General features: G+C 42.2%; 1 protein-coding gene across 5 annotated transcripts; it reads right to left on the bottom strand.

The window, feature by feature from the left end:
* Positions 1–1,650: 1,650 nt before the first annotated feature.
* On the bottom strand, positions 1,651–40,010 carry aktip (akt interacting protein). Of its 5 annotated transcripts, none has more exons than XM_078544282.1 (11): positions 39,309–39,863; positions 23,565–23,650; positions 16,717–16,826; positions 15,678–15,886; positions 15,219–15,283; positions 15,008–15,108; positions 12,013–12,101; positions 11,013–11,111; positions 8,633–8,740; positions 5,392–5,452; positions 1,651–2,702 (listed from the first exon to the last, which is right to left on the bottom strand). In XM_078544282.1, exons 3-11 carry the CDS (start codon positions 16,756–16,758, stop codon positions 2,595–2,597), a joined length of 882 nt encoding a protein of 293 aa, XP_078400408.1. In that variant the 5' UTR covers positions 16,759–16,826; positions 23,565–23,650; positions 39,309–39,863; the 3' UTR covers positions 1,651–2,594. The 5 variants fall into 5 exon arrangements, with proteins under 5 accessions (XP_078400408.1, XP_078400409.1, XP_078400410.1 ...); XM_078544283.1 differs by lacking the exon at positions 39,309–39,863 and adding an exon at positions 23,864–23,954; XM_078544284.1 differs by lacking the exons at positions 23,565–23,650; positions 39,309–39,863 and adding an exon at positions 39,877–40,010.
* Between the last annotated feature and the right edge of the window lie 20,255 nt (positions 40,011–60,265).

Genomic DNA, 60,265 nt, shown 5'->3' with positions numbered 1-60,265 from the left:
GAAAGGAAAATATTTTGGGTGTAACTCAAGTCAGCGATTATGAAATGAAGCCCTGGCTGAATGTTCATCAATCAATCTTTCAGATACTAACTCACATGCTGAGCTGCTTTACTGCATAAGTTTTTTAAAAGCATTAATGACAACTGCCAAGACTGATTTAAGACTAAATTTTACCTAACCGAGAACAGGACAACACTCAGCCGCATTCCATGGAAAGGAAATTAGCTATTGTAAACATCGGAGCACAAGTAGTTTTAAGGAGGAAAAATCCTGATGTGGTGTTTGGAGGATCTTCAAAGTCCATATTAATGGATGCAATTTTATCCAAAGTGGAGATTGGAATTGCTTACCTTTAGATTCAACAAGGTGCAGTTTCCATATCTGGCTGGCGTTCATTTTTCTCCCAATGCTTCTAGACCAGGGTTTTGGGAAAATAGAAAGTGGATTGGTGCACAATCGGATCTTACTGCTTTAACCACAAGACAAGCTGTTGATTTTACGATAATTTGAAAGATCCTGCTACATGGTGAAGGCTTAAGGCAGAAAAGGAAATAATGCTGCTGTTAAACTTGGAAAAAGACCAGCTTACACATGCACATAAGTCATGTATCACAGTAAAAGCCATTATAAGTGCTAATGTAACCTTTTGGACAAAGTCAATATCTATATCAAAAACTAGTTCTGGTCCAAATACCCACATTATTTGATGCATCAGAAGTCCAAATATAGTATGGAGAATGTGGTCTTCACTGGTCATCTTTTCAGAACCTCTACCATCTGATGCATTTTTCAAATTGTCATTGAAGAGCTGGCTAGCCTTATGTAAATCTGTCCATCATTTCATACAGTAGCCAAACTCTGGCTTTGCACATTGATCAATGCAATTTCCAGGTGAAGTGGAATTAGATGGCAGTGGATAATACAACCTGAATAAAAGATAACCCCAACACTTGAGGCTGCAAAAAATAAGAAAGGTGAAGAGTGAAGGAGAGGAGGTAGCATAGTTAGAGGTTGTAAAAGGGTATGGTGATGGGTGGAAAAGAGTTAAAGGCAGTCTTATCAAATAAGTAGCAGATTTAACCTTGTGAGCAGATTGCAATCTTAAACATATTCAAAAAACTTGAGGGCATTCCACAAACAGAAACAGATTATTGTTTTTGTGGAAGGGGTACAACAAGCTGCCAAAGGGCAGAGATGGTGAAGATTGCCACACTGCTGGGCACAGAGATGCAGAGCAACGATAACTGCAGTGAAGAGTATGGTGAAAAGAGTGCCAAGGAAAGCCTCACTTACTGATAAAAGGAACAAAGCAGGCTGAGACCAGGGTGCGAAGGGGAAAAGAGAGGCGTGATTTTGAAGAGTGGGGCTAAGGATCAAGAGAACAGGAGCCCTTAAACAAAAGCTGAAAAGTTTTAAATTAACAAAGAAGTTAAAAATTATTTGAAGAGTTAACTTACCTAAAAAAAGATAAACAAAAAGATGGCATAGGAGCTGAAGATAAAGCTAGAAGATTTGCATTGCACCACCACCTGGTGGTTAGCACATGCAGCTGCAGCAATCAGCAGGCCATACAGGATCTTACGAGAATGTGCCATGACATAGCAAAATATACACAGACACACACATGGCAAATACATTAAAAGCAGTTGGTACAGTTTAGCTTGTTTTTATTTTAAGGGTTAAGCCATTATGACATCAGTTGCTAGGCCAGCAACTATTTCCCCCATAAATGCACCCCAATATTGGTATCCAATGTGACAAAAACAGCATTTTATGAACATAATATGCTGTATTACTGCATAAGATAATTAGAACATGAAAATGTCCAAGTAACAACATTGGAAAAGGCGTCTTCTTTGAGTTGAATTACTTCAAACAGTCATACACGGTATAGAAAGACCACTGAAATGACAGAACGTGGGGCTCACTGTTTGTACCAATCTGTTACTTTAGCTTGGATCAGCCTGCCCTAAACGTACACCAGTGGACTATTGTCATGTTTAGCACAATTTTCACCTCAAAAGTACTAACTGTAGTACCCAACAAGCTATGTACAAAATTTATACACCAATATATTTACATTAGAAGACCCAAATGACTTACGAAAACAGCTAAACACTGTCATACACTATGTAAAATGTTTTTGATTTGAATGGATTATTGAATGTCTAAACTCACATCTTAAATGCTACAGACCAGCCCCAAAACATGAAAAACATTTCTACATCATAACAGTATTACAAAATGGTGTCATCTTTCTGACATACGCAGTCAATTTAGTTAACCACCCCAACATAATTGATAGTTGTATTGCCAAGATTACATAGGTAGTAGATAGAGGTCTCCAAAATGCAAGTTTTACAAACTTTCAGTTAAAAGTTGAACTTGAATACAAGTTTAAAATTTTATAATCTACACAAAAGGAACCCTGTCTTCAGCAGTTTGATTATATATATATATAAAACTTTTGTTTTTACAATCACTGCTAAAATAAAGTCCAACATTTGCACCAACAGGAAACAGTTATATTCCAATTGACCTGGTCCATACGTTTCACAGGTGGAAAGTGCCTGGTGTGCTGTTGCTAGGAAGTACTAGGTTTGTACGGTGTTTTCATCTTTGCTGAAAGGTTGTGTTGAACCAGGCTTTACCCAGGAAAGGCCAGTCATGTGCATGCTTTTGGTCTGATCATCAGGCTTCCTCTAGACAAGAAAATTTATTTTTAAATGATCTATTAAACTTTACAAAGGTAGTAACTTAATGCACAGATATTCAAACTGGTGCGGCAAGGCACAATGTAAATTAAATACAATAAATTTTACAGCTAGTTCATCTTTCATGCTATATATAAGTGAGCATATTAAAAAGTAATTGAAAGGAAATAAAAGCAGTGAAGGGGTAAATTTAAAGTTTATTTTAAAGTGGGGAGAGGAGCAACAATAAAGGGCTAAAAAAAACTTGCATTTGTGAAATTATTTGAAGCGCATCACAGGTGCATTATAAAACAAAATTTTCCACCAATAAGGAGATATGAGAACAGGTGAAAAATGTTTGATCAGAGGTAGACTTTAAGGAGGATCTTAAAAAGGAGAAAGGTGTAGAGGCTTGGGAGGAAAATTCAGAGTTTGAGCCTAGGCAACTGAAGGCTGGAGATCAGAGCACATTCATTCTTCTGCCTAGGATGTAAGGCTAGAGAAAAGGGAGGACTAAGTTCATGAAGGTGAATGAGTATTTCCCTCTCCCAGCACTACTGCATTCATTCACGTTAGGAGTTGGAAAATTAAAAACGTCAATCAGGGCAAGTATAACAGCAAATGAATTTTAATAAGAGTATCAGCACAAAGCAGTCCTAGAGACATTAAATTAGTTTTTAAGGTAGTAACTAGATTGTAAAACGAGAGAATAGAGGGTTTTTTTTAAGATCAAGTATGGGCATCCGAGACCTGTTGCTTGCACTTCCTGTGCCATGTGTGAACTTCAGGACCCTTTCACATGTCTTGGGTGACATATGTGTAGAGAACGTCTCCAGCTGGAGCTCAGGATTTCGGAGCTTGAGAGACAGCTGGAGTCGCTGTGGAGCATCAGGGAGGATAAGTGTTTCTTGGATCCTACGTTCCAGGAGGTGGGCACAGACAGCAAGAGTTCAGGATAGTAGATGGGTAGCCATCTGTGGGATCAGAAAGAGACAGGAAGTCTAAGTGTGTGCCACTCTGAAACAGGCACTCAACTTTGGAGACTGCTGGGCGTGATGATACCTTGAAGGAGTGCAGTTCAGACCATGGCACTAACGGGCAAGGGACTGCACAGGAGGGAAAAACAGCAAAGAGTAGAAATCCAGTAATTATAGCAATATCTTGAGTCCTGCATGGTGTATTGCCTCCTTTGTGATGATCTTTACCCTGGCGCTGAAAGGGTGCAGAATATTCTGCAGGGGGAAGGGAGTGAGCCAGAATTTGTGGGACACATCGAAACCAACAACAGAGAGTAGGTATTGAGGTACTACAGCCAGATTTCCAGGAGCTGGGGTGAAAATTTAAAGAAGTCTCCCAATTTTCCCCAGATACAGGGAGATGCCAGAAGATTGGAGAGTGGTAAATGTGACACCTTTATTCAGGGAAAAAAAAGTGTAAAGAAAGTCCTAGTAACTACAGACCAGTCAGTTTAACAACAGGTGGAGAAGGTTTTTTTTTAAAAATCAGGGGGAAAAATCCTAACAGCCACTTGGGAGCAATTTGAGTTAATTAAGTATAACCAGCACAGATTTGTAAAAGGCAGATTGTGCTCAACTAATTGAAACTTTTTGAAGTGACAGAGTGGATGAATGAAATGCAATGGATGTTGTCTGTGAGGATTTTAAGAATGCATTTGACAGAAAAGATCAACAAAATTAAGGGTCAAGGAATAGGAGTCACTGTCAGTTTGGATAAAAAAAATTTGGCTCAAGGACAAAAAAAAACAAATCGTAGGAAATAGTTATTTTTTTCAGACTAGAGGATGATGGACAATCGTGACTTGGATGTTGGAATACAGAGTAAAATTTCAAACTTCAAATTTGCTGATAATACCAAATTTGGAGGAGTGGCAAATGGTGATGATAGAAATCAACTGCAACAGGTTGTAGATAGGCTAGCAGAATGACCAGACAAGTGAAAATGGAATTTAATACAGAGAAGTGTGAGGTAATGCATTTTGGCAGAAGGGATAGGGAGAGGCAATATAGATTTAATAGCACAGTTCTAAAGAATATGCAGGACCAGGGGGACTTGAGGGTGTATGTGCACAGATCTTTGAAGGTGGTAGGGCACAGAGATAATGAGTGGTTGGCAAAGCATATGGGATCTTAGGCTTTATAAATACAGGTATTGAGTACAAAGTTTGGGGAGGTTATACTGAACCTTTATAAAGCTCTGGTTAGACTGCAACTAGAGTACTGCATCCAGTTGTTGTCACACTTTAGGAAGGATGAGAGAGTCCGAAAGGGTGAAGAGGTTATTTTTCACAATGTTGACACAATGAAATGTGAATGTTGTTCCAGAAAAATGATTGCAATCAAACCAAAAGTACATTTAACTCAAAAAAGTAGATTAAAATGCTTTTTGCACAATGATTGATGAGCACGAAAAGTGCCTCAGTTTTTCATGAATTTTAAAAGTTGCCATTTTCTCAAACTTCAAAACATTGCCAAATGCAATTGAACAAGCAAGGAGCTTCCCACTGGGTAACATTGGAAGCTAATTACACAAGGCAGTAGTGTGTCAAGAATTGAAGAATTAGGCTTGAATATTTGCAGAATGCTTGCCACAGGAAAGTGGAATACCTGGGTCAAGTGATATCTAGATTCACCAGCAAAACATTTCCTCATACCTGATGCAGGAAATGAAATTAATTTACCTTCTGAGTTAACATCTTCTCTCTGGCTTCTTCATGTATTGCTGGATTCCAAGGTGAAAAGCTTTGGAAGAAAATATGGGAAGTTACAGCCCAGTTTTCCCATCATGCATATGAACGTCAGAATTTTTCTTTAATCTCTTTTGAAGTCATTAACTCCTTGCTCTGGTAGATTTCCACTGGTTTTGAATGTTTTTCAAAGTGATCATTCATCAAGTGTGAGCCTTATTGATGGGGAAACTATTCTGACCACAAAGGCATGGCAGCCAATTTTTTTTGTACTCGCTGAATTACATTGGCTTCCAGTCAAGCAACACCTTGATTTTAAAATTCTCATCCTTGTTTTCAAGTCCCTCCATGGCCTCACTCCTCCTTATCACTAATTTCCTCCCTAACACTAGCCCTCAGATATGTGTACGCATCTAATTCTGGCCATGAGCATCCCCAAGTTTATTTGCTCCATCACTGGTGACTGTGCCTTCAGTTCCCTGGGCCCAAAGCTCTGGAACCCCCTCCCTATGCCCCTCTACATCGCTTTCTTCCTTCAAGACACTCCTTAGAACTTATATTTCTTTGGCCAAGCTTTTTGTCTCCTGATCCAATATCTCATGTGGTTTGGCATCATACTTTGGTATGTAATAGTCCTATGAAGTGCCTTGGTATGTTTCATTATATTAAAGGCACTATATAAATAAGTTTTTAAAATTCATTCATGGGATGTTGACATCATTGGCAAGCCCAGCATTTATCGCCCATCCTAATTGCTCTTGAGGTGGCACCTTCCTGAACTGCTGTAGTTATTGTGGTATTGGTGCAACCCGAATGCTGTTAGACAGGGTGTTCCAGGATTTTGACACAGCAGAGAAAGAATGGCGATAATCAGGATGTTGTGACTTTGAGGGGCACTTGCATGCAGTGGTGTTCCACTGCACCTGCTGCCTATGTCCTTATAGATGGTAGAGGTCATAGGTTGAAAGGTTCTGGTGAAGGAGCCTTGGCAAGTTACTGCAGCACATCTTGTAGATGGTACACACTGCTACTAACACTGTGCCCACATTGGAGGGACTGAATGTTTAAGGTGGTAAATGGGGTGCCAATCATCCAGGCAGCTTTGTCCTGGATGGTGTTGAGCTTCTTGGTGTTGTTGGAGGTGCATTTGTCCAGGCAAGTGAAGTGTATTCCATAATACTCCTGACTTGTGCCTGTGGATGGTAGACAGGCTTTGGAGAGTCAGTAGGTGAGTTACTCACCAGAGTTACATGCCACAGAATTTCCAGCCTCAAACTTTTTTTTAAGCCATAGTATTAATGTGGCTGGTCCAGTTAAGTTTCTGGTCAATGCTGACCCCCACCAAAAGGATGCTGAAGGTGGGCAATTCAGCAATGGTAATCCTATTGAATACCAAAGGAAGAGGGTCAAATTCTCTCTTGTTGAAGATGGTCATTGCCCTGCACTTGTGGCATAAATGTTTCTTGCCAATTATCAGCCCAATGTTTTCCAGATCTTGCTGCATGCTGTATGAACATGCGAATTAGGAGTAGGCCACTTTGCCCCTCAAGCATGCTCTGCCATTCAATAAGATCATGGCTGATCTGATTGCAACCTCAACTCCATATTCCCAACCAGTCCCTGATACCTTTCATCCCCTTGCTTATCAAGGATCTCTCTAGCTCTGCCTTAAAAATATTCAAAGACTCTACTTCCACCGCCTTTCGAGGAGAGATTTCCAAAGGCTCACAACCCTCAAAAACTCTCTCCTCATCTCAGTCTTCAACGGGTGACCCCTTATGTTTAAAACAGTGACCCCCTAGTTCTAGATTCTCCCACAAGAGGAAATATCCTTTCCACATCCAAAACAAAAACAGAATTACCTGGAAAAACTCAGCAGGTCTGGCAGCATCGGCGGAGAAGAAATCAGTTAACGTTTCGAGCCTTCATGGCCCTTCGGCAGAACCATGAAGGCTCGAAACGTTAACTGATTTCTTCTCCGCCGATGCTGCCAGACCTGCTGAGTTTTTCCAGGTAATTCTGTTTTTGTTTTGGATTTCCAGCTTCCGCAGTAGCTTTTAGCTTTTTGTTTTTATCTTTCCACATCCACCCTGTCAAGACCCCTCAGGATCATTTATGTTTCCATCCAGTCACCTCTTACTCTTCTAAACTCCAGTGGATACAAGCCTAGCCTGTCCAACCTTTCCTCAAAAAGACAATCCTCCCATTCCAGGTATTAGTCTGGTAAATCTTCTCTGAACAGCTTCCAACTTCTTTAAATAAGGAGACCATTACTGTACAGAGTCAGCATGGACTATTTCATTAACTAAACACTGAGCAATCAATGAACATGCCCATTTCTGATTTCACAAAGAGGGAAGATCACTGATGAAGCAGCTGAAGATGGTTGGGCCTAGGACAATGTCTTGAGGAGCTCCTGAAATAATGTCCTGGAGCACCAGAGCTTATTGGTCTCCAACAACCAAAACCATCTTCCTTTGTGCTAGTTATCACTGCAGCCTTTGGGAGAATTTTCCTGGATTTCCCATTGACTTCAATTTTGCTAGGGTTCCTTGGTGCCACACTTGGTCAAAGACTACCTTGACATCAAGAGCAGTCATTCTCACATCACCTCCGGAATTTAGCTCTTTTTGTCCCTGTTTGGACAAAGGTTATAATGAGATCTGGAGCTAAGTGGCCCAGGCCTTCACCAGACATTTATACACCTGGTTTATTAAATAACAATCACTGGGATCCCCTGTTTATGTGCACCTGTTTAATATGGAAAAAGCTTAGTCCCAAATTGCAGTTCTTCTACTGCTTGCCTGAAGAAAAGCAAATGTATGATTAAAATCTTAGTATATTCATCTTTTATGCAGCCTTTTCTTAGCAATAAACCAATACAAATTGAAAAATTTACTCATTTAGAGTTAGAGTTCAAGGCCAGGCTTACAAGAGTACACATAACAGCAACTTATACACTAGCGAGTGAAGTGCTGAGCCAAGTATTTAACTTCATCAGGCTCTATATAATGTTTGAATATCATTCATACCTGGAAAAATCCTAAAACTCTAAACTTGAATTTCAAAAAGTTTGATCAAAACTTTTTTTTAAACCTATTTTACCTATGTGTTCACAATATTCCTAAATATGAAACCATAAGTCACATGAAGCATTAAAACGCACATCAAAAAGCAGGTTAGATACAATAAACACCATCTTGCTGTGAAGTTATCCCAATCAATCACAGCTTACCTAATTGCATAAGGGTCATCCATCTTAGGTTGATCAAAGAGGCGACTGTTGCATAGTTTCACACTATCAATTACTTTGCTTTTGAACAAGTGGATATCTTTTTCATATCTGGAAAGGAATTTATAAACTCAGTTTGACAAATAGGGTGGCTTCTATCAAACAAATCTTGAAAAATTGAAAGGCAATGCTTAAAGTTGTGGTCTTATTTTTATAAGTTTAATTTATTCATGTTCTCACAAAAGCTTTCCAAGTTTTTCTTTAATAATTCTCTATGTTTTGTATGACTTAGATAGAAAGGCAAAAAGATTCTTTGTGCAAGTAACAACCCCTAATTCACAAATGAGGTTGCACATATCTTGGAATGCAAAGTAAATTAATAGTGCATGCCCACTGTCATGAAGCTATTAATATATATAATATTTTGGAAAATATTTTTCTTTTAGAGGTTTAGTCTGCAGGTATGTCTTAATTGGATTAAAGCCAGCTAGTCTGGATGCTTTGAAATGTACTAGTTTGAGACGTAAACAGAGAAGTAGAATGTATTTGTATTTTTTGAATAGCGTATTCAAGAAGTGAAGTGAAAACTTGATGCCTTTCTAGCAGCTACCAAGCAATATGTTTATATTGCTAATAAAATCGGTACAACGAAAGGGGATTCATTGTTAAAAGATGAAGTTGAAACAGGCTGGTGAGACAATTAGAATTCAAATCAGTGGTGGTAGGTATACCTTCAGCAGTTTTTGGGTGTGCAGGGCAGAGGCATTGTAAGATCAAAAGGCAGCTGCAAGCCTCCAACTGGCTCCACAGTGAAAGAACCTCATTTTGAATTCGTACGGTGAAAATGCTTTGCCTGGTGTTTGGTTAAGTCTATGGGTTGTTGTTGCCTTAATGGAGATTAGTTTGGGAATGTGTTAAAAGTTATGATAGTAATTTGTGGCCATGTGCATATATTTTAGCCTATGTAAATTAATGAAATGTTTCAATTAGTTTAATATAAATCCTCAAGAGCTGATGGTCTGATTCCTGAATTTAGAGTCGCATTTCAAACATAACACTTAAAATTATAGGTTATGACAGTTGTTTAAAGTTTCCCTTCGGGATTTTTAAATAATTCCGCTTTACCAACTGCATCGGTCTTAACACCCACTTACACAACTTAGTTGTGTTATAGTAATGTAGCTTGTTACAAGTAGGGCAGGATGTTCCAAAGCAAAATTTCAAATCAATATCTGACAAATTTGGCTATTCTTAATTTTTTTCTCTGAAGACAACTTTTTTTTTGCTAAGGAGGTACATTAATATCCCATTCATTGGTCAATAATATTTTTTTAAACTTTGTAACAACTTGATGAGTGTGTTCTGGTGCCAAATCACCATAAGAGCAGGAAGCTTTACAAAGGGATTTGGACAGATTGAACTCTATCTGCTTCGGCATTGTCTATTCATTCTGGAGAAATGCGACACTATCTATTTTGGATCCATGAAAGATGTATCAAAATGCTCTCTTTATGCTGAGAGGCTAGGAACAGTAGTAAGTAATTTGGACAGTCAGGCACACAAAAAGTGATCACGAAGGCAAATGGAATGTTAGCCTTTACCTCCAAAGGAGGTTTGGAATACAAAGGAGAGGAAGTGATACATCAGTAGTCTTGGTTTGACCCCATCAGGAATACAACATTCTGTTCTGGCCAGAAAAAGATTAAGTTTGAGGACAGGTTGCATAAGATTGGTTTGTATTCTCCTGAGTTTAGAAGGTTAAGGAGTGATGTAACTTGGTGATTAAAATGATGAATCAATTCAATAAAGTAGGTGAAGGCAAGCTGTTTCCTCTGATGAGGGAATCCAGAACCAAGGGGAGCAATCTTAAAATTAGAGCTAGGCTCTTCACAAAGAATGGAAAGAAAGAATGTGGAACTCTAACACAAGGAGTGGTTGAAGCCAGCAGTATAGATGCAATTAAGGGGAAACTAGACAAGCATACGAGGGAAAATGGAATCGATAATTACAATGGTAGATTTGGATGAGAAAAAGATGGGAGGTGGCCGACGGGAGCATAAACAATAGCATGAACTGGTTGGTCCAAATGGCTTGTATGTGCGCCATATATCAGCTTCTATTGACGTTTACTAGGCAATAGTTACTTGCTGAAATTATAGCAATATTTTTCTAAGTTTACTATAAACACAAACTTTTGAAAAATATAGTTCATCAAGCTACAGAAAACTATTAACTGTTGTTAACAAAGTTAATTATTTCAAACAACTCAATTCAGTTATTCCTAATTGTTTCAAACCAATAGTCGGTTACATTAGCACTAGTTTAGGAGCACTAGTTTAAGACAACTCAGTTTTTTAAAAAAGCAATTTTATTTTTTACTCACAGTACTGCAGCTTCAGGGTTCAAGGGGTTAACTGTATCAATCTTGTAGAATACACGACGAGCATACATCAGCACCTGCCAGATGTGATTATGATTCCGCCTGTGGGAAGAAAAATACCACAGCAAGATAGCATTAAATCATTTACATTTGCCTCTTCTACAAAATCTTCAGGAAAGAAGTGTGTGCAATGGGGCAAGTTTCTTCAGACATTTTCCCACACTGCCATGAAGCATGTGTGCAATCTAGTTCCCACCTACTCTGAGGATATGGGGATAAGAATTGCATAGCTTTTATCTACAACTTAACAGACTTGCGTCAATATAAATAAAGATGTGCTTCCGAGTGTGAAGCTGGTCCTTAGACAACTTGTGCAGCATCAGAGAATTAAAGAAATCAACATTAAGTTAAACCTCAGACAAATTTGCATTATTTTTGTAACAGGAAATGTCAATGTACATTTATTGCCATGGAAGGGAAAGCCATGAATGATTCCATTCAAGTCCATTGTTAAAACAGATTAGTCAGCACTGCAACCCATTTTTAAAAAATTTCCATGGTACTTCACAGAAGCAGTATAAGACAAAATTAAAAACTGGGCTACAGAAGGCAATATTAGGGCAGATGCCCAAAAGCTTGATCAGAGAGATAGGTTTTAAGGAACATCTAAAAAGTAGGAAAGAAGGGTAAAGAGTCAGAGAGGATTAGAGCAGGAATTCCAGAGCTAAGGCACAGCCTCCAATGGTGGAACAATTAAAATCAGGGACGTGTAAGAGGCCAGAATTAGAGGAGCGCACATATCTTGGAGGGTTGTGGGACTGGAGGAGATTAGAGATAAAGGAGCAAGGAATCGACCAGGAATGCATTAGAATAGTCAAGTCCAGATGGTAATAAAAGTTATGGCTGAGGGTTTTAGCAGCAGAGTTGAGCAATGTTAGAGGTGGAAATAGGCAATCATAATGATGTCATGGTTACATGGTCAAAGCTCATCTGAGATACTAACCTCCACTTTGTGAATGCTCTTTTTACATCCAATTCTCCTGTTGTTGGGTCTACTAGTGGATGGAAGACTGGCATATCAAACATCAAGCGCTAAAATAATGCAGAACATAAAGATGAAACAATTAGTTTATTTTAATTCTTCTGATGCCAACAATGTTACACTACTTCATGGAAGCTTTCTCTCTCCCCAAGGTTCAAGTTTCACACTGCAGTTACTGACCGGAGACTGGTATCTGCTGGCTGAGGTTAGACATTGGGGTTAGACCAACCATGCTTTAATTGCTGGCCCCTGCTGTTAGTTTTCAATGTTAGAGTGTCAGCAGAAGCTTCTGACCTCTCCAAGCATTAAATATACTGACTTTACAGCAGCCAATGCAAATTTGAAGCAGTATCATATGACCTCCTGGTGGGGGAGCAATAAGATACTGGGTTTCACTGCTTGGATTCTGTGCATTCAGGTATCAGACTGGATCCAGTACAAAGCTACACCAGTAGTTTTCACATTAATGTACGGCATGGATAGGTTCCATCAACAGTCAAACTTTTGAACTCAGCAAATGTTGGCAGGATCATTGAATTACTGACTTCAAACACTTTTTTCCCCTAAAGGGTGCCAAAAAGCTTTAAAACCAGTTAAGACTAAACATTAACGAAAATTTCTGTAGCGCATATATTTTATATTTTCCACTTTGCAGAGATCAATTGAAACACACATTTAACTTTTAGATGTTATGCTGAGTACCTCAACAAGATCAATTGTGCAACTCTAGAATTGAGTCAATAATCTGAATAAGTACGTACCACACCAAAAGCTAAGACTTCCAAAAGGCTTTCTCTACAGTGCCACATAACACAGACGCGCGAGAAAAGTTATAGGTCATGGAATAGAAGGGACAGTAGCAACTTGGATACAAAAATGGCTGAGGGATAGGAAACAGAGCAATGGTTAATGGGTATTTTTCAGGCTGGAAGGTGGTTTGTAGTGGAATTCCCCAGGGGGTCAGTATTGGGACCCTTGCTTTTCCTGATGTATATTAATGAAACAGATCTTGGTGTGCACGGGACAATTTCAAAGTTTGCAGACGGCACAAAATTTGGGAGAATTGTAAACTGTGAGGAAGGCAGTGTAGAACTTCAAAAAGGACATTGGCACATTGATGGAGTGGCAGATGAATTTCAATGTGGAGAAGTGTGAGGTGATACACTTTGGAACAAAGAACATGGACAGACAGTATGAAAAAGGATACTACTCTAAAGGGTGTGCAGGAGCAAAGAGGCCTGGGTGTATATGTACAGAAGTCATTAAAGGTGGCAGGACAGGTAGAGAGCTATTTCTAAAGGGTACAGTATTCTAGGCTTCATTAATAGGGGCAGAGTACAATAGCAAGGAGGTTATGATGAACTTGTATAAGACAAAGCTTAGACTTCAGCTGGAGTATTGTGTACAGTTCTGGGCGCCACACCGCAGGAAGGATATGAACGCATTGGAGAGAGTGCAGAAGAGATTTACAAGAATGGTTCCAGGGATAAGACACTTCAGTTATGAGGAAAGATTGGAGAAGTTGAGACTGTTTTCCTTGGAGAGGAGAAGGCTAAGAGGAGACCTGATGAAAGTTTTCAAAATCATGAGGGGTCTGGATAGAATGAGACTGTTCCCACTTGTAAACAGATCAAGAACCAGAGGGCACAATTTTAAAGTGTTTTGCAAAAGAAGCAAATGCAAGGTGAGAAAAAACTCTCAGCGAGTAGTTAGGGTTTGGAATGCACTGCCTAGAAGTGTGGTGAAGGCAGGTTCAATTGAGGTATTCAAGAGGGCGTTGGATGATTATTTAAATAGATACAACATGCAGGATTATAGGGAAAAGGCGGGAGGTTGGCACTAAGTTAAAATGTTCAGAGAGCTGGTGCAGACATGATGAGCCGAATAGCCTCCTTCTACACGGTAACAATTGAGATTCTGTGAAGAGTATTAAACAACCTCCAGAACTGACCGTCACAAGCATGTGGCTCTGCACAGAGCTCTATATATCGCATCCAATATGAAGCCAAATTTGAAAAGTTTCCAGATAATCCAACTAAAAAGCAGTCACTTAATATTGAATTATTTTGAGATCAGATACTCTGATAGGATATTCCAAACGCTGAACCATGCACACTTCAGATGCCAGCTGACTGCACTCTGCAAACATGCATACACAGAACTCTAACTTCATATGGTAGAAATCAATGCAGGAACCAGTAGCATTAACTAGATTTGAAACCAGTACTCAGAACCGTTGGGCTCTAATGTAATCCATTTCTGAGCTTTTATTTTAAAAGTTTGTTTGAACATGTTTCTCTTACCAACTTTTCTCTGCCTACGTGTTAGACAAGGCATTTTAGAGGTGGCGCCCCAAATTGGCAATTACGCCCCTGACTGGCCAAAAACTAGGAAGTACAACTGATTTTCAGGCTTTAGAAGTGTAGATCAACATAGCTAGATTACAAACACAACCAGAGTAATTGCTGACAGCCCTCAGATTAACAGTAGACCTGCTGCCAATGGTCAAGCTCTCTTTTGCAATAAAGCATAATCTCAAGAGGCCTCATCCACAGCACCCAAAGGAAGGCAGCGAGGAGAGAGACAAACATGACAATTTGAAAGAGTGGAGGAAGAAATAATTTCATTCTGAATCAGCTGCATTCTTGCTTACTACACTCAGACAAGTTATTTTATTCCTCACTTTAGCTGACTGTGGGGAATGATGAAAAGCAATATAGTCAGTTGACTGGAGATGGTGGTGATCTAAATGAAGCGTTACTTTGTGCTTATCAAATAAAGCCGCTTTAAAAATAAACAGTGCATTGGTACCTACTACAGCACGAATGCACAAATTGCTCTGTGGCTTAGTATATTTCATTATGTTCACCTTAAATCATGTTGCAAACGTGATGAAACGTGCAATATTTATACATTCTAAAAGGAAATAAACAAGTGGAAAAGGAACATTACTTACAGGGCAGTCTCCATCTGGGTAGTTGTCAGGAATATAAATAGTAAATTTAAATACACCATCCTGATATAAGCCATGTCTTATAAAGATCACCCCAAACCACACTGAAAAGAGACATACGAAATAATTAATTTTTCCAAAGAAAATTGTAAATCAAATAGATGAAAATCAAAACCACTCAGATTATATAGATGATGATGATGATGAGACTTACTTAATGCAGAGCCATATGAAGGTTGTACGTAAACTCCAGGCAGTTTCTGTTTTACAACCAAGGTACTACAAAACATAAAATATCAACATTTCTAAAATTTCAAGCACAAAATGACTTCTGCTCATCAGCAAAGTCAAATGAACACCCAAACCCAATCTCAAGTTTAATAAACTGCCAACTCCGACACATCGATTAGAACAGTCACGTTGGAGATGTCAGGGCTACTCTGAAGATATAGCTGAAATTTAGAACACTGCCCAAATAAACCACAAAAGGAAACTTGCTACTATTCAAAGTATCAATAGCCAGCCTCCTCAACTGAATTTTGCTTACCTCATTTACATGAATTTCAATGGGAGAGCAGATTAAAGTTAATGAAACTGAACAAAGCACATAATCACATAATACACTGATCTGCACATCTGGAACCACAGTGAAGATAGTAAGAGGGCTACTTACAATTCAGCAAGGAGAGAATATTCTAGGTAGAAGGGGCCATATGATGCATGTGTTCCATTAGTCGACTGTGTCGATGTGACAGGAGAAATGGGTTTAGTCACAGGAACAGCATTTTTTGGTATGGGGGGCAACTGTTTCTTGGCTGTTGAAGATCGTGGAGGGCTGGTCTTCTGTTCTCCAGACAAACCTCTTTCTTCACTGTCAGATTTCTTTATAACACAAAATCATTACCATAAGGTATGTTTTAAAATTCAGTGTCCTGCATCACTCACAAGTATTACTTTAAAATAATGCTGCATATATTTATACATGCGTTGAAAAAAAATAACAAAATTAGCAGCTCTAGAGATTGTGATAGGAATGTTGGCATATTCCTGGAAGTGGGAAAGGATGGAATGTCCCGATCAATCCTTCCTCATTAACTCTTGGCAATTAAGCCAAGGATGACACAGGTGGTAACCTCAAAGCAGGCCAAAAATATGCAGGACATCTATTAAAAAAAACAATTCTTGAATGAGAAGGTAAATTGTGCTTAAATCCTCCCATCAATCCTCCCATTGATCATATATGTTCCCACCATTCAATATAACTACTCAAATCTGAAAAGGCATTTTTGGTAATGGGAGGGAAGTGAACTGTGACAGATTTTAGCCAAGTCATACACTTATCACAAATCTAGATAAATGTGCAATCCACAAGGGAGACTTACTATGTGCGTCCTACAAACAGAGTATTGTAATTGCACTGTAATCAAGTCATCCATCACTATTGCTCCAAAAGCTCAGAAATAAGGTAATCAGCAATTCAGACAAGCATTACATGTGAAAATGCAGCTATTTTAATATCTGGTAACATGGATAAATCCTAATTAAGCTTTCTTAAAATACAGAAAAACTTGCACAAGCCAGAAGTATTTGTTCATATTTTCAAACACTAGGCCTGGTTTTGTGCATTCCTTGCTCTCCTCCAAAATGAAGGTAGGTCTTGGGCAATTTTTAAATTCTTATTAATACATTTGTGACAAATGTTTTTCCATTACCTTTCGTGCAGAACTTGTAGACATGCTCCAGAAAGGGTTCATTACTTGTACCAGCTTCACTACCAAGTCAAGCTTACACCTGCTCGAACTTCTCTAGTCCACTTTATATTCTGGAAAAGATTTTTTTAAAAGTATTAATTTCTAAAACTTTGTTCCTATGTCAAGAGTTTCAGCATACAATTCTGAATGAGGTTCTTCCACACTGCGGTTTCAAATCTAGGTCCCAAAGTCCCAAAGAGAGGCTGCTTTGAAAGTGCTCTTGAATTAAGAGCTAAATGCTTTTCTTCCTGAACGAAGAGAATTCTTGCCTCTCATATTTTACAAAATTGTTAATGTAAATCTGCAGTAATTTTATTTTTAAATGCAGAGGTAATTTTATGGCATTTGCTAAATCTGCAATGTTTTAATATATAGAAGTATTAGTTGGAAATAAAGATTGAACATTTCAGAATTTGCAGAGTTATAGTGTTTCTCTAGAGTGCATTAACATTACAATTGTAGTTACATTACCAGCACTCGAGAGGCTTTACCCAAATTAGGGAAGTCTTTATAAACTTCCTCAAATTTTTTTCTTCCCTGGTAGTTGGGCAGCTTCAATAGATACAATCCATCTACAAGCTTAAATTTTCTCCTAACCCCACCCCCTGTTACCCCTAACTAGTTCTTCCAGAGCAGCTCTAATTGGACAGCACAGACAGAGTAGGAAATATTAAGGATATTTGCATAGAAATCAACAGAATCAGGTGTAGCACCCTATTGATCACCCAGGCTTGGATTCTCCCTCATAATAGCTATCCAGTTTCCTTGGTGGAAAATGCCCTCTGCATGTTGAGCAGTGACAATATCACAGCCAGGTCTGATACTAGGTGCAAGAACAAAACTACTGAACTTGCATTTATACAGAGCCTTTCACAGCCTCAATTTCCCAAGGCATTTTATAACCAATTGAGTAGTTTTGAATAGGTACAACTATATTGTAGCAAACACAGAAAGCAGTTTGGAAGGTCCCACAAATAACAATGCAATAATGACCAGATAATCTGTTACAGGAAATTGGCCAAGAGCCAAATGTTGGCCAAGAGCCAAATGTTGGCCAGGATGCCAGAAAGACCTTCCCAAATCTTCTTCAAAATAATCCCAAGGGATTTTTAAGCATTTGTCTAAAGTACACAATTGGAGCAGGACATTCAGCCACTTGAGCCTGTTCCACCAATAAGATCATAGATGATCTGTATCTTAACTCCATTTACTCAACTTGGCTTTGAAACGTTTAATTGCCTCACAACAATCTCAACTTTCACATTTTCAACTAATCTAGTCCTCTTTTGGGATTCCAGATTTCTACCACACTGATTAAATGCTTCCCATCATCCCTGAACTGCCTAATTCTAATTTTAAGATTATGATTACACCCCCTTATTCTGAACTCTCTCACCAGAGGAAATAGTTTCTCTCCCTACCAGAGTAGGGGAGACGGGGCTTTAACATCTCATCCAAAATATGGCACCACTAACAATGTAGAACCTCCTCAGCACCACAGGGAAATGTCAAGCTAGATTGTGTGCTCAAGTGTTTATTATGGTAGTTGAACTCACAACATTATAACTCAGGTGGAAGTGCTACCATTAAATCTATAAAACAGATGCACACAATCTGAAAACTATTGCATTACTAGCATAGCAAGCCTGTCTTGTAACATTGGCTAAAAATATGTAGCTTTACAAATTATACAAAAAGGGAAGCCAACACAGAGCACAAATTAGCATTATAGTACGAAAGGAAATTATGAATAAAAACAAAGTCATCTCGCCTGGTCTGCCTTTGGAAGACCTACAGTATCGTGCTGGAAAAAGGGCCCCTTCTCTGGAAGTGCACTGTCAGCTTCACAAGGTTACTCAGGAAACAAATGTTTTGACATCTTCTGGCAGCTGGCAATATTCTTTGCTAAGTCAGACAGGCAAATCATCCGGTAGAATCAACTAGATACCTCAGATACACTTAGAAACAGAAGCTGGATACAAAACCAAGAAACTTGGATTTTTTTTTGAAAAAGTGTGCTGACTCTGAAGTTTTTAGGACTACCAAAATAACTTTGAAAACTATATGAAAAGGAGTTTTATGTCCATTTTGAACCTTTAGTGTGAACTGCTGCACTTAATCAGTACTTTGTAATAATGTATAGAACAATCAGGCGAGGGGGGTTTGAATGGCTCCCCCCTTTTCCCGCTCGTTTGACCGCAACAGGTTTTTTTAAGAATATACTTGCCAACAGTGTTTAAATGTTTACACACTGTAATCAAAAAAGACACAAGACAGGTTTCCTTTACTTTTAACAGAAGTTTTATTGTACTTCACCCGGTCTAAGTAAAACAACAGAAGACTGTTACACTACCAACAAATGTTTCTACTGGGCAAGGCGGACCCCAGGGTGGAACCCTCCTTGATAGATCCTAACTTTTACGTTTTGATTAGAAAATGGAGAGTGGCTACTGGACAGAGTCACAGGAGTCAGCTGACGAACTTCAAACAAAAGAATAAAACATTTATTAAACAAGAAAAGATGAACTATATTACAATAGTCCTTCACCCACAATTATACCTTTACAGATATATACAGATTCGTAAGGATAACAAGTTACAAAAACTATTTTACACTCTAATGTTCACAGTAAACACAGTCCATGTAAGCCAATAGGTGACCTTTGGTCAGACACACCACACTCTGAAACCAAGTGGCAGATGCCACCCCAAACAGATGCTACGGATCTCTCATCAACCACCCCCAGATGCTCGTCACACCATGAACCAACTGGTCTCACTGAACTCCATCTTTCGCACAAGTGTTTCCAATCTCCACTCTCGAAGAACTCGCTTTTGAATCTTCTTCCAAACAACGCTTTCTCTCAACGCCTTCCACAAGGGTCCACCTCCAGGGTCTCAAACGCTCCCCTGGATTGCCACGTGCATTCAAGCTTTGCTTTCCATGCACTCTCTGACTCAATCGTGCCAACAGAACACCACTGCTTCACATGCCCATAGTAAAGAGTTACAGACCTTCAGCTGTCTCTTTGGATCTTCTGGCTTCTCCCAAGCCCATTTTGCTTTAAGTTTGTATTCTGCAGCTTTCTCCCTTTAAGCTTGGAGCCTCTCTGCTCCTCAATCTTAACTTCATTTAACAGGGCCTTTTCCAGGTTCCTGTCCTTGTCCTTTTACTTATTTTCTTGAGCCTTCCTCTTTTCCCTTTAGGACCTGCTCCCTGCAGTTCCCTCTCACAGTAGACCGCTGACAACTTGGTATCTCCCTCGAGATTCAAAACTCACTTGACATTCACTGTTAATTCAACTTTAGAGAAACTCATCTAAGATTCTTAGACTTATTCTCCTCAGCAGTCTGCTACTATGTCAGCTAAAGAGAGACTTAAACCGCTCCCTTCACTTTAGAGCAGAATGACTAACTGAACTTCGACTGTATTTGGTTTCTTTGTGGCTGTGTGGGGCCTCTCTCTCTGAACCCCTGTTGCAAGACTACAACAGGTTTTTCTACCTTGTTTGTTTTAACTCCCCTTAAAGAGCTGTAAACCTCATTAAAATGTAGACATCTTTGAAAGTGAAACTAAAACTCAAGTTCTCTCTTCCTTAACACATAATTACAGCAATACAAATTAAACTTAAAACTTATAGATATACCTTATTCCTAACACACACAAACTTAAACTCTCTCATTCCTAACAATACGCTCAGACTGTCATGCACAGAGTACAGAGTGGGTAAGGGTAGGTTAATCAAGTTAGAGCCCAGAGAAATAAAAGGGATATACAGTTCATGCAGACTGGTGACTTGGCTGGCTTCAGGCTGAATTCAGTGGTTTGGCTGCCTTCCCCCTTTGCCACATGGCCTGCACTGGGTCAAGACAGCAGTTCACCACCACCTTCTCAAGGGCAATTAATAATGGGCAATAAATGCTGGCCTAGCCAGCGATGCCCACATCCCGTGAAAGAACTAAAACAGTCACCCAGTGATTGAAACATGGTTGTGGTTAGTGTGTTCCCATTGTAACTTGATTAGTCCATGTCTGGGAATACCCCTCAGTCAGGGTCCCACTGTCCAAATGATCAGGTTTAACAGTTCATCTCCACTTTGTTGAGCACCCCCAGTGATTGTCTTGATGCTTTGCTAATGAGGACAGGATATATGGTTTATTCATATTCCCCTGAGGTAATTGGCTTTGATGGCTTTTGCAGATATGGAGTCTCCATCTCAATGGGTTGGAATACGGAAGGTACAGGGATGCAAATTGTGTAGCCATCTTTGGCTGCGAGCTCAAGTCACACTTCAGTCTGTTTTGAAAAAAAAAATTCAGGTTTCCAGCCAATGGGTTTAAAAATAATTATTTGATATAATGCATGTTTTCGTGACAACACTTAGGAGAAACAAAAGGAACCAGCCTCCAATCTCTCTCCACTGCTGCAAAGAACCTAGCACATAAGATCCGAATTAATGGCTGCACCAGAGCCACTGGGAGTGAGGGTGATGTGGCCTGGTGATCCCCACAGCCAGCAGAGTAGTCAGCACCCTTCAGATCTCCCTACCTTTCTTCTACCACATTTCCAGGATACAGCAACTCTCTCGGCTTCACCAGATTTTCATGCTTTCCTCCTGCTCTGCCATTCTGCTTTAACCATTTATCTCTCCTCTGAACCCAGCTTTTGTTTCTATACTTGTTTCATTATCACCTTGTTATTTAATCACGCCTGTCCATCACCACAGACCGCAGTATTTTACTCTTATAACAGTGTCATTGGTCTGCTTTTCTAATGTGCGAACACACATATCAGATAGAAAGATTAAGAGTGCAACAGCTGACATGTCATTACATTCCTGTACTTCCATAAAGGTTATTTTCTTTCTGCTCCCCTTAAGTAAAACCTCTGCACTCCAAATATATCTCAACTGGAGTCATCTGTCTCAGAGCATAAGGTCAGAAGTGAGGGTGCGTGCTGATTGTAGAGCGTTTAATTCCACACTCAGACTGCTTCATTATCTGTGGAGTTAAGCCCACGTGCACTAAGACACAGATAACATTCACACTAGGGCTGATAAGTGACAAGTAACATTTGTACAACACAAGTGCCAGACAATGACTGTCTCCAACAAGAGAGCATGTAACCACCTCCCCTTGATATTCAAAGGCATTATCATCACTGAATCCTCCACAATTAACATTCTGGGGATCACCACTGACCAGAAAATTAAGTAGACCAGCCATAAATACTGTGGCTACAAGAGCAAGTCCGAGGCTGGGTATTCTGTAGCAAGTTAATCACCTCCTGATTCCCCAAAGCCTGACCACCAACTACAAGGCACAAGTTAAGAGCATGATGGAACACACTCCACTTGCCTGGATGAGTGCAGCTCCAAAGATACTCAAGCACCTTGATACAATCCAGTACAAAGTAGCCTGCTTGATTGGCACCCTATCCACGACCTTAACCATTCCTCCCCTCCTTCCATTGACAGCATATAGTGGCTGCAGCGTGTACTATCTACAAGATGTACCTCAGCATCTCACCAAGGTGTCTTCAACAACACCTTTCAAACCCACAGCCTCTAGCATAAAAAAAAAACACTAACTGCAAGTTACCCTCCAAATCATGCACCCTCTCAACCTGGAAATATATCATCCTCCCTTCATTGTCACTGGTCAAAATCCTGAAACTTCCTCCCCAACAACACTGACTTGTACCTACAGAAGGATTGTAGCAATTCAAGAAGGCAGTTCACCACCATCTTCTCAAGGGCACTAAACACTGGCCTTGGTAGTGATGCACACATTCCATGAATGAATAAAAACATACATGAAGCCACAGAAAAGCCTCCAGACATACTACACATTGTGTACATTGACACCGTCACTTGTAGGCCATGCTAGAATGACAGAAATTGCTGGAAATACTCAGCATCTGTAGGGAAGGAAACAGTGGAGGTAAACAGAGTTAACGTTTCAGATCTATAGCCTTTCATCAAAAAACAGTTCCTGTAGTTTCCCATGTATCATTGTAGTAAATTAACACTTAATTTTCTGTGGCTTTTATGTCCTTTCTATAATGGGAAATACAAAACAGTAGAGCTGAGCATTCCTAATTATGGTGTAGCCAATGGTTTGTATAAATTTAGCATGATCTGTTTTTCATTCTTTGTCACTGTTTATAAATCAAAAATATTTTTAAATTTTTGAAAAAAGATATTACTTTCTCTATCTGCACCTACAATTTCAGAATCATTGAATGATAAAGTTATTCAGCCCATCATGCCTGTGCTGGCTCTTTACAAGAGCTATCCATTTAGTCCTATCTACTCTTTCCCTGCAGCCCAGCAAAGTTTTCCTCTTCAAGTATTTATCCAATTCCTTTTGAAATTATTGAACCTGCTTCCATCACTCTTTCATACAGTGCATTCCAAATCATAACTTGCTGTGCATCTTGCCTTTTGTTCCTTTGCCAATCACTTGAAACCTGTGGCCCCTGGCTATTGCCCCCTCTGCCACTGGAAACAGTTCCCTTTTATTTACTCAAAATAGTTTAAGATTTTGAACACTTCTATCAAATCTGCTCTTAACTTTGCTTTAGGGAGAACAACCCCAGTTTCTCTAGTCTCTCCATGTAATTGGAGCCTTCTATTCCAACAAATCTCGTCTTATTCTTGATTTATCTACAGAACTCGATTTTTTTGATACACCTTTTTTTACCCATCAGGACTCTATTCATCTCATTTTCCAATACTTATCCACTAACATATTTGCTAACTTTATACCCAATTAATGTGGGCCATATTTCTTCATAGCTAACTGACCTTTGCCTTTTCCAGTCTAACAGCTTCATCTTTGACTCTTCGTTAACCTTTTCTAGTTGCAATAACTTGTGACTGGTGTTACGATCCTGTAGAAATTTTTAACATTTAAAGAAAAATTTGAACACGTGGTTATTTGCTGAAAGAATGATACCACAAAATTCTACAGTTTAAAACAAATGAATTTTACTATACAAGAATCAAGTAAGCAAATGCTAAATACAGAATCTTAGGTTATTACTTATTGAAAAGCATAATAAAACACGATCACATATCCTTTGGACCAAAATTCTCAACCAAACCTCCCCTTTTCCTTATGTCTTCTCTCAAAAAGTCTGGCTACTTATCAGCTTTTTGAAGATTATTCACTTTCTTGGAACTGACTCCAAACTTTTCCATAGCTCCCTTATAAGGTCCGGGACTTCTCAGCTCAAGCCTGAACTTCATTCGCAATTCCTGTGCAGTGAATTTAACAGAAATTTAGAAATTCCCCTGGTTTCTAATAGCTGTATTCTGACCCACAGCTGTCGGCAAGTTATTTTCCTCTACCTCCTGAACTCAGGGTTTACACACAAACTTGGGGTGCTTCCAGCTCCAAGTCCAAAACCTTCTGGTTTCTCCAAGCTGAACTGCTATTCTGTGAGCATAACAGATAAAACCCCACCCAGAAGGGCAGTTCCCTGTAACCCAATTCCATGGCAATATGGCATACCTGGGATGTTCAAAATAAAACTTTATATTAATTAAAGCAGCTTCAAACCAAACCTTCAATTTTGAGACACACATGACAATTTCTAAAGTCCAGCATTTTAATTACTTTAGCCGTACAAATTTAATCTTCCCAAAACTAAAAATTACCTCAAAATATAAATAAGAACGATGAAAATAGATGCAAAAGGACTCAAAGTATACAACTTCTCATCGCTAGTGCTCCGCCTGAAGGCAGGACCTTGGCTCATAGTAATCTTTCCACGTCTCTGTCCTGTGCCTTTTTTTAAATTTGCCAATAACTATCTTCAATTTTCAAGCCATCCAACATTGATATTCTCTTCCTTCCTCTTTCTCCTTGAAATCTTCCCTCAATGTTTTTACAAATCTGTTTCCTCTTAAACTGTGTCTTTACCAGTTTGTCTTTTCCCAATTATGTTCAACAAACGTCTTTGTTCATTCGCTCTACACAGCATTTCATCATTTGTTACTTTATCTGTTCAGCTGATCTTTTCCATTCTCCTCCAAGCCCACATTTCAAAGCTATTTAGCAAGTTGGTCTCCTCCTTCCATAAGGTCCATGCCTCATATCCATAAAAGTCAACACTCCAAATCAAGCTCTTCACAACTGACAATTTTTTAAAAAAGACTTTAAAATTGATATCAAAAGATTTAAAAGCATGAGGTCCCTGCTGAAACAGCAACGTTGTGGATAACAGAGATGCAGAACGCCTAAAGCAATCATATAAACCCATCTGACAGAAAGAACGAACAGCTGGCCCACTGAGTGTCTCTCACAATAAAATGCTAATTTTTAAAATGTTACTCTCAACATGCCTTTCATTTGCATTTAATAATGCAAACATTATTAAGCCTGCAGATTGGTGATAACCAATGTTTTCATACATTAAGTTTTGCAACATGACTTCAAACATCATAATTTCCTTCCCAAAAACCCACCCTCGACCCCTGCCTGCAAAATCAACTGTTCCATTTTCAACTCTCTTTCCTTAGTCCTTCTCCATACCTTCTTGCTCATCTGAACTCCAAAACAAATTTTTGTCCTCTCAATGAAATGCCCTAACCAAAGTCACAAGTAACATTTTATATCCACAATCACAAAACATGATCCTTCTTCATTCTCCCTATCTCCCTGCAAGCTCTGATAGTTAATCACATGATCCACCTCCAACATCTCTTGCCGCTGGACTGCCTTAGTGGGATCCAATGTATATCAATGCAATCATAGCCAGAGAACTGCTCACAATTGTTCCCCTTCCTATCCCATTATGTTCACTTCTGCAATCCCCCAAAAATCCAAAGTTGGCCCCATTCTCTTCATCTATCTGTTTTCCCTTGGCAACTTCAACCATCTATGTTGCTTTTTTGTTGCTGAAACCCCACGAATGCCTTTATTACCTGCGGACTCTACCAATCCAACACTCTCCTGGCCGGCCACAATCTCAAACTTTAGCTCATCCAAAGTCCTGGTGGTTATATTATACTACACTACACCAAGTCCTGCTCACTCAATGATAACCTATAATGGCTCCTGAAGGCCCAGTAATCCAAATTATAAAAAGTCATGCCTGTTTTTAAATCCCACCTCACCTTATCTGTCACCTCCTTCAGCCCTGCAACGTGCAGCTCCTAAATTCTGTTCCAGACTTCAGCCTCTCATGCATTGCCTCCTACAATGGTCTCATCACATCATTGATAAATTATAGTATTTTGATACAGACAATCCTATTAGGGACCGTTAAGTTTAAAGAGAAATTCAAACATCCAGCAAGTAACCGACCGAACTACACCACAATATTTCACGTTTTTAACCAAAACAAGTTTACTGTATATCAAGATAAGTAAGCACGACAGTTTATAAAGATTAAATGGTATAAACTCGGTTCAACTTTTTACCCCCCTCCCCACGCCCATGGGTCCTGTTATATTTCAAAATCTTGAAGGTTCATTCACCGTTTGTGGAGCCAACCCAAAAGGTATGCCACGGGCCTCCAGAATTTACTTTACTACTTCTTAGTATTCCAGCTATTCCTCGGGGGCAAGATTCAATGGTGTCCTTCAACTAACTTTTCGGCTACATGACCCTCTACCTTTTCTTTACAGACGTCACGACTTTGGATGCCTCAGCTCCTAGTTCTGGTTTCCGGCAGGTAACCAACTGCCTTCCACAGCTTCCCAAGCTAACTTTGCTGACTGCTTTCTGATACAACGTTCTGTGAGGACCACTGTAAATTTCTTCCACTAGCTGCAAGCTACAGCAAATCTTCCAGTGGCCTTCCCCTCTCAAAATCCAAACTGAACTTCCTCAACAGAGAGATAAATTGAACAAAAGAACCTTCTACCCAAGGCTCCACCCCGAATCACTATTGGCAACAAGGCGTGCTTTGGGATGATTCAACCAGAAATGTAAATTTATTCTACCTTCAACATAACTCTGATTCTGCAATCCATATGAATAATTTTATATTGCTAAGTTTACAGCCCTTCCTCTGGACTCCCTGGCTCCATTACAAGCTTAGAGATCAACTCTGACCTTGCAAGTCAAACACAGGCTACCTTTTAACTGCAATTAACTCAAAGCTTGTGTGAATTGCATTTATTTCAGTGTTGCTTAGCAGTTTCGCAATCAGATGCCCCCATTTTCTACATTTAAAAGTTTTATTCCCAAAACTAAAAGTTATATTCTAAAACATATGAATTAAGAACTAGATATTCAAAACTAGACTTTAATGAATATAACTGTACTAAAGGCTTAGTTTACAACTGACAAAGAATGGGATGGGATGGGATGGGGTGAGGGGAGACAGTGGCATAATGTCACTGGGCTAGTAATCAGGAGGCCTAGGCTAATGGTCTGGAGACACGGTTTCAAATCCCACCACAGTTGGTGGGATTTAAATTTAATTATCAATTAGTAGTCTTTGAGTAGTACAGGGTATTGCTGAAAAAAAAGAGCTTTTCGTCAAAGCGTTTCGTCTTGCAGTCATCAGGACAATCCACAGGAATACCAAATGGAAAGGGACCAAAAATTCATACTGTATAAGAGAAGAAAATGCTGATTGGTTGGCAAGTGGACTGATTGGTAGAGGCGTGCCATGGAGACCACACTAGTTGATGGTGACTGACAGTTAACTGCCAAGCATTGTTTGTAATTTAAACCAGGTAGCTTGACTAATTGGTTGAGGCATTGCCCTGAATGGCTGTCACTTATTTTGTTTAGCTGAAACAGGCACCTCTGCCAATCAAACCCACAGCAATGTGGCTTACTCTTAACTGCCCTCTGAAATGGCCTAGCAGGCTGCTCAATTTTACCAAGCTACTACAAAAATCGAAAATCAATAGAACCAGATGGAACACCCAGCTTCAACATAGGCACCTGAAACAGCAGCACACCCAGCCCCGTCAACACTGCAAAGTCTTCCTTACTGACATCTAGGGGCTTATACCAAAACTGGGAGGGCTGTCTCACAGAATAGTCAAGCAACAGCCCATCATAATCACCACCAAATCATACCAATCCTATGTTACAGCCAATGTAAGACACCACATCACTGTCCCTGGGCGTGTCCTCTCCCACCGACAGGACAGACTCAGTAGGGGCACAGTTTGTGGGAGCAGGGGTTGGAGAAGCTGCCCTGGGAGTCTTCAACATGGACTCTGGACCCCATGAAGTCTCATGGTATGGAGGTCAAACATGAGCAAGGAAAGCTCCTACTGATTATCACCTGTCACCACAACCCTCAGTCGCTGAATCAGTACTCTATGTTGAACAGCACTTGGAAGAAGCACTGAGGGCAAGGGCAGAATATACACTGGGTGGGGGGCTTCAATGTTCATCATCAAGAGTGGCTCAGTAACACCACTACTGACCAAGTCCTGAGGGGTATATCTGCTTAACTGGACCTGTAGCAGATAGTGAGGAAACCAAGAAGGGAAAAACATATTTGACCCCACCCTCACCAATCTACCTGTCACAGATGCATCTGTTCACAACAGTATTGGTAGGAGTGACCACCACACAGACCTTGTGGAGATGAGGGCCCATCTTTACGCTGAAGATACAGTCCATTGTGTTGCGTGGCACTACCATGCTAAATGGGATAGATTTCAAACAGATCAAGCAACTCAAAACTGGGCATCCATGAGGTGCTATGGGCAATCAGCAGAATTGCATTCAACCACAATCTGTAATGTTATGGCCTGGCACATCCCTGACTCTACCATTACCATCAAGCCAAGGGATCAATTCTGGTTCAATGAAGAGTGCAGGAAAGCATGTCAGGAGCAGCACCAGGCATACCAGAAAATGAGGTGTCAACCTGAAAGCTACAAGACAGAACTCTTTGCATGTTACAGACAGGGCTAAACGATCCCACAACCAACGGATTAGATCAAAGACCTGCAGTCCTGCCACATCCAGTTGCAGGTGGTGGTGGACAATTAAACAACTAAAAAGAGTGGGGTCCACAACTAGCCCCATCCTTAACAATTGGGGAGCCCAGCATATCAGTGCAAAAGAGAAGCCTAAAGCATCTGCAACCACCTTCAGCCAGACATGCCAAGGGAATTATCCATCTCGCCTGCTCCAGAGGTCTCCAGCATCACAGATGCTAGTCTTCAGTCAATTCACTCCACATATCAAGAAACTGAAGGTACTTGACACTGCAAAAGGCTATGGGTTTTAACTACATGCCAGCAATAGTACTGAACACGTGCTCCAGAACTAGCCACGCCCTTTGCCAAGTTGCTCCAGCTCGTGGGGAGATGGTGGCATTGGGTGACATAGTGGTAATGTTATACCACACTAACAATCCAGAGGTCTAAGCTAATGCTCTAGGGACACAGGTTTGAATGGTAACTGGTGGAATTTAAATTCAATTTTTTAATAAATTTAATGGCTTAATAGAATAAAATTTGGATCTGAAAGTAAAAACTCATCTGGTTCGCTGATGTCCTTTAGGGAAGGAAATCTGCCATCTTTACCTGGTCTGGCCTACATGTGGCTCCCAATCCACAGCAATGTGGTTGATTCTAAACTGCCCTCTGAAATAGCCTGGTAAACCACTCTGTTCAAGGGGAATTAGGGATGGGCAACAAATGCTGGTCTTGCCAGCAATGCCCACATCCTATGAAAAGAACTTAAAAGCATAGCTACAACACTGGCATCTACCAAAGTGTTAAATTGCCCAGGTACGTCATGTCCAAAAGACAGACAAATCCAACCCAGCCAATTACCACCCCATCAGTATACTCTCAATCAACAAAATGATGGAAGGTGCCGTCAACAGTGCTATCAAGCGGCACTGACAAAGCAATAGCCTTCCCACTAATGCTCAATTTGGGTTCCACTAGGTCCACTCAGCTCCTGACTTCATTACAGCCTTGGTTCGAACATGGACAAAGAGCTGAATTCCAGAGGATGAGGGGTGAGTGACTGATCTTGATGTCAAGGCAATATTTGACCGAGTGTGGCACCAAGGAGCCCCAGCAAAATTGACGTCAATAGGAATCAGAAGGAGAACACGTCACTGATTCGAGTCATACCTAGTACAAAGGAAGATGATTGTGGGCAGTCAATCAGCCCAGTCTGAGGACATTGCTGGAGCTCCTCAGGGTAGTGTCCTAGGCCCAACCATTTCCAGCTGCTTCAATGACCTTCCCTTCATCATAAGCTGAGATGTGAGGATGTTCGCTGATGATTGCACAATGTTCAGTACCATTTGCGACTCCTCAGATACTGAAGCAGTCCAAGTCCACATGCAGCAAGATCTGGGCAACATTCAGCCTTGGGCTGATAAGTGGAAAGTTACAGTGACGCCACAAAAGTGGTGGGCAATGGCCATCTCCAAGAGAGAATCAAAACATTTCCTCTTGACATTCATTCAATGGCATTACCATCACTGAATTCCCCCTTCCACACCCCAGCATCAAAATCCTCGTGGTTACCATTAGCCAAAATGTGACATGGAACAGCCATATAAATAATGTGGCTACAAGTGCCAGTCAGAGGCTGGGAATTCTGTGGTGAGTAACTCACCACCCCTCTCCCCAAAGTTTGTCCATCCATAAGGCACAAGTCAGGAGTGTGGTGGAATGCTCTCCACTTGCTTGGATGTGTGTGACTCCAAAAATACTCAAGGAGCTCAACATAATCTAAGCAGCCCACTTGGTCGGCACCTTAGTCAGCATTTTAACATTCACTCCCTTCACCACAAATGCACAATGGCAGCAGTGTGTATCTTATACTAGGTGAATTGCAGCAACTCGTCAAACCTCCTTCTACAGCACTTTCCAAAACCATGACCTCTACCACCTCAAGAACAAGAGCAGCTAACACATGGGAACACCACCACCTGCAAGTTCCCCTCCAAGCTACATACCATCCTGACTTGGAACCGCATGGGTGCATGGTAACCAAGGCATTAGATATTTTGGAAGTACAGGAATAAAGGAAAAGGAGGTGGGGTAGCTCTGTTCATGAAGGATGAGATCAGTACAATAGTGAGAAATGATCTTGGTTCAGAAGATCAAGATAAAGAATCAGTTTGAGTGGAAATGAGAAATAGTTAAGTTAGGAAGTCATTTGTGGGAGTAGTTTATTGAAGTTTACTTTAGCAAAGCTACACTATAGGACAGAGCATACAGAAAGAAATAATGGGAGACTTGCAAGAAAAAAGTACTCCATTAATCATGGGTGATTTTAAGCTTCATATAGATTGGTTGAATCAGAATGGCAAAGGTAGAATGGAGGACGAGCTCACAGCATATCTTCAAGACAGTTTCTTGGAACAATAAGTTCTGTAACCTATCAGGCAACAGGCTATTTTGGACCTGATAATGTGTAATAAGACAGGATTAATTAAAGGCCTTATAGTAAAGGATCATCTAGGCAAGAATGATCATAACATAAGAGTTTCACATTCAGTTTGAGTGTGAGAAACATGGGTCCATAAATAGTATCTTAAACTTAAATAAAGGCAATTACAAGGGTATGAAGACAGAGTTGGCTAAAGTGGACTGGGTAAATAGGTTAAAAGGGAAGATGGCAGAGCAGTGGCAGCTATTTAAGGTGGTACTTAATAAACCTCAAAGATATATTCCATTAAGGAAGAAAGTCTCTACCAAAAAGGATGCACCATCTATGACTACTTAAGGAAGATAAGGGTGGCATTAAATTGAAAGAAAAGGCGAACAATGCCTTGAAGATTCTTGGTGGGCCAGAAGATTGGGAAAATTTTAGAAGCCAAAGAATGAGAAAAAAGGGAGAAACTGGGGTATCAGAGAAGACTAGCAAGAAATACAAAAATAGACAGTAAAAGCTTTTACAAGTATGTAGAAAAGGAAAAGAGTAGCTGTAGTGAGCACTGGTCCCTTAGGGGATGAGAATGGGGTATTAATAATGGGAAACGAGGAAATTGCAGAGACTTTGAAAGTGTACTTTGCATCTATCTTCACAGAAGACACAAAAAGCACTAAGATTTAGAAAATCAAGAGGCAAAAGGGAGGAACTTAAAACAATCATTCTCATTAGAGGAAGTAGTAGTTGGAAAAATTAATGGAACTTAAAGCTGATAGGTACCCTGGACTTGATGGCCTGCATCCTAGGGCCTCAAAAGAAGTGGCTGCAGAGAGATTGGATGCAAAGTTTGTAACCTTCCAAAATTTCGGAAAGGTCCCAGTGGATTGGAAACCCCTAAACGTAACACCTCTATCAAGGTAGGAGACAGAAAGTAGGAAATTATAGGCCAGTTAGCCTAATGTTGGTCATTGGAAAAGCACTAGAATTAATTATTAAAAAGGTAGGAGGATATTTAGAAAATCATAATAAGGCAGAGTCAACATGATTTTATGAAAGGGAAATCATGTTTGACAAATTTATTAGAGTTGAGGATGCAACAAGCAGGGTGGATAAAGGGGAGCCAATAGATGATATGTATTTGGATTTCCAAAAGGTGTTTGATAAGGTGCCACTTAAAAGTTACTGCACAAGTTAAGAGCGTATAGTGCTGGAGGTGATATATTAGCATGGATAGAGGACTGGCTAACTAACTGGAAGCAGAATCTGGATAAACGGGTCACTTTCAGGATGGCAAGAGCTGTAACTAGTGGGGTGCTACTGGGATTAGTCCTGGGGCCTCAACTATTTACAATCTATAATGACTTTGATGAAGTGGACTGACTATTGTGGCCAAATTTGCTGATGATACAAAAATAGTACCTTCCTCAATTTGCTTCCCGACCTTCCTACCTAAGAATATGCAAAGGCATATAGATTAGGTTAAGTGAGTGGGCAAACAATTGGCAAATAGAGTATTAATGTGAAGTTGTACACTATGGTAGGAAGAATTAGAAAACAGTATTATTTGAGAGATTTCAGAATGCTTCGTTACAGGGGGATCACAAAAAGTCAGCATGCAGGTAGAGCAAGTAATTAGGAAGGTAAACAGAATGTTGGCCTTTATTGCAAAGGGATGGAGTATAAATGTAGGGAAGTCTTGTTGCAAATGTACAGGGAATTGGTGAGACCACACCTAGAGTACCGTCTATGTTATTGGTTACCTTACTTAACAAGGGATATGCTTGCATTGGAATCAGTTCAGAGAAGGCTCGCTAAGTTGATTCTGGGACAAGGTGTTTGTTTTATGGAGCAAGGTTGCGCAGGTTGTGCCTATGTTCATTGGAATTTAGAACAATGAGAGGTGACTTTATTGGAACATAAATGATTCTGACAAGACAGATGCTGAGAGGCTGTTCCCTCTTACGGGGGAATCTAGAACTAGTTTAAAAATAAAGGGGTCTCCTATTTAAGATGGAGAGGAGAAATTTCTTCTCTCAGAGGGCCATTAGTCTGTGGAATTCTCTTCCCCAGCGGGCATTGGAGGATGGGAGATTGAACATATTCAAGACTGAATTAGAGAGATTTTTGATTGACAAGGGAGTCAAGGGTTATGGGGGAGCACATGCTGGGAAGTGGAGTTAAGGCCACGATCACAGCAGCCATGAATAGAGAAGATTTGAGGGGTCAAATAGCCTACTCCTGTGGCTATTTCTTATGTTCTAACTATAATCGCTATTCCTTCACTGTCATTGGATCAAAATCCTGGAACACCCTCCCTAACTGCACCTGACAGACTGCAGCAGTTCAAGAAGGCAGCTCACCACCACCTTCTCAAGGGCAGTTAGAGATGGGCAACAAATTCTGGCCTAACCAGCAACATCCACATCCCATGAAAGAATTAAAAAAGGGAAAGTGCAAGTGGAACAATTGGCCTCAATTTCTCAGGAATTGTGAAGAAGGAACAAAAAGGTTAGCCAGGATTCCTATTCCTAAATGTTGCCCTACGATTCCTGTTGAAAATGTATCATTTAGAAAGGACCGGATTGGGCTTCCTGTGATGTCCCTTATGATTGGATGTTCTCCTACTTTATGAACATTTGTCTAAACTCACATCAAGAATAGTCTCATGGATAGAATTGCCAGCACCTTTGGAAATGGAACTCAACAATAGTCAATACCTTCTTTAGAGGAAAAAAATACCAGGATAGCAATTTGCACTAATTGTTTTCTCTTACAATCAACTGTTACTTTCTCCAAAAAGCCAGCATCATGTTGTTCCAATCCCATGATGCAGGGTCATTTTGCCTTTGCTAAATAGCAGTTAATTCCAAAACACTGGACTACTGTTAGTTTCATTGTAAATGATGTGAATCAGCAGCTTAACAGACTGTCACCCTACCACTGTAGCATGCGTGTACTAGTTGGAATCAGATTGTGAGAAGTAGCAATACATTTCCCAGTATCAGCCGCAATTATCTGGCAAATATTCCTGGTATAAAAGGAACTAGGACAAATATGCATAATCTGGAAGCAGGTTGTAAAACTGGCATGCAGCTAGAGAATAGCACAGGTTTTAGTAATGCTAGACAATTATCTTAGCAAGAGGATAATTAAAATTGGAATAGCGCCTTACTTAAACTCCTATATGCTATATGTTTTAAGTTCAAAACTATTTTTGCACAGAAGAGCAACTGAACCGGCCTTGAGTACAAAACACAGGATGATCACTTTTTTCAGCTCACAGCCACAGGAAGGTTTAGACAATTTTGCACAATTATACCTGGAATTGATTAAAATGTACAGTGCATTGTAATTGATTAGGGAACCAAAACGAGTACCATTTACAAACCAACCTGGAATATGTGCATATTCAACTTAATACATAGTAACTGGAGTGTGAGCATTGTTGCAACAAGACATACAGCCCTCCCCCCAGCAATGGCACAGGTATCTACAGTACATGACGCAGCAAACTCAGCACTATAGGACCGATTATACAATATATATTTTCAAAAGCGAGTCAGTAACACCCCATACCAAGTGTGTCCAAATTAAAAAAAAAACAAGAACAAACAAAAACACCTGGGAGCAAACTAGGAGCTGAAATCTGATCTCAGGTTGTGTTACAATATTCATATACCTCAATTATTTATATGGTTAGATAATGTTCACCATTGGTAAACGTTGCTACGTTATATTGTGAAAGGTCAACAGATCCTGTATAATCCAATATACCTCCAGGCAAGCAAAATTAAGCAGTTGTTTAAAGGCAGACTAAAGGGGAGAAGCAGGCTGCAAAACTCTCCAAAACATTCCAATAATTTGAAGTCATGAGAAATCAATACCGTACTGTTGCCATATCCAAAAATAAACTGTATTTTAAGAACACTACTGCTCAAAGGGCATTTCACCAATAGGCCTACTGAGGAATCCCTTCTAAGTAAAAATCTAAGGTTTCTAAAACAATTTATTTTCCCATGGTTTTGCCATTAAATTTAAACCACAGGAAAGCAGAGGTTATTTAGCTTCCATTGCTAAATGAAGCTATTAGAGGCTCACTGCAGTTTTGCAACTAAAAGCACACAAGACAGGCTTTATGTCAACAAAAGTAGAACTAATTCACAGGATTTAGTAGGGAGCTGGAAGCAGCCGTAGAAAGGCTAAAGTGAAGTTAGCTGGATAAGGTGGTGACGAAAGCTTCTAGTCCATCAGATAATGGAGGATATGAGAAAGCTCTGGCTGGTAAAAGTAGGGAAAATCCCAAGATATTCTATAAGAATATCAATGGGAAGAGGATAGCCAGGGAAAGAGTACGGCCCATTAGGGACCAAGGGGGTAATCTATGGGTGGAGCCAGAGGACATCGGTAGGGTGTTGAACAACTACTACACATCTGGCTTCACCCAAGAGAATGAGGATGAAAGTATGGAACTCGGGGAGAGAGACGGCGAGGTTCTTGAGCAAATTGATATAGGGAGTGACAAGGTATTGGAGGTGTTGGCAAGGTTAGAAGTGGACAAATCTCCAGGTCCAGATAATTTGTGTCCCAGACTGCTGAGGTAGGCAAGGGAGGAGATCGCAGGGGCTCTGACCCAAATTTTTAATTCCTCTCTGGCCACAGGGGAGGTTCCAGGGGACTGGAGAACAGCTAATGTGGTTCCGCTATTTAAAAAGGGTTGTAGAGATAAGCCAGGGAACTACAGACCTATGAGTTTCACGTCAATGGTAGGGAAACTATTGGAGAAAATTCTGAAGGAGAGGATCTATCTCCACTTGGAGAGGCAAGGTTTGATCACGGATAGTCAGTATGGCTTTGTCAGAGGGAGGTCATGCCTAACAAATTTGATTGAATTTTTTGAGGAGGTGACCAGGTGTGTAGATGTGGGTAGTGCAGTTGATGTCGTTTATATGGATTTCAGCAAGCCTTTGACAAGGTCCCACATGGGAGACTTATAAAGAAGGCAAATGCACATGGGATACAGGGTAATTTGATAAGGTGGGTTCAAAATTGGCTTAGTTGTAGGAGACAGAGGGTGATGACAGAAGGCTGCTTTAGTGACTGGAAGCCAGTGTCCAGTGGTGTACCACAGGGATCTGTGCTGGGTCCCCTATTATTCATCATTTATATAAACAACATAGATGATTAAGTGGGGGGTAGGATTACTAAGTTTGTGGATGGCACAAAGATTGGCCGGGTGGTTAAGTGAGGTTGAGTGTCTTGGGCTACAGGAAGATATAGACGGGATGGTCAAATGGGCAGGTAAGTGGCAGATGGAATTTAACCCTAAAAAGTGTGAGGTGACACACTTCGGAAGGAGTAATTTGACAAGGAAGTATTCAATGAACGGCATGACAGTAGGAAGTTCTGAGGAACAAAGGGAATTTGGTGTGTGTGTCCATAGATCTCTGAAGGTGAAGGGGCATGTTAGTGGGGCAGTGAAAAAGGCATATGGAACACTTGCCTTTATCAATCGAGGCATTGATTACAAAAATTAGGGCGGTCATGTTGGAGTTCTATAGAACCTTGGTGAGGCCACAGCTGGAGCACTGTGTGCAGTTCTGGTCACCACATTACAGGAAGGATGTGATTGCACTGGAGGGGATGCAGAGGAGATTCACCAGGATGTTGCCTGGGATGAAACATTTAAGTTATGAAGAGAGGTTGGATAGACTTGGATTGTTTTCGTTGGAGCAGAGAAGACTCAGGGGGGCGACCTGATCGAGGTGTACAAGATTATGAGGGGCATGGACAGGCTGGATAGGGAGCAGCTGTTCCCCTTAGTTGAAGGGTCAGTGACAAGGGGACATAAGTTCAAGGTGAGGGGGAATGTGAGAAAAAACTTTTTTACCCAGAGGGTGGTGAGGGTCTGGAATGCGCTGCCTGGGAGGGTGGTGAAGGCGGGTTGCCTTACATCCTTTAAAAAAAGTACCTAGATGAGCACTTGGCACGTCATAACATTCAAGGCTATGGGCCAAGTGCTGGTAAATAGGATTAGGTGATTCTCATGTGTCGGTGCAGACTCGATGAAATAAGCAGGTAACTATCCATTTGAACTTTAATATTGCACTCACAGAAGAGATCTGTAACATTTTGTTACATCAGTTTTAGTGATTTTACTTTAGTGATAAAGTTTTGTGACAAAGTCAAACTATTTCTAATCAGAAGCTACAGTTCACAATTGTACTACGGGAGTATTACAACACAAATCTTTGAATAGTGCCAGCAACAACAATTCTCCGTGCTCAGTTGCTGAAGGTTACAAATAATTCCCCTAAGTCCAATCTAATCATTGGCACATGTTTCATTCCACTTGAAATAAGACTTTGTAATTCTTAGTTTTCTGTTGCATAAATGAGACGACACCAGCATAATATTCTGGAACAATCACGCAATCTTGAACAGAGTCAAAAAACTTTAAATTGCAGACACTTTGACACTTGTTGCTCCTGTAATTCTGCTGGCTGGATGTGGTAGTTGCTTTCAAAAATGCAAACTTGGTGAGCTGCCACCTGGACATCATTCTCCCACAGTCTAAACTACGAAAGTAGCAAGTGTAAAAGCATCTTTAATTTCTTACAGAACTTTACTTCAAGATTCAAGTTAGTTACTAGAAAGTATACTATGTTCTTACATAGAACATAGAAAGTATACAACTTACATAGAAAGTATACTATGTTCTGTCTAGTTCATTTAAATCTAGTTGCAGTGTAGCAGCTAAAAACTGTATTTGTTGTTCTGATAACATGCACAGTAGAGTTTCTTCTTTTCCACAACCCCTTCTCTCCTAACTAAAGAGAATTCCTTTCTGTAAAGTTAGAATTTGAAAATTTAACATTTGAGAATGAGCTTATAGCAAAGGATTGACTGCGCATATACTCACTCTAGAATACAAGAGAAAAAGCGTCAAAAAAATCATTTATTATCCACTACGGATGTCAGCCTTGACACAATGGGAACTCTCTTGCCTGACTCCAGAGATTAGACAACACAATTCAGGTGACATTTCAGTGCAATGCAGGCTTTCGTAAAAGATGGTAAACTATCTTTCTTCTCAGGTAGTCAAAGAGAACTTGATAGGACTACTCAAGAAGTCACTGGGGAGTTTCCTGGTATCGTGGCCAATATCTATCCCTCAATCAACATCAGTAAATCAGGTTCTGATCAGTATCTCACTGCTGTTTGTGCAACCTTGTGCAAAATGGCTGTCACATTTCTTCACAATAGTGATTACACTTCAAAACTTCATTGCAGTACACACTTTGAAACATCCTGAGGTCATGAAAGGCTCTATACAAGTAAAAGTCCTCACTTTCCTTGACTTCATCTCACTAGTGGCAGCTGTGTCTTCAGCTGTCTAGGTCCCAAACTCTACAATTTACTCCCCAAATCGCTCCACTCCCCCTAAGGCCATCCTTAATTCCCAACTCTTTGGCCAACGTTTTAATCACACATCCTTTGGCAGGTTTAAAGGTACTTTAGTGATTATATATTCTGCATACACAACAACCATAACAAATTGTTTTTAGACCAGCATATGCCACTAATAGTAATATTAGTGATTGATAAGTGACAATAACTTTTAGCAATTGTGAAAGAGCCAACCAATACTTAGAAAAACTTGAGCATTAGCCTAAGCACATTGCAAACTATTCATCCTATTTTCAGTTTAGATGAGAGTTAACATAGTCAATTGATGGACTCCTGTGCTGTACTGCTCTGTGACTCAGTCCTAGGTTATAAATTCCAAATTACATCCACACTGGAGGTATGCATTACAGACAACAATCTGACCCATGTAAAATTTGAAAGCATATTTACAACATAAAATCATTTAGGCTGCCCATCCCGTTTGCCACTCCTTAAACCTATGTTGGGAAGAGTAGAAAAAAAGATCTGAAATGAAAGAAGGCAAGAAGTAAACTTCACAGTTTAGACCAAATAAGAATAAAAATACTTTGAGGAATCACTCACTAGTAAAGGGAATTCTCCTTTCACACAGCATATTCACATATAGGAGCAACACCCAGCCTCAAGCAGGTTTCTGTGACTAAGTCTGAAGTACAGGTACAGATAACTTTACAACAACATAGCTTCTCAAAAATCACATTAGTCACGATGGAAATTGAGCATTTAAATATTGAGGAAACATAGGTGAGCAGTTCCATCACCTTAAAACCTACCTCTTGGACCAAGCTTCTCGTGACCTGTCCTAATACAACTAAGGAGCTCAGTCAGGTTTTGCCCGATTATAGAAAGGGCCTTGGCAAGTTTTTAAGCAACATGAAAGGCGTTAATTAAATGCAAGTTGCTGTCAGGCTCAGGTTTTAAAGCCCTGGGGATTTCAAGCGAGGCGAGAGCTTCCACAGATCCAAGGTCCTCGGATGAAGATGAGAGAGAGGATGAAACGGGTGCAGCAATGCCAGTTTAAGGCCCCTCACATATAGTGAGATGTGTGCAGCTCTACACCTGCCGGCTCCAGGGCGCAAGCGCACTGCAAAGCCCCGCCTTCGACGCACCCCGATTGGCCAAGGGAACCCGGACGTCAACAATGAGCAGAGGATTGGCTCAGATTGTTGTCAGTCAAACAACCTCCCCATCGCTTTCTCAGGATCGCCGCCGCCAATTTCCGCTCCCGTAACGGACAAATCACCAACAATCGGCGGAGCTTTCAACAGCCGTTCAAAACTCGAACAAGTAAAATATCCGCCCAAACGGCGGCAATGTCCTCAGAAACGACCGGACTCTTACCCCGTTACCGCCCCGCGCCACCTACTCGCCAGCATCCTCAGCCGATTAAACACCCGCACCGGAAGGCCTGCCCCATCATATCTGATTAGCCTTCCTATTGAACCGGGATTCTCTTTGGAATGGCATCACTTGGTTTTACTCTCTCAATGGCCAGGCATCTTATCAATCATTTTGCGTCAGAGCGACCCCGATTTCTCTCGGGGAAGGCTGGGGGGGGGGGGGCAGGGAGGGGAGAGGAGAGGAGAGGTGTTGTTGTGTCACGTGACCCTCCGGTTGTCACGGACGCCATATTTAATTTCCAATAAACTGTGCAGGCGCCACCTGGTGATGCTGAGAATAACTACCCCACAGGCTTAAGCAAATTCAATGGCAGTCAAACTTCCACCAAACCTTAAATATCTTTTCAATATAAGGAAAATGCAGTATTAAATTCTTAGCCCAGTTGTGCAATTCTCAATTAGCTCAAATGCAAGCTGGATCTCCAAGATGCATCTGAAGTGCAAATGGGAGACAGTTAAAACAAGACTAGATTCCCATGCTGGCAAGACTCAAGAACAGCCACCCAATTCAAGTGGATGTGCAGTGAATGTGAAACCAGATCATCACGTTGGTCTGAATGTTACACACTGTGCAGGAAAGAGACCCTGGACTGAGACACCTGCCTTCATCTTGTGCAGGAACCAAAGTTTTGCATCTCAGTAACACGGACACTGTTCATTATAACAAGGAACCATAGGCAAGGAGACATTCTTACGAGATTATTTACATTAGTGAACATTAAGTACAAGTGATTAACACCCATGCCCAGCTGTGCAACTACTTCTTCTTAACCTTCCTAACCCTGCTGCTACGTCTTGGTGCTTCCCCAACATCCACAGCGGAGGTGGGGGCAGCCTGTTGAATGTTACACCCTGTCTGTGATGACCTTAGCAAGCGTCCTCTGGAGGACCAAGTCTTGGAGGACCCTGGCCTGCTTTTGGGGTCCTGCTATGTGGCAGTGGCACTCTCTTCGGCCTGCATAGCTGGAGCTGCTGGGGTCACAGGAAGAAGAGTTTCGGATGGGCCGGAGTCACCTGGGTGGATGGTCCAGGGTGTGCACCTGCTGATCCTCCTCCCTGTGAGTGCCCGAGGGCCCCTGACTGACTCCCTAAGGAGAAGGGGAAGCTGGAGTGAGATCAAGCTGCCCCGCACTCCTCTCACTTTGACACTGTTGGAGGCCAACTATAGCATCAGCAATGGAGTTCAGCCCATGCAGCTGTGCGGGATTGATGCCCTCAACCAAGGTCTCCATGGATCCACCATCCTACAAGTGTTGACATAGGTGCTTTGTCATGCCGGCACTATCACTTCAGGCTGAAGGCGATGGACTCCTCCATCATGCCTTGCATCCTGAGGAGCATAGCGGACATCCCTTCTTGATATTCCCTAGCTTGCCTTTGCAGCTCCAGCAACTGAAGTATGACAAAGTCCAGAGGCTCCTCATCTGACTCGGACTCAACAGATTTCTGGCTTCCAGGGGTCCTCCAAGTGCCGGAGACCTGGGAAGTCCCTGCCACGCTGCCTGCTGTGGACCAGACAGTGCGATGTGTTCACTAGACAGTGATTCCGAGGTTACCGTGGATTAGACAGTGCGATGTGCTCACCAGATTGTGATCCTGAGGCTACTCTAGAACTAGGTGCCACCGAGGGGTGTGTCTTTGCGGCTGGTGGAGGGGGTGGGTGAGTGCTGTGATGGGTCTTCAATTAGGGTGTCATCAGATTCTTATTCTCAGGTGTCTTCGAGACTTGGGTCGAAGACCTGGCTCATGGACCTCCTCGGCTGCTTCCCTGATGTGCCTGCGAAAGCAAGGAGAAATAATTGGTGCATGGCAGGGGACTGTGGAACAGGGGTACTCACTCACATCATGGTTGTCTAATGGATGTTGTGCTGCTGGATCCTCACTAGGTTCAGCAGCACCAACCTCACTGTCAGCACAGGAACGGTCCAGATGGTCGCCAGACAGCTGGATGATTCTATTTTCAAAGTCTATGAGGACCTTGATGTCAGGCATTCCTCCACCAGTCTGTGGCCTCTCCCTTTTGTTGTGTGCCAGCTTGTCCTGCATGAAAACAGATGGAGAGAGTGTAAGCAGGATGCTTGCCAGGCTAGATGAGAATGATGCCTGGTTGTGTGGGTGGTGAGTGGTGCCATGGATGGGATGAGGACATGATCTTCATGAGGACATAAGGATAGATGAAGGTGTATGTGAGAGAGTGAATGGTGATATCCCTTGAACTGGCAGTGAGTGAGATCCCTGTGGATGTGTGATGGGTTTGTGAGTGTGTGAGTTGAGAGTGATGAGAAGAGTGACTTACCTTGGCGAAACGGAGGAGAACTTTCATCCTGTTTTGGCACTGGGTGGCTGTTCTCTTTTGCAGGGTGTTGGCGCTGACCACCACTGCCACTGCCTCCCATGCTGGATTGGTGACCTTGCTTGTCTGATCTTCACCCAGTGCGGGGGTAGCGGACTTCACGACTGTGTCCAGAAGGCGCCTGAGGGGTGTGTCACTAAATTTGGGGGCAGAATATTTCCTTCCTTTGGCAGCCATGACTTTACTGCAGCTTCCAATGCCTTAGAGAGTTTTAGCTCTGTGCAGCAGCACCCTTTAAATATGGTGCCCAGGTTACTGAAGACCTGAGGTGACAATGGTGCGGGCGAATCAGAGGCTGCCCCGCCAGCAATCCGGCATGTTTCCCGGGAATGCAACATTAATAAGGTGCTGGGAATGAGACGATATGGCACGAAAACCCGCCATTGCGGCTGGCGGGTAAAATGTCTTTATTCTCGCCCACTACCACACTTTATCTGGGATATCTGGAATCTGGGATGATTCTGCCCAAGGGGTGAATGGCATGTCTAATGGGAACAGGGCGTGGTTCTGTGAAGAAGGTTCTTAAGGCAATCAAAATTGCTAGTGATTGGTATTTTACAGGCCCATTCCAATATTGTAAAAAGTGCATGGGGGCCATGGGACGTCAGTGTCCTGACAGGTAAGTCACTCCGGCAATAAGGCGACAGCTCAGGTCAGTGCTGAATTCAGCAGCCGTCGACTGTGGCTGCACGACCAGAGTATTTTGCAGTGAGGAGAGGGAATTCAGGTGCCAGGGCTTTGGGGTTGAACCTCCTTAGTGCCATCCAACTACTAGCTCTTGAAAGGGGGCTGAGAGGAGGTGGGGTGGGTAGAGGAAGCATCTGGGAGACAGCCCCTTCAGACTGGCAGTTCCCACCTGCCATGGGAATCGTGCACACTGAAGACTGGTCCTCCAGTGAGAAGGAGAACCTAGGAGGGAGGGATCTGGACAGCAGCAAACTTTTGGCCACCTGTAAGGGTAGCCTCGAGATGGGGAAGCGGCAAAGGCTGCAGAGGAAACCGCAAGCAGGTTCCAGTGCAAAGCAGATGGTACCCTATCGCAAGAGTGTACAGACAGAATGAGTTACCTCCAGATGTCTGAGCAGCAGTGTAACTGAAGACTGTGTCTCTCCTGAGAGGCAGTCACAGAACTTTGTGCCATGATGACAGATGAGTTGAGCCCTATAGGTGTTGGTGATCACTGGATGTCAGTGCTGGTGAAAGTCACCATGACACATCATTTCTGAGCCTCTGGTTAATTCCAGGAGCCACTAGATATGTGTGGCATCTCGGAATTGACAGCACAGCATTGCATCAAGGTGGTGACCGATGCCCTCTTTGGGAAGGCCAGCCAGTACATCCATTTTGCACTAATCTGGGCAATCAGTTTGAGAGAACAAGGGAATTCAGAGTCATTGCTGGATTCCCCAAGGTGCAAGGTGGTATAGACTGTACACATGCGGCTGTCAAGGCCCCCTTCATTAACAGGAAGGGATTCCATTCCATTAAAGTGCAGTGAATGGGTTTGGATAGCGATTTTTAGTAAGACTTGACCATTTTCAGACTAGTTTCATTTTATATTCACTGAATAAGCTAACAAGGTCAAGGAAGCCATTTTAAATCTAACATGTGGCTTCCTGCAGCCATTTCACATCCTGTACTTTTTTATTATGAGCCATTGTATTGATTTTGTATTTAGGGTCAGTCATGAAACAGTGATCTCTTTAAGGAATGTACCTTAATCAAGGTAGTAAATTGAAATCATCGATAAATAAATAGGAAAGGCTGGATTCTTTATTTCAAATTTAGGCTGTAAACGTTTAGATGTTTCTAGAGGATGTCAAGTTAGCAGAAACTGTTTCAGATAAAGTAATATTGACTTTTTATTATCCATAGAATATCATGGTCTGCCCAGTCCTGGCTCAAAAATAAGGCTCATTGTTCACAATCTGATCAAAATTAATAACATTAATCAAAATTGTATCATTGAAGGATGTAATTAAAGACCAATTGAGTTATCCCAACAACAGCTGGAACCAGTCAATGAGCTAAAGCAGGTAGCCTGACCTGATATGGCATGATATCCACTAAAAGGGACAAAATAAGGATCCTAGGCATGATCATATTCTGGAAAATATCTGAAGTATCAAGATTATTGTCAAAGAGGTACCAAGAAGGTTATGCTTTTGAAGCTTGATCAACCATTGGAAGTCGTAAAAGTTTGTTTTCTGATTTATTAAGTATATCTTTTACTTTCTGAAATAATTGAGTTACTTACAAATGAAATTGTGTCTTGTTCAGAAAGGAGGGTTTCAATTGATCATAATTTCAGACATGCTCTCTCTATAATGGGTTAAGAGGGCTTACCCATATGAACCTCTCATCCATTCGGATTTAACTCTATATTTTAACTGTATCGATAAGTATTCTTCTTTTGAATGAACTTCTTTTGAATATGCCATCTGAGTGCCTTGTTCTACCTTGTGGATTAAAAGTCTTATTTGGACCTGAACAAGTTAAAATAGATCACTGGTGAATTGGGTTGATTGGCCTTTCAATATTTTCTTACACCACCCAAATTCTTACAGTGCAACTGGTCTGTGACCACTGCCAATGGATCCTGCAGGTGTGTGCATATCACACTAGAAGCAGCCACAATGCCTACATGCTCAAGCACTCCCAGGTGCCAAGCTTTTCACTCACCCACGTGCCTTCAAGGATGGATTCTTGGTGATAATCGCTACCCACTAATGAGATAGATTACTAACTCCAGTGAGGAACCCTAGAACAGAGGCAGAGGAGCCACTCAATGCAAGCCATTGCAAGGTGGTGACCTGAGCCACAATGAGCAGACCGTAAAGATGAGATTCAGTTCCTGGATCAGTCTGGGTGCGGCACTTCAATATGCCTAAACTAGAATCTCCTGGATCCTGGTGGTCTGCTGCCTTTTGCACAACCTGACACTGTAGAGGGGGGAGCTTTGGTCAGTGAAGATATAGTGGAACGTGAGGCATTCTCAGATGAGGAGGATGATGACGGTGATGAGAAAGATAATGACCAGCCACAGCATCCTGAAAAAAGAGGGGCCACATGGTGGGTGCAATAACATAGGCGCAAGTTAGGCATAGGAGGTGCTCATACATACACAATTCAGATGACCCCTCCCACATCATCTGTTCAGTCAAATAAACATCCATCTTCACCCTCCACTGTTGCCGTTTACCTCAATTACAAGACCAGGCTCCCATGCCCAATGCCACGAAGTACTTCTGGACAGTGCAAGAGACAACTACATACATCATGGTCCCTTCCAAACAGCTCTTGAGGTGAGCCACGGTAATCCTGCACTTCCAGAGGGCATCTAACAATAGATGGAAATGTTGAGAAAACAAATAACACCTTTATTACTGGCACACTCAATGCAGTAACACCTTATCTACCTATTCACCCATGAAGCCCAAATACATTTCATTTGTTTTCTAAATTCTTTTACGAGTGCTCCTACATGGTGCTTGCACTTTGCTGCCAGCTGCAGCGGAAACAGGCTGCTGTGGTGACCTTAGCATGTGTTATCTGGCTGCCAAAGGCCTGACGAGCCCTGGCATGCTGAGGGGCTCCTGAACAAGTCTGTAGGTATGGCAACTGGAGATACTGGTGCCACTGACAGAGGGGCTGCGGAGCCACTGTCCTCACTGAGCCCTGGGAGGTGCCCCCCAGCTGTGGAAGGCAGTCACTCCTCCTCCCTCAGAAGAAACACTTTTACCTCCCTGCTAACCTGAGGTGGACAAGGATCTAATGGAGACTCATGGACCCTTGCAGGTCTGCACACATCTCCAGCATCCACTAACTGGTCTGCTAGATGTGGCTCTACAATCTCTCAATGGAGGAGGTCATGCACACAAAAGAGGGAGATGGCAGCGCTCATGGCCTGGATGGACTCCCCCACTGTCCGAGCCAAGGTGCACATACCCTTTTGAAGCTCTGCCAAATCTTCATGCACCTCACTCTGAACTTGTAGCATCTGCGACCTTCCTATGACTCCAGGGGCGCATCATCAGCCTAAGGCTCAGCATGAGCCTGGCCTCCCACACTTGTCTGAGTGTCACAACCTCCATCAGCTAATGAGACGTGTGTTTGGTGCTCTCACTAGGTTGTGACCCTGAATCCAAGTGCAGAGTATCTGTGGTGGTGGAGGCTGTAGGGGGAATGGTGTGGTCCTACACCCTCTGAAGTCCCCTCAGAGGTGGATGACTGTCCCTGAGAGACATCAGCTCTCTGTTCATATGGTTGATGTTTGGGAGAGAACAGAAAGATCAAAGAGTTTTTCCCTTCCAAATACAGGCCTCCAGAATCAGATGGTGTTCAGATCGATGCACGTAAAGTGGAGGACACAGAATACTATCCCTCATACTTGCCTGAGGCTCCCTCCTGCCAGGTCAAGAGCCTCCTCCTCCATGGATGTTAGGATAATGAGAAATGTGACCCCACTGCTGGTCTTTCTTCTGCATTATGGGCCCTCTTTTCCTATAGGAACAAGGAAGAAGAATGTTAGTTGTTCCACAATAACTGGCACAACGCTTAAGCTTCTGGCATTAGGCACTCTGGAGTGACCTTGCAAGGGATGTCCCTGGCAGACTCATACCTTTTGACCGAGCTGCATCTATTCCTTTCATAGGAGATGAAGCAGTTTGACCCAATTGCCAATGATTAGGTGGGGCTCTCTCTCCCCAGAATCTCACAATTACCCATGTGTTAACTATTAAGGGAACTGAGGTGTGGTATTCACCTTGACAAAATAAGGAAGGTTATTCTCGCACTTGCGACTCTGCAGCCAAGCTCTCCGGAAGATCCCTTAGGCTGCTGACCTCCTCTGTGACCTCTGTCTAGGCTTGCTTGGTTATGTGAGGTGGTTTTCTCCCTTTGTCTCTAAGAGGACCTCCTGCCTTGCTCGAGTAGCCTGGAGGAGAATATACAAAGAGTCATCACCCAGGATTTTCCTTCTGCCATGCCAACAAGTGCTTCATTCCAGTGATCTTCCCTGTGCTGCTTTGCTGACCTCTTCCAGTGGCAGGGCTGCACTGCTGGCTGGATCTTCAGGGAAGGCTTGCTTCACTCAAAGAGAGCTTCAGCTGTGTTCCAGTGCATGATTAACCAAGGCTTGTTGCATCTGACGCAGGCAGCCCTCAAACTTTGTGCTGCCTACTCATTTAAATGATTGCAATATGCAGCCAGCATCAAGCAGCCATGCTGTTGAGAAGCTGCATGTATGAGCAGGGTGCATAAAATTGTAAGATGCTACAATACCAACAACTTGCATTTATATAGCACCTTTAACTTTATAAAACATCCCAAGGAGCGTTACAACATAAAATTAGACACCAAGCCACATAAGAATATCTTAAGGCTGATGACCAAAAGCTTAGCCAGAGGGTTTTAAGGAGTGTCTTAAAGGAAGGAACAAGATATGGAGAGGTTTAGGGAGGGAATAGCAGAGTTTAGGGCTTTAGCAGCTGGAGCCATGACCACCAATGGTGGTAAGATTAAAATTGGGATAAGAAAGAGGTCAGAATTAGAGGAATGCAGATATTGGAGGGCTGTGGGGCTGGAGGAGATTCCAGAGATAGGAAGTACCAAAGCCATGGAATGATTTGGAAACAATGATGAGAATTTTAACATTGAGGAATTGCTTAACTAGAACTCTCTGTAAATCACTGAGCACAAGGGTGATGGGTAATTGAACTTGGTGCAAGTGAGAACAGGGGCAGAAGAGCTTTGAATGCCTTTAAGTGTACAGAGGGTAGAACATGATAAGCCAGCCAAGAGTGTGTTGGAATAGTAAAGTCTGGGGGTATCAAAGGCATGGATGGGAGCTTTAGCAGAGGAAAGCCTAAAGCAGGGGTGGGCAGTCAATGTTATATAGGTGGAAAGAGGCGGTTTTAGTGATGGCATGGATATGTGGTTGGAAGCTTACCTTGGGCTCAAATATGACATCAAAGTTGTGATCAGACTGGTTCAGTCTCAGACAGTTGCCAGGGAGAGGCATGGAATCAGTGGTTAGGGATCAGTTTTTTGTAGCAGGGACTGAAGACAACAGCTTCAGTATTCCCAATATTTAATTGGAGGATACTTTTGCCCTGATTTCAGTGATCTGATAATTTAGAGACAGTGGAGTTGAAAGAGCTGGTGGTGAGATAGAGCTGAGTGTCATCAGCGTACATCTGAAAACTGATGCTGCGTTTTGGATCATGTCACCGAGGGACAGCATATAGATGAGAAGGAGGGAGCCAAAGGGAGATCCTTGGGGGATACTAGAGGTTACAATATGGAGCAGGAAGAGACACTCTTGCAGGTGATTCTTTGCCGACAATTAGATAGCTAATAATGGAACCAGGTGAGAGCAGTCCCACCCAGCTGGGTGACAGTGAAGCTGGCGTTGGAGGGGGATGGTGTAGGCAACTGTGTCAAAGGTTGTGGACAAGTCAAGAAGGACGAGGAGAGAAAGTTTACTTTTGTCACAGCCACATAGACTATCAGTTTTGATTTTGATAAGATTAGTTTCAGTACTTTGGCAGGGGTGGAAACCTGATTGGAGGGATTCAAACATGGAATTCGGGCAAAGAGGCCAGCATGAGTTCAAGCTAGCCTGCACTATGTAAAGGGGAGATGCATTTTAGCTAGAGTAGATGTTGGAATTCATTCGAGAAGTCAGTTTGACCAAGGAAAGCCACAGGAATGACACAATGAAGCGAAGAGCAGTCTGCAAGGTTCTCTGACACAATACTGAAGGTCTTCATGCAGGAGCGGGACCAAAGAAGAGGTCCTGTATCCAAGGTTGGGGGCAGGGGGCAGGAAACCCTTCAGACAAATTGTGAGAACTTAGTGGGAGCAGATAGCCGGGAAGATCATGCCAGCAGTGCAGCCCCAAGAACCTGAATGTAGGGTCACAGGAAGTTTCATTAACTCACATGAGTGATCAAGATCAGTGAATACACCTTCAAATACACCACACTCCCATCACTCCTCTCTTATCAATCACATCTCATACCTCACATTCATAGCTTCACCTCACTGTCACACACTTAGCACTGCTGCAAGCCTCATACCCACGTCTCACAGCTTGCACACATTGACTCCTATTCAGCCATGACAGGCACATCATCCAAACACATTGCTTGATGTTCACTGACACAGAGTTCCCTCTCTCACGCAGGACAAAGTGGTGCACAACCGTAGGCAGTAGCAGCAACCAGCGGGGAACAGGAACAGCTGCATATCCACAGCCTAATGGAGGAAAGGGTGCTTGCTGTCATTAGAGCAGCCAGGACTGGGGCTGTAGTCAGTGGGGTGAAAGTTCCCACCTAATTCTCCTTCTCACATAACACTTCCCTCTCATCTCACAGTCTCTTCTGATATACAGGCTGCAGATGGTCTAAGCATGCACTTATTGCTTGCCACACTTCTGCCTCTACCCTCCTCAATACAACCCTACCCTTGTGCTGTATGGAGCCTGCTCCTACTCCTATTTCTTATGTTCTTATGGTTCTCCTTTCAAACACCCAAAAACTGCAACCTGGCCAGGCAGAGGCGCAGGAGTGTGATGTGAGTGCAAGAGGATGAAGAGAGTGATGATGATGAAATACCGTCACTTGATCTGACACTCACAGCCACCAGCTCAATTACAGAGGCTGTGTGTAATTTAGTATCAAGGCTGGAACTGCACGGGGTGAGCCACGAGTGGCCTGTAGTCAGGGTATTTGAAAAGGGTAGTGCAGGTGACAGCTCACCAGAGGCTGAGGTCACACATGAATTCTTCTGCAGAGGACTCAAAGGAGCACTTTGGTGGGGCAGTACGCTGGAAAAAGCTGATGGGCATGCAAACATAAATGTATTTGGTAAATTGGGAACTCTGAGAGCCTGGTGTAACTCTAATGGAGAGTGGAGGAATCCGTCATCAACCTTGTACATAGATTTGTACAGAACTTGAAGTCCATCCTTGCTAGCATGTAAGTGCAAATGGACCCAACCATGATGCAGCATCCGATAGCCAATGTCTCAGCTTTCAATGCAGCACAAGCAGGTACCACCAACATCTGAGTGCTGGAGTAGAAGCTCAGGTGAGGGGCAGGCCTGTTGCCATGTCAAACTGCTGCCATCATGGTTGTGGATATAGTGTTCAAAGAGGCTTTCAGGGTTCTACAGCAGTCCAGAATTAGAATGCCTGACCAAGAAGCTCACTGAACTTTTTTAGTCTATGTGGGAACAAGGAGCCATCCCACAAGAATACAAAGATGTCTCCATTGTCCACCTGTACAAGCAGAAAGGAACTCGCCAGTCTTTTGACAATTATAGAGGAATATCATTCCTCTCTATCACCAGAAAAATCTTTGCCAGAACCTCTCTGAACCATTTAGTGCAACATCTCAATCAGACTTTGCTGCTAGAGAGTCAGTGCAGTTTCAGAAAAAGTCAAGGAACCATTGATGTGATGTTTTCAGTGTCACGGACAGAATGTATGTGTTTTCTATAGATCTGTTTTATACAGATAAGGTAATGCACTTTTACATATTATACTTATCTCAGTCTCTGATTTCCTGGTTTCTTGAATGAAGTTGATGCTTTAACGTTGAAGTGATGGTCTTGTAAAACGAAGAGTTAACAGCAGGTTGTGAGGTTTCTTGTAGTCGAATTTCTAGGAGGTTGGTTCTCAGATGAACTTTAACTAGATCAGGTTACATATTTTGCCTGCCTGATATCATGTAGCTTGTTTCCAAGTCTGATTCACAGGCTGTTTGAACTGACGGTTTTGATGGCTTCGGTGGCTCTATAACAGTAAACAGTTGTTCCTTTAAGCAGTCCAAGATAACATGGCTGTTTTACTATGTGACTTTTCACACGTTCAAAGTCTCCTCCAAATAAGGGGGTGTTGTTTGTGTTGATTTAACAACCTATGTTGTAGTTTAACACCTTTGGGATTCACCCAGTCTAGTTTGGATGGGGAAAACTATCTGAGTACAATGGAAGGTTGATAGTGTCCATTCACTTTCATCTGTCACATTGGAGTTTCGACATTCCCTTTTGCCTAGCATGAAGCAAGGAGGCAGGCAGTCTGGAAATGCTATAGTCTTTCTGTGTCGGTCCATCCTTAAACAAAAAGATGCGTGAATTCTCCAGATGGTGCCTGAGACTGGGTACTGTCTGTAGCTCAAATGTCAAAGGTCACATGATTTGCAGCAGCCATTTTAATAGCTTGGCTGTGTCCAGTTTTTAAAAAGTATTGACTGGAAGTTCATAATATGACATCTCTGTATTGGGCATGGCAGCAATTACACAGCTCCAGGAGAAATGCCAAGAATAGAACATGGACCTCTACACCACATTTGTTGACCTGATCAAGGCCTTTGACACAATCAGCTATGAGGGTCTTTGGAAGGTAATGGAGAAATCTGGCTGCTCTGAGGAATTCATCACAGTGGTTCAACAGTTCCATGATAGCATACTTGTGTGTGTCCTGGATGAACCTGCTCTGCCATTCAATAAGATCATGGCTGATCTGATCATGACCTTAATTTCACTTTCTTGCCTGTCCCCCATGACCCTTGATTCCCTTTGTCAATCAAAAATCTGCCTAGCCCAGCCTTGAATATATTCGATGACCCGGCCTCCACTGCTTCATGCAACAGCGTCCCAAAGACTAACGATACTCTGAGAGGAGAAGAACTTCCTCTTCATCTCCATCTTAAAAGGAGACCCCTTATTTTTAAACTGTTCCTCCTAGTTCTACATGCCCCCACGATTAAACATCCTCCCAGGATCTACCCTGTCTACCTCCTCAGAATCTTATATGCTTCAATAAGATCACTTTTCATTCTTCTAAACTCCAGTGAGTATTTGCCCAAACTATGCAGGAGCACTGCTCAGTGTTGCTTGGACGTCAATTGTGCTTGTTATTGCTGCCAGAAGGTCATTGGCAGACGTCATAGTTCCATCATTCTCTCTGTGTGCCCTCAGCACCTTTGAGGTGGGGCTGGTCATCCATCTCTTCAGCACCTGTGACCGGTGACGCTGTGCTCCTGAAGGGGTCAGGTGCTGAAGCCTGACAGAGGATCAGGTGCATTTAATACTTCACGGCTGCCTCTCCGTGATATGACCCTGATCACAGAGCACAAGTGAGCTGCCCTCAACGAGGTAGGAATCAGCCATTCAAAGAGGCAATGTGAAGATCTATGGAGTGTCCTCACTGCATGTCATCATCATCCTCCTGGAATCTAGCGACTATTAGGACCTCCACTGTGTCTCCATGACATGAGCCTGAGCACTGAGGATATGTGCGCTGCCATCACAGATGCAAGGTGAGGATGTCAGGACTGTCCTCACTGCATCTTGTCATCATCCTCCACGAATCTTGTGGCGATTAGGGCCTCCCTAGTGCGCCTGGCCAGTGCAATGACCTCATTGCCAGCATCCTCACCTTCAAGGATCTCATCATCATCATCCCCTTCAACATCCTCCTTATCGGAGGATACGTGCAGCTCCCCCATTCAACTCCTCAGCCAGCGACGATGATGTGCAACACCCTCCGTGGACTGTGCTCTACCAAATTTGTCGAGGCACCAGAACCTCATTTTCAAAATGCCTATTGTTTGCTCCACTAAAGTCTGGGTCATGGATGGGCCTCATTGTACCGTCGCTTTGCTGCAGTCTGCACAGGTGTCATCAGCCACTTCCTCTGTGGGTAGCCCTTGTCCCCAAGGAGTCAACCCTGCAGCGTCTCTGGACCCTGGAAGATGTCAGGGATCAGAGACCTGCTAAGGATGTAGGAGTCGTGGATGTTCCCTGGGAATCGTGTGCAGACTTGTAGAATGGGTTTGGGGTGCACCAGCTGAATATTCAGCAAATGGAAGCCCCTATGGTTGACATAGTTGACTGCTTGTTGCTACTGAGATCCATGCGCCCCGTGAGTGCAGTCGATGGCACACTAAGCCTGTGGAGAACTTGAGATCTGTGCAAATCCCAGTACTCTTGCTTCCTGGTTTTCCTGATCCCGGGCGAAATGCACAAAATCCTGTGCTTTCACGGAGATGGTGTCTGTGACCTCCTGGATACACTTGTGCATGGAGGCTTGTGAGATCCCGTACAGGTTACCTGTGGAGCCCTGGAAGGAGCCACTGACATTAAAACTGAGCACCACGATAATGCTCACGGCCACTGGCAATGGATGCCCTCCATGTCCCCGTGGTGCCAAATCCTGCAGCAGGTGGCATATGTGACAAACCAGTTCCTTAGACATGCGCAGTCTTAGGTGAACCTTGTTCTCAATCATCTGCAGGAATGACAGATGCCGTCTATAGATCCTGGATCTAGCGAGTTGCCTACGAGCGATGGCTTGCTGTGGATCTTCATCTGCGTGCGCAGCAGGGTCCTGCCGCCATTTCAACTTGAGGGAGGTGCTCCTCCTTTGCCAAGCCTGGCACCTCCACCTCTCTCTTCTTCTTCTCCTCTGGTCTTTGTAAGCCATAAGGCATACCGCTAAATCACCAGGCTCCATGATCCTGATGTTCTTCTCCTGCAGGATCAAAGAGAGAGATGTGTAGGTTAGCATGAGTGTACTAAGAACTTCTCTTGGTTAAGTTTGAAGGCCCCTTCATGCATGCAGGAGAATGCTGGCTACCACTTGGATGGCCAATGTGTAGTGCACTCATTGGCTCTCTGAAAGCCCGCCCACCTCTGCCCCACTCCACTTGATCAATTGGCAGTAACTTCAGCCATTTGACTGAATGCTGTGCTCTCAGATCATGCGCAGGCATTCTCCTCACCCGCATTGCAATGAAGGGGCTGTGAGCACCTCCATCAGTGACTGCGCCATGGCCACCTTTCACAAGGGGATCCTTCACTGTCTCTAAATTGTCAGACTGCTTGTCCAACATCCAGTACCTCCAATTAAACCTTTGAAAGACTGAAAACGTTGTCTTTAGTCCCCACCACAAACTCTGTACTTGCCCAGTTGGCCAATTGCTCTGCTGCCCCATAAAACGCACATTAATTTTAATCTGTGCCTTAGGAGTGAAAAGTTCTGGAGCATTTGGTGACACTTTCATGCTTTTGCATTGCTTGAGTGAACAGAAAAGCTTCAGAGGCCCGACTCCAAGCATGTCAATGGAGCTGTAGAAGCATGCTCACTTTTGACAAGCTTTTCCAAGTGCATGGCCACTTCCCTCACCCTCCCATCCCCCTGACACGTGCTTTGAGTCTTTCCTTCAGTCTGTCTGTGCTGCCTTGCCCCCCGGCACCCCACCCCCCCACCCCGGCATGTGCTTGAGTATTTCCTTCTGTCTGTGCTGCCTTGCCCCCACTCCATCCTCTCTGTCTGACCCGCATTGGAGCCCTTGTCCCGACATTGCAGCCCGGAAAAATGGACTTGCCTGTGTTCCCTGTGAATGGATGGCACCTTTTCCTTGATGTCCTATAAGCGATGCAGGCGAGTGCTGCACAAGACTGTATGCACTCACCTCTGAGATCCCCTTGAAATTCAGGTTGCTAGGTGCTTGCCTTTTCAAGGCAGTCATGAAGCACGCCGTTCTGAAGTCATACCGACTTGGGCGGTAAATTTGAGATGGCGGGGTGATTCTGGCGAGCAGGGCTTATAATTAGGTATAAATGTATTAAAATCATGTTTTCGATGTGTGTCGGTGGGAAACACAGCCCACCATTGACAGATGGAGCGGACGATCGCAAACTGTTTTCATGACGGCGTAAAACCAATTTTTGGCCTTCTCACCATATTGTCCCTCACCCCCCGCCATGACGCCTGATGCTAACAGGGTTGTAAAATCTGTACCTGGCATGATGATGTCAGAACTTCATTCCAAAGCCACCTTACTTGACTTTATACCCTGTGCCTCAAAGGTCATCCACAAAGAGGTTGGAAAGCCTGGTATATGTTTCTGTTGACCATTGAGAGTATTAACACAATTTGTGGATCATATCACACTGTTTCCAATAGCAATGATCTATTTATGATATAATTCAACAGACTTGAGCACTCACTTCCCAAAAGTAGGCAAATTCTCAGGGCAAGCACATGGCAGATGCAATCTAACACAGGGAAGTGCAAAGTAAAACATTTTGTTAGGAAGAATGAGGAGAGACAATATAAACTAAATGGTAGAATTTTAAAGGTGGTGCAGGAATAGAGATTCCTGAGAATGAATGTACACAAATCTTGCAGAACAAGTTGAAAGGGCGTTATGATGTGGCAGGTGATGTGTGCCAGATGGACCAAATCCACAAGGAAAACTTGGCTACACTACCACAATGGCTTTGCAACTTGTCTTTATTACAAGAAGATTTGTGCACTGAATTCAGAAGTAGTGAGTCCACTAACAGCTTTTGATATTTTAAAAATTAAAGTAAAACATTTATTAACAAAAGAAAATAGTTCAAACACAGACATAAGATTACAGTTATCTGATATATAACAAATCCCAAAATTCCTAATTAACCTGATTCCCACTATACATCTCCTTTAAGGCAACAGTCCAAAAATAGATTTTAAGTTTAAGTAGGCAATCTAGCAAGGTTACCACAGCACCTACTCGACAGTGGAATTTCAAACTTTAGTTACTGGACACTTCAGACTTCTGCAAAAGTGGCTAGAGGCTTTTCCCCAAGGTTGCTTTACATGATGTACCTTTCAAGGTTTTGCATGACCACACCTCAACATAGCCTTCCATCCTTCTTTATATACGTTTCTCTCCCTTTAATGTGTAAAATTCCATTGTTCCACATGTTTTTGGAAATTTACTTTTCCAATAATATAAAAATCATTCATGTTTTGGGAAAAATACTCATAATATCTTGGTTTATTTATCTTGTTAGTTGTAAACATCCTACCATCCCTTTGAAAATCAAACAACCCCTTCACTTATCCAAAAATGCAAAGTTCATTCGCACCTTACCTGTGGAACCCTCATCCTAGCTTATCTGTCTCCATTTCAAAAGTCTACTTTACACCTAACTCTTTTGATAATTTCAACCTTGCAGTCTATCTGATTCTAATTCAATCAAATCAGTCACACAGACAGAACCATCCACACTCACCCCCATAAGCTTACAATAATATTATGAAAAATATTATAGTTTCATGACAAAGACTGTAAAAACATAGGATAATCGACTTTATTAATAAAGGAATAGAGTACAAAAGTAAATAAGTTATGCTAAACTTTTGTAAAACACAAGGTTAGACCTCAGCTTTGGTATTATGTCCAATTCTGGGCACCGCACTTAGGAGGGTTGTCGAGGCCTTAGAGAAGTTGTAGAAGAGATTTACTGGAATAATACCTGGGATGAGGGACTTTAGTTATGTGGAGCAACTAGAGAAACTGGGGTTGTTCTCCTTAGAGCAGAAAAAGGTAAAAGGAGATTTGATAAAAGTATTCAAAATCATGAGTAGTTTTGATAGAGTAAATAAAGAGAAACTCTTCTTCAGTGGCAGAAGGTTTGGTAATCGGAGGACACAAATTTAAGGTGATAGCAAAAGAATTAGAGACCCCATGAGGGACCTTTTTTTTAACACAGGTACTAAAACTGTGTCCAGTTAACTGTCAACAAAACCAAAGCTGCCCTCTTTGGCTCTAAAAAATGCATACATACCTGTGGCATTGATTCCATCAACTTCCCTGATTGGCACTTGAGGCTAAATGCAGCAATATGGAACCTTGGTGAAATGCTTCACCTCAAATACAGTTTCATTCCATTTGTCTGATCCATTACCAAGAGTATTTCTGCTATATGGCTATCTCTCCCTCTTTGTGCAGTATATCTAATCTACATATTTATCATCTTGAATTCTCCTTGTGGCTTCCTATCTCCCATTTCCCAGAAACTACAACCCCCCCACCCCCACTCATCAAGCTCCATGCCCCGTGAATTGGCAGTGGCATTGTGGTATTGTCACTGGACTAGTAATCCAGAGACCCAGGGTAATGCTCTGGGGATCTGTGTTTGAATCCCACCACAGCAGATGATGGAATCTGAATTCAATAAAAAAAATCTAGAATTAAAAGTCTAATGATAGCCATGAAACTATTGTCGATTGTTGTAAAAACCCACCTGGTTCACTAATGCCCTTTAGGGAAGGAAATTTGCCATCCCTGGCTCTGGCCTACATATGACTCCAGACCCACTGTAATGTGGTTGACTCTTAACTGGCCTCTGAAATGGTCACAAGCCACTCAGGAATGGGCAACAAATTCTGGCCTTGCCAGTGATACCCACATCCCATCAAAGAATTTAAAAAATCACCTTCATCATCAAATCTTCCCATGGTGTTGTCCTTCTCTGCCTCAACAAGTAGTTCCAATAACATGGCAGCATTTGTACACTCTGCTCGTCCAGCACCGCTAAGCCTTCATTTCACTCTACCATCAATAATTGCTCCTTCAACCATGTTCTTGCCCTATAGAACTCCTTTGCCTGGTTATCTCTCTCCCTATATTCAATATATATACTGTACTTTTGGTGCCCAACATCTATGTTTCACTCCCTCCATCCTGAACTCTGTTCATGCGCCACCTGTAAAGTGCTTTGAGATATACAATGCTTTCTTTATCTAATGAATGAAATAGAAATGCTGTAATAGGATACATGATTGCATGGATTGGAAGCCAAGAATGCACAGATACTTTGTTTAGTCTGGATGATGATGAAACAGAAAGATTCTTCATGGATCAGCTTGCTGCTTCATGAAACTCTGTTGAATTATCTGTCAACTTTTCCAGATTTTAACAATACAGATTTGCTAACAGACATGCAAACTCTTGTCTTTATTTTTGGTCAATTTAATTGTGCAATTATTTGCAATTATGTATTTACTTAAGAATGCAGGAAAAATAGCATAAAATGTAACACCTTGTAACAACTATCCGATTATCCCTCCAGGAATTACAAGTGATCTATCAAGGACAGTGGCCTGAACATCAGTTTAACATTATAAAATAACAACTTATCTCCGGCTGCCAGGGCACATCATCATTAATCATTCGAAAATAAAAAAAACATAAAATACTTTAGTGCAAGTCATAGGTAAGTGTGATTCACCCATACTGGATTACTGCCAGCCTTGGCTGCTAAACTATTATAGGGAGATATCGAACAGAAGACAGACAGAGAAAAGAATATCAAAGAGTAATTCTAGAACTACTGCTTTACACTTCTTAAAGGCCAGCTCATGTCCTGCCAAAAATTCCAAACTCCCAACTTAACTGACACACCCAAAATGGAAACCACAGCCAATTCTGGCTGTTATGTGGCCATCAAAATACACTGCATCTCCTAACATCAAACTGAACAGGAGCTCAGCACCCACTCCGTCCACTGGTGCATGTGCAGTTCCTCCCACCACAAACATCATTGTTGTGTGCCATTGTCCGTTGAACACTCACTACCCACTTGGTGGCTCCTGCTGACTGCCCCTTTACTGACCTCTCGCTGCCACCCGCTCACCACCCTGCTCCTGACCCCTTGCTGCCTCCTGTTTATTGTTCTGTTCCTGACGTCTCGCTGCCTCACGCTCATTGCCCTGCTCCTGACTGCTTGCTGCCTCCCACTCATCTCCCTGCTCCTGACCACTTGCTACCTCCCACTCATCTCCCTGCTCCCGACCCTCACTGCCTCCCGTTCACTACCTCACTCCTCACTGCCTCCCTCTCCCTGCCCCACTCCTGACTTCTTGCTGCCTCCCACTCACCACCCTGCTCCTGACCGCTTGCTGCCTCTCTGTCACTGACCCTGCTCTTGTCCCCTCATTACCTCCTGCTCACTGCCCCTCTTCCCACCTCTCACTACCAACCGCCCACCGACCATCTTGCTCCAGGCTACTCACTGCCTTTCGCTTGGTGCATTGTTCCCAAAGAGAGCCAGTTAACAGGGCGGTGAGGGGTTTGAAGTGGGGCAGAAATGGGGAGGCAGCAAAAGCATTGTTCTTTTTGGGCTGAGTTTGATCTGCGCCATCTTTGATGGCATTGCTGGCAGTGATGTCTGCAACTGCATGTGCGGTGAGTGTGCCAACTCCAGTCGAGGTGTCAACACAAGCAGCCAACTGTGTTTTAGCCCACGGTAGTTTTTCTAATTGCTGATTACTGTAATTTAAACATGACTAGAAGCACTAAAATGGAGACCTGCATATTTAGCATTCATGAGGTCATGTCATGGGAATTATGCAGCAGGAACCTATTGGTCTTCTTCAGATGGCAGCATTCCTGCTCCCTTCACCATTATCCTTACAGTTTCCTGTCAGCCAGGTGGCTCATGCTGAGATGCTGCAGTCTGAAGTGGGGCCATCGTAGCCCATAGCCTCTCAAAAATGTTATTGGTGGACTTTAGAACTGCCCCCTTCAGATTCTCAGCAGCCATTCAGCTCATGTACTGCTGTCACTTGAGTTACACTTCATAGAAGCACCAATAGGCAAAAAGCATTTACAGGATAGACACTAAAGATAAGCACAGGGGCTGTTGGTTGTGTGGTATTTTCATTGTTTTTCTCCAGATAAAAAGAGATAATGGTAATTGGGTAATGCTAGAAAAGGTTGTCTTTTGTATTGTGTTCTTCATAGTTGAAAGGATTAAGTGTGAATGGCAGTAAGATCCTCATGACCAACTGTACCTTTTTCCTGGTTTCTCCTATAAGTTCCCCAGTAAGGTACAGCAGCACAGCAATCAATCTCTTTAGGCAAATTCCTCAAAGAATTTCCAACATAGATGTTGATAGAGCATTAATGAGCCCTTGACAAAATGTCCCAGAAAATCTCCCAATGTGTATCAAAAGTCTTCTTCAAACACAGTGTAACAAGTAAATCTCAATGAACAAATAATAAAATCATTTATGAATTATTTATGGCACTGAAAGAGGCCATTCGGTCCGTCGAGTCCATGAAGGCTTTCTGTAGAACAATCTGATTAGTCCCATTCCCCGCTCTATCCCCATTGCCCTGAAAGTTTA

The sequence above is a fragment of the Cetorhinus maximus genome, chromosome 6 (genome assembly GCF_964194155.1).
Source record: "Cetorhinus maximus chromosome 6, sCetMax3.hap1.1, whole genome shotgun sequence".
NCBI lineage: Eukaryota > Metazoa > Chordata > Chondrichthyes > Lamniformes > Cetorhinidae > Cetorhinus > Cetorhinus maximus.
This window is presented reverse-complemented; position numbering and strand designations above follow the sequence as displayed.

What these genes read in the sequence shown, in the direction of transcription:
- aktip (XM_078544284.1), bottom strand. Translation starts at nt 16,758, where the DNA reads ATGAACCCTTTCTGGAGCATGTCTACAAGTTCTGCACGAAAG. An exon ending in ACCCAGATGGAGACTGCCCT is followed by an intron (nt 12,102 to 15,007) that starts GTAAGTAATGTT and finishes GCATTATTTTAG; the next exon opens with CGCTTGATGTTTGATATGCC. An exon ending in AGAGCATTCACAAAGTGGAG is followed by an intron (nt 11,112 to 12,012) that starts GTTAGTATCTCA and finishes TTCTTCCCACAG; the next exon opens with GCGGAATCATAATCACATCT.